The following is a 72,089-nucleotide window of genomic DNA, read 5'->3' as shown; positions in this document are numbered from 1 at the left end:
TAATGAGCACACATTATAGACAGGAAGTATATTCAAGCAAACTTTACATCAACTAGAGTAAGCATATTTGTTCTAACAAACACAATCACTAATCAATAAGAAAATTGTAGAAAGGATTGATATTACCTCTGTTGGAGAGATCTTGTGAAGGATAATTGACATCTAAAACAGTGCTTGTCACACACGGTGAGGCATAATATAATTAAGATGTAACATGCTTATGACATCAAATGAGATAGATCTAAGATTCCTAATTCACGACGTATGTTGAAGAAAGGTTCCGTTGCCAATGGTTTAGTGAAAATATCAGCAAGCTGATTTTTGGAGTCAACGTGCTCAAAGACAATGTCTTCTTTTTCAACATGATCGCGAAGGAAATGATGTCTAATCTCTATGTGTTTAGTGCGTGAGTGTAAAACAGGGTTTTTAGTAAGGTTTATGGCACTAGTGTTGTCACATTTGATAGGAATACGTTTTAGTTGAATGTTGAAGTCTTGTAGTTGCTGCTTAAGCCATAAAATCTGAGCGCAACAACTACCGGCTGCAACGTATTCAGCCTTTGCAGTTGACAAAGCCACAGAAACTTGCTTTTTGCTGTGCCAACTGACCAAGGAGTTTGAAAATAGGTGACACGTACCACTTGTACTTTTCCTATCTGATTTGCAGCCAGCAAAATCAGAATCGGAGTACCCTACTAGGCTACAATCACTTCCTTTAGAATACCAAAGCCCATATTTAGATGTTCCATGAAGATATCTAAATATGCGCTTCACCGCTTTTAGGTGCGATTCTTTAGGATTTGATTGATAGCGTGCACACATGCAAACACTAAACATGATGTCAGGTCTAGAAGCAGAAAGATACAAGAGAGATCCGATCATACCTCTGAATCTTTTGACATCTACACACTTACCGTGCTCATCCTTTTCTAGATTTCCGTTGGTAGGCATTGGAGTGTCGATTGATTTTGAGTCATTCATTCCAAAGCGCTTGAGTAGTTCTCTGCAGTATTTTGTTTGACATACTGCAGTACCTTCATCAAGTTGCTTTATTTGTAGTCCTAGGAAGTAGTTTAGCTCCCCCATTAGACTCATCTCAAATTCACCCTGCATAACCTTAGAAAATTCTTCGACCAAGTGTATGTTAGTTGAACCAAATATGATGTCGTCGACATAAACTTGAACTAAAAGAATGTGCTTCCCTTTGTGTTTAATAAAGAGAGTATTGTCCACTTTACCTCTTGAATATCCATGATCAATTAGGAATTTGCTAAGCCTTTCATACCAAACCCGAGGGGCTTGTTTAAGACCATACAAAGCTCTTTTTAACTTGAAAACATGATCTGGATTTTCAGCATTTTCAAAACCGGGAGGTTGTGAAACATACACTTCTTCATTTATGACACCATTAAGAAAGGCACTCTTTACGTCCATTTGGTAAAGCTTAAAATCCTTAGAACACGCATAGGCGAGCAAAAGACGTATAGCTTCGAGGCGAGCAACTGGAGCATAAGTTTCCTCATAGTCTATGCCCTCCTCTTGGTTATATCCTTGTGCTACTAAGCGTGCCTTGTTCTTAGTAATCACTCCGTTTTCATCAAGCTTGTTTCTAAAAACCCACTTAGTGCCTATGATATGATGATCTCGCGGACGAGGGACAAGTTCCCAAACGTCATTTCTTTTAAATTGATTAAGCTCTTCTTGCATGGCCATTAGCCAAAATTCATCAATCAAGGCCTCTTTGGCATTTTTAGGTTCTACTTGTGAAACAAACGCGAAGTGAGAACAAAAGTTACTTATCTTAGACCGGGTCATTACTCCCTTTGAAATGTCTCCCAAAATGTTGTCGATGGGATGGTCTTTTGAGGATCTCCAAGCTGTTGGAAGATCATTCACTTCAGCTGTCTTTTCTTCCTCAATTTCTTCATGACTTGTATCTTCCTCCTTCTCATGGGCAGCTGTTTTGGACTGATCAATTTCCTCAACAGCTTCCTTGAGTATGTCTTCTGTAGATACACCTGCGTCATCAAAAGAAATACCTTTTCCGACATTTTTCGGATAAGACTCATCAAACGAAACATGAACCGACTCTTCAACAGTAAGTAAACGCTTATTATACACTCTATATGCTTTGCTTTACATTGAGTAACCAAGAAAAATACCTTCATCCGCTTTTGCATCAAACTTCCCAATGTTTTCCTTACCGTTATTCAAAACAAAACATTTACAACCGAATACGTGAAGATGTGACAAGTTTGGTTTTCTTCCTTTCAAAAGTTCATAAGGAGTTTTGTTCAAAATAGGGCGAATTAAGATTCTGTTTAGGACATAACAGGCTGTGCTAACAGCATCAGCCCAAAAGTATTTTGGTAATCCACCCTCATTAAGCATTGTTCTTGCCAACTCCTCTAGAACACGATTTTTACGCTCCACAACGCCATTTTGTTGTGGAGTGCGAGGGGCTGAAAAGTTATGCTCAATGCCATACTTGTCACAAAACTTCTCAAAGTGATAATTTTGAAACTCACCACCATGATCGCTACGAATTGTAACTATTTTGGAATTCATTTTGTTTTGGGACAGATTTGCAAAAATTTTAAAAGCAGAAAAAGTTTCATCTTTGCTATGAAGGAATATAGTCCAAGTGAATCTAGAGTAGTCATCAACTATTACAAAGCCATAGTAGTTTCCACCTAGGCTCTTTGTCCTAGAAGGTCCAAAGAGGTCCATATGGAGAAGCTCAAGGGGTCGTGAAGTTGAAATTACATTTTTAGATTTAAAAGACACCCTTGTTTGCTTTCCCATTTGGCACGCGTCACATAGGTGGTCCTTTGAAAATTTTATTTTTGGTAGACCAACTACTAGATCCTTAGATACAACCTTGTTTAGCAGATCGAAGTTAACATGAGCTAAACGTCTATGCCAAAGCCAAGAATCATCATTCAAGGTGACTAGACATTTAGTATTTGTTAACGGTACATCAAACAAGTCAAGCATATAGATGTTGTTTACTCTTACACCCTTAAACACAATGTTTTGTTCAGCATGTTCAATTATGCAGCAAGTTTTTGTAAACGAAACTTTATAGCCCATGTCGCATAGTTGACTTATGCTTAACAAATTGTGTTTAAGTCCCTCAACTAAATGGACATTTGAAATAGTAGTGGTGGAGGGATTACCTACACTACCTTTGCCGAGTATAGCTCCTTTGTTGTTGTCTCCATAAGTAACATATCCCTTTTTCTTTGCCTTGAAATCTATAAAAAGCGATATGTCACCGGTCATGTGCCTTGAGCAGCCGCTGTCAAGAAACCACCTTCTATCTACGGAGGCAAGGCACTCATCCTACAACATCAAAAGAGAGAAGTTGGTCCCCAATTTTCATTGGGTCCAAGAGGGTAAGTGTTAACATGGTTGCCTTTTGGCTTCCATTGATAAATACCTTTAGGGACTAGAAATCTCCTAAATTTGCATTTCTCAATGGTATGGCCAGCATGACAACAATAATGACATAAACCATGATGATGTGTTTGTTGTTTCTTGTTCATTGAATCCTTTAAAATAAAAGAGTATTTTGCATATGGAGGATTCAATGACTTCTTAAACAACTTGGGGTCAACGGCATAAGTAATTTTAGGTTGTAGCGCTTTCTCTAGTTTGACCTTAAGAGTGTTTACCTCTTTTTGCCAAACATAACAAGCGTCACAATACCTAACTCTACTACATCCGTCAATGTCAATAGTTTTTGAATTTTCTGCAATACTAGTTTTCAATGCTTCTAAATCAATTTCAGCTTTGTTTACTTTACCTTCCAAAAAAGAGAAGATATGTTTGTCGGAAGCTAGTCGTTTAAAAGCATCTACAGCTTCGTTATGCAGTTTTTCAAAAGCTATTTTTAATTCCGAAAAAGACATAGAGGAGAAGTTATTGAAGTAGGCTTGTTTTACCTTTTTGTCATTGTTTTTCTTCTTGTGGTAGGACTGAATTTTTGAGTGAGCCATAAGGCACAGATTTGCAGCTTCATCATCATCACTTGAGCTTTGTGTGCTTGATGAATCACTATCACTTTCCCATGCAATATACGCTCTCCTTTGCTTGCTGTACCCTTTTGGTGAGTCTTTTCTTTGGTCCTTATACTTCATAGGGCAGTCCGTTTTAAAGTGTCCGGATTTACCACAATTAAAGCATGATCCTCTTCCTCTACTCTTCTTGTTTTCTTCTTGTTTCGAATTTATGGATTTTCTTCGAAACTTCATGAGATTTTTGTCGGAATGCTTGACTCCATTCTTTCGAATGAATCTATTGTATCTCCTTACAAACAGTCCCATTTCCTCATCATCCGAGTCTTTGTCACTACTTGAATCATTGTCGCTTTGCTCTTTTCGTGAGGACTTAGAGCTAGAAGCCACAAGAGCTATTGGCTTCTTCTCTCCCTCTTTGTCTCTTTTCTTTTCCTTCTCCTTCTTACTTTTATTCTCATATTTTTCAAGACTTTCCAAAGCTTGCTGATGTTCTTCCAGCTTTCCAAACAGTGTTGTAATCGTAAGTCTTGTAAGATCGTTGGCTTCCTTGATTGCTGTAACTTTAGGTTGCCACTCCCTGCTAAGACACCTGAGAATTTTATTAGTAGCAATTTCATTGGAAATAGGTTTTCCAAGAGCATTCAATCGGTTAGTTAGATGGGTGAATCTCTTTTGCATGTCGGAGATGGATTCTCCTTGTTTCATGCGAAAGAGCTCAAATTCTTGATTGAGTGTGTTAATGCGGGACTGTTTTACTTCAGTAGTACCCTCATGGGCAACTTCTAAAGCGTCCCACATTTCTTTAGCTGTCGTGCAATGTGATACTCGATAATATTCATCAACACCAAGTGCTGAAATTAACATGTTTCGAGCTCTCCAATCACACGACCACTTTTTCTCATCTTTCTCATTCCAATCATCTTCTGGTTTAGGTACTATGGCGCCAGCCGCATTAGTCATTGTAATTTGAAACGGACCGTTTTCAATGGCAGCCCATACTAATCTATCCACAGAATTTATATGAACTCGCATGCAGTCTTTCCAGTAGCCATAATTTTCACCGTTGAAAATAGGCGCTCTATTATACGCCCCCTTTGGTTCAGAATCCATACTGTTACAGGCAGCCACAGAGCACCAGCGAACCGGCGCTCTGATACCACTTGTTAGACGGTGTGGCTAGTGATCGAGAGGGGGGGTGAATAGATCACCTCTTTAAAATTAACGGATTTAACGTTTAATCAGAGTTTTCAAAAATGGCGGAAAGATTGGTCCCGAATCGACTTCCGTCTATTCTGAACCGCTACTAGAAAGCCGGACACGCAAGTGCAGTTGCTGGATTTTAATGAGAATGACAGAAATAATACACACAGAATTTTAACAGATTGAATGCGCTTATCCTCAAATACTATTTCCAATGAACACAATCAAGTTAACCGTTTTGTCAAACAGTTGGTGTGTGAGTGTTTGATGATAAACAGCAATGGAGTATGACTAAAGGTTTTATTATCACTGCTGTCCAGAAATATGATCAATCACCACACACTAACAGAATTGCAAAACAGTTTTGAAACGTAAAGAAGATTAAGGTAAGAGTACGATACGCAGAGATTTGTTAAGGAAGTTCCCCACGTCGTCCTCGCGTGTGGGTACGTCTCCCTCTCAATTTCAAATGAAATTGAGAACTTTGATTATCAATTATTGCCGAATCCGTTGGTACAAGGTTTTGATACAAAGACAGAATTTCTAAACTCCAAGAACCTCTTCTTGTATAAACCTTCACTTGATCTGAGCTCGATCAAGATTTTCCTGCACAAAGTTGCAAACAATTCACCGGTTCCACGACCTGCTTGCGAAATCCCCCGATCTCCAAACGCAACGCTGCGGCTGAATCTGTTCTGCAAATGTGACTCCCAAACCCTCAAGAACACACCAGTTCTTAAAGGACAAACCAATAGGTTTTTCCTAGAAACCCCCTTCAATCTTCGACTCAGCTAGATCCTCGATCGTTCCACTGCAACCCACAGCTAGATCCTTGATCACACCACTGAACGTTATCTCGATACTTCTTTAATCCAAAGAACAAGAATTGTTATGTGTAATTGTTCTTGAAGAGAAGTGATTGAGAAGATGAAGAAGATGAAGTTTCTTTCAGGTTTCTATGTGCTCACTGACAATTGCTCCAACACTTCTTTGATCTTGTGTTCAATTGTCTTTTTGCTCAATGAATTCGTCGCGTTCACCTGCTGTTGAAACCTGTATTTATATCCTTTAAAAAAACAGTTGCTGTTATGACTTAAAATAACTCTGTGTATTGATACATACAAGGGTGTATCGATGCATACTGTAAGTTGCATAGATTTTTGGTGAAATTAACAAATCATGTATCGATGCAGGAATCGTGTGTATCGATGCATGTAAATTTTACACTAATATGTATCGATGCTCAATGCGTATGTATCGATGCACAGGCTGACTCAAGTAGTCATGTATCAATGCAGGTGTCGTGTGTATCGATGCACAGAGTTTTTGGCTTTCCATGTATTGATGCATGGTTCGTATGTATCGATGCATACTGAACAAGAATTGTTTTGTGATTAATCACAGGCTACATGTATCGATGCAAAGGGTCATGTATTGATACATACTGACATAAAATGCATTTTAATTGTTATTTTAAAGGAAATTTTCAATGTAGGCTTATATGTGTGGTTATGCAACAATAGAATGGGATGAATTACAAAGTAAGAACACAAATATATCATGTAATGCAATGCACAACCAATTTGGATGATGATCACACAATTTGCTATCATTAAAAGTTAATTCAAGTTAAAGAATTCTTTCACAAAACCTTCCCATTGCATAACCAACCCCCTTACCCAGATCTCTGACATTTTTATTAGTTTTTGATTTGATAAAACTTCTCGGTTTTTGTTCGCTTTCTAACCTTTCCTTTGGATAAATAGAAGTGTGGTGGCGACTCGAATTGTATGATTTACTTTTGATTTAGTCAATAAATCTAAAGGTAACGAATACCCCGCTACAGAAAAGTGGCGACTCTGCTGGGGATGGCATTTGCCTAGTGGGTTTTGCCTACTTTTTACCTTTGTTGTATTGTATGTTTATATTACTTGTGACATATTTTTGTGCAAATTTGGGATGACTGTATTGATTGTAATGTATGAATTGCTTGATATATCAATTGCTTGTGTGCTTGGTGGTCTCTTGTGAGATGAGTTCTATGCCCGAACTCGAGTGCACTTATGATAGGAGAATGGCATAGTCTTGTTGACTTGTGTGGAGTTATTCCTTAGCAAGTTGACTTGCAAGCCCATTCACTTGGTGGAGGTTATGTTGGGATCAATAATGTCACACGAGTAATCGTGGTTAGGCATTACTCTTTCCAATATATGCCTTAGAAGCCAAGGACCTTAGTTTACCAAGCCCATCTTGGCCTATTTTTAGGACGTAGTGCGAAGGTCGTTCAAGTGTAAGATTTGATACGATTGTTACGCGATACTACACTCATAAGAGTCTCTCTTGAGAATATTTTTGGAATATGAGTAGTCGTTTATCCGATAATATCCGAAAGATGGGATGATGACTATGGGAACCTCTTGTAGAACATGATTGTCAGGTTTAACCATAGTACACTCCTTTTGGGTGGTTCTTAACCGAGACACCATGCTCGTGACTTACAACAAACCCTTGATTCATGGTTGATCCGTTCTTGTATATCCTTAATATCCATGGAACTTGGGTGTTGATAAGGTGTAAACTATAATCCACCAAAATGGATTATTGATATTAAGGATGACTTGATCCATCCCATGACCTTTGTGTGGTGTGATTTGCTTGATCCTTGAGTGTGATTGTTGCATCCATGCATTCATGCATTCATACACATCCATATCATCAACAATGAGAAAATTTTCAAGGAACTTAAGAGGTCTATTTGCAAATTTTCAGACATGGATAAGCAAAGAAGGAATACGAAGAAGTACAGTTTCAGACAACCCGACTTGAAAGAGTTAAGGAGTTTGAAATCCTATGTATTAGATCCCTTGGAGTTCAAGGCTCGTCATGGGAAGCTTCTGTCTATTCTTGCTACTCAGGTGGATGAAGGTCTGATGAGTGTGCCGGTGCAGTTCTATGATCCCTTGTACCGTTGCTTCACCTTTCCGGATTTCCAGCTTTTGCCTACGCTTGAGGAGTATGCCTATCTTGTGGGTATACCTATTCTAGATCAGTTGTCGTTCAATGGCTTGGAGAGAGTTCCTACTTCTCAAGAGATTGTTGATCTGTTGCATATAGATGAATCTATTGTGGGTGCTCATATGACTACAAAAGGTGGAATTCAAGGTCTCCCTTCTGAGTTCCTTATTGCTCAAGCTACTATGTATGGGAAGGCCATGAGTGAGGATGCCTTTGAGGCCATATTTGTACTTCTCATCTATGAGCTAGTGTTATTCCCCAACATCGACAAGTTTGTGGATGTGAATGCTATTAGGATTTTCCCGTACACATTCTTTTTTGAGGGTTTTATCTACTATTTTTGGTGGCGACTCTCCTGTTCTTTTTCAAACCAAGACGGCGTGTCCCAGTTCCATTATCTGATCTAAAGGTCCGGTAGCGGCGATTTTCTTCTTGGAATCCAAGGTTACATTGTTGGCTGATAACCAATCCATTCCTAAGATGAAGTCTAGGTCTTGTAGTGGGAGTACCACAATGTCTACTAAGAATCTTCTATTTTCTAAGAATACTGGGCAGTTTACATAGACTGAACAAATTGTCATTCTTTCTCCTGAGGGAGTTGCAATGGTCAACTTATTGTTGAGATCAACAAGTTCTAATCCCAAAAATTTAGAACAATGTAGATATAAAATAATGTGTAGCTCCTGAATTGAATAATACTACTACCAGCTTATCTCCAATTAAACACATACCTTGAATCAACCCAGCTGACTTTGAGGTCTCAACACCTCTAACTGTGAATACTCTTCTTGTGGTTGGCTTATTCTGATTTTGAGGCCTCATACCAACATTTGGACCTTTGTTCACTGCTCTCCTATCATTGTTGTTATTTATTGGATCGCTCTTCTGATATGTTTTAATTTTGTCCTTGGGTACAATCTTTGAGAAAATGACTCTTCTAACCACAATAAAAACAAGCTTCAATATCTCTATTTGGACAATATTTGTTAAGATGTGCCCCTCCATGGCTATAACACTTTAACATTAGCCTCATAACATACTGTTTATGATAAGGTGTAGGCCTTTGATATGGTTTATCCCCTTTTCTGAGTCCTTCTTCCCCGGAATAGGTTAATGCTACCCTTATGATCTTTGTTTCGGGTTGGTTCTCCTAATCTATATTTATTCTTCCTATTGTCAACTCCTTCCAACTCCATAGACTTTTTTGTCAGCTCGACGAAGCGTACAATGTGCAGAGGTAAGACAACCCTCTGAATATCACACTTCAATCCATCTTGATACTTTCCACACATACATTTTTCACTTGGATGCAAGCGGTAAAACTCAGAATATTTCAGCAAGGATTTGAACTTCCTAGTATACTCTCCCGTTGTCATCAAAAATTTACACAAGTTATGGAATTCTCTCTCTATCTCTTTCCTACATAACTTTGGAAAATACTTCCCAAAAAAATATTCTTTGAACACGATTATGTTGATCTCCATTTCTTATTTTTTCAATAATCTATGTTCCCCTCTCCATCAGGCTTCAGCATCGCTTGTCAACATGAATGTTGCATAACCGACTCTTATATTCTCTCAGTAATGAGTGAAAGAAAATATCTTCTCTATCTCTTGCAACCATTTCTCAGCACCCTCCGGATTAAAGTCACCACCAAATTGTGGTGGTTTACCTTTCATATAATAGTTCAACCTTGTATCTCATGCACGTCTCCCTTTGTTGTTGCTAAAAAATTTGAAGATCTCAAGTGATTTGTAGGATTTGAGCATTTTGCTATGTTTAGACTAACACAACTATAACAAGTTCACGAACATCTTGAGTGTCAACTTGAGAGTTCGTTCCAGTTTGGGAATGATCTTCTTGTCCTATAGGAATATTAGTTGTCCCTTTGAGAGTAACGTCACCAGTACTTCTATTGGCATCACTCACATTCTTACATGCTCATTGTTTGCAGGTGTCCTATAGGAATATTAGTTGTCCCTTTGAAAGTAATCTGTGCAAAACAAATATACAAGGAAAAATGTTTTTGAATTGAGTATGAATGTTTGTACGAAGACAAAGTGAACACAAACTTTAATTACGAAAAAGCTTGGGTCGAGATAATAAACGAAAATTTTAATAAATGACATTAAACAGAAACTACAGTAAATGAGAATTAAATAAAAATGTTTCAATTAAGGAATCATGAAAACAATGAAAGAAAGGGGAGCAGACCCATACATGTTCCTCACAAGTTGTTTCACTATTTGACTCGAGCACTCCAGTTTTATAGAGAAATATATGATTTTTGTGACCTTGAATACAAAGCATGAGCCTGCTATTTATACTAATCTAAAGATAACCGTCTTCGACAGTTTTTTCCTAGAAAGTTGACACGTATCAACAACATGCACTTCAGCCTTTTGAAACATCTCCATCTTTTCAGAACTTGCAAACTGCTGAATACCAGTATTCCACGTTCTTAACTGCTCAAGCATGGAACTACCTTCTCGACGAAGAAAGTTTGTGGAAAAACCTAGACAACTTATTTCAAGTCTTTGAATTCCAAAATATCCTAAGTCTTGACATTTTTCGAACTCTTCGACTTTGATATGGTGTCGAAAGATCAGCTAGATCTATTCTTGAGATTCTTCCAAACCATGGTCAACACGCCAGTCAAAATGCTCCAATTGACGTGTTTATTCCTGTTAAAGTCTTTCAATAAATACTAACACTTAGTATTTCCTCAACATAACATTCCTTGATGATTTTTCACCAACTAGAAATTTCAGGCTAACACTCCTCCACTAGCGCCTCTACCAGCATCCCTACCCGCACATTTACCATGCATTATGTTTCAGACGTTTCAATCCATAACTTCCTGAAAAGGATAAGTTATTAGGTTCAATCACTCACAAGACATAGAAAACATAACAAATGTGTATATTTATATCCCCAAGAATGATTTATCGATAAGGATTTGATCGAGTCTCTCACATGCAGGGTATTTAATTAAGTTAGTGTTTCCCAATTATGTTTAAAATGTTAAATTGATGCTTAATGTTAGACATAATTATATCTAGAATTCGGGAAAACATAATAAACATTTAATGTATAAACTAAAGAAACATATCAATTTGTTCAATAACAATGGTTACAAAAATCAGGACGATGTTTCATTCAAAAACCTCTATCAATAAACCAAGCTAAGACTAGTAATGATAAAATGATAAAAGGATTCAATATACGACACCCCCGGCAACGTAGGCGAGTTGCGCTTAGGGGGAAAAAGACACAAAAAATTTACATTTCAAGGGGGGGATCAATTTTTTTACGGGGGTAAATCGAATTTCGCTAACATTGCAGGGGGGTATCGTATATTTAACCCATGATAAAATGATAAATATCATTAATGCTACGTGATATTACCTAATTCTTCATGCTTGACAATACCAATATGAAACAAAATAATGATAAGTAGAGTGATGAATAAAACAAAGTATTTATCCATTTGAAAAACTAGATAAATATTTTGAAAATTATGTGAAAATTATGAAGGGGGGGAAGTATATATAGAGTGAATTTTATGAAGAGTCTGTTATGTTACTGTTAGGTTTGTGAGAGTTGGGGGATAGCGAAATAATGTTAATTTTATTATTCAATATTGTTAAGAGAGGAAAAAATATGTTAAGCGTGTTATAAACATTTCCTCGATCATTTCACCAGAAGTCTAGCAAGTCGAATACTGAACGCATAGGAGAAAAGTTATCATCTAGTTTGGGAATTCAACTTGATACGGTCAATATAAATCTAGACACTTACGGTCTGAACTGAATCGACCAACCCTGATACCATAAAATGAGACAGCATATGTCCCATTAGTGAAATTCTAATTAAAACCTAATTTTTTTTATAAAATTACGAAAAATTTGAAACTTTTAAATAACGGGAATGGACTAATTAAAATATACAACTTCACACATATATGCTTCCAATATATTTTACATAGAGCTTGACATAACTAAGACTAGTGGCACTGCCACACAGATAAAATTTAAAAGAAAAATACATAAAGAAAACCAAAAGAAAACATCACAAAAAAAGACCTCCTAAGTCCAATGGGACCGACACTTATAATGGATGTACATATTATTAATAGTAGTGATGTAATTAGTGTTTGAAAAAACGCTAACAACCTTCAATCTTGACGTCATCGTAACCCATCTCCATGTCACTCTATAGCCTTCTCTCCTAAATGGTTGAGATGTAAGAAGGAATCTAGCTCGTTGTCTGATCGCCATAGATCAATCCAAAAATGTAAGACAAAAAGAACACATAACTAATATTTATGTACAAGTTTAAAAGTGGGAATATAGTGTAAAACAGTAATATATATATATATATATATATATATATATATATATATATATATATATATATATATATATATATATATATATATATATATATATATATATATATATATATATATATGACAAACACAATTAGTCAAACAAGCTTATCCTTATCATGTATTTATCTCTACCCAGTGTCTGTTTATTTTAATGCATCCCCGAACTATATGCTGATTCAGGCCACTAAACATTGTCAATAATATCTATCCCATTTACCAATATCATATATCACAAGATCACATGCCACCAACGTATGCCCAATTACAAAGAACTACGCCACCTGACTTCGCGGGGAGTCCAAGTGTCATAAGTCGATCGTCCCAAATAAATCAGGCCAACAACCTCGTCTTGTCTCACATGCATAAATAATAATCCTCATCGGCATTGTAGGAAACAAATCGACCTAGTACATCCCATACTGCACGGTAGTGGACTTATACATTCCTCAACGCAAGTATATGGGATAACTCAGTCATCTTGTGATAACTCTCAACCATAACTATTAAGTTAGTAATCAGGAATTATCGTATCAACCTTTCAGGTTTTACTATTTATTTAGATACTTAGGTTGAGTGTCAAATCAATCAAATGTCTTATGATATTTCTTCATTCCTTTTTGGCATAATGCTTATATCTACATAATCAGTTTAGTTCTGCAATAAATAGTGTATGATTGACTTACCAGATAAACAATATACCAATTATGTGTTTATTTGATTGTATTTCCTGGAAGAGTTAAGTGTTAACTAGATTATTTGAGACGACAAGAAGATCCAATTGGAATTAGTTCTTTGTGTTTAAGAAATCTAAGATATAGATTAGTTGGACTAAAAAATATCTTAATGATATTATAGTCAGATGGATTATTATAAAAATATCTCAAGTGTAATGGGACATTATTTAGCTCTAAGTTAGGGGTGAAATAAGATGAAGTCACTATATTAATTTATCTTCCCTTATTTCGTGATTGACTTAGTTCATATGAAATAAAGTAGAAATTTTTTTAATTAGTAAACACAATTCAAACTCCCATTTTGTGGTATAAGTAAAAAAAATAAGAGGTAAAATATCTTATATTAGTTAAGAAAGATCCATAGTTATTGCATAGGCAGTTAGGGCATGATACATTTAGATTAATATCAAAGTTTAACAAGTTTGAGCTTATAAAAGGATTTACTAATCTAAAGTGTGATGCTAGTTAGATACCTATTGATAAATTGAGGATCTGATACTCCAAAATCTCTTGTTTAAAATAGATGAGATCATGTTAAATGAAAAAGATGAATCTTACCGGAAAAAATTATAATAATGAGAAGTTTGAGGGGAGATGGGTGAACGATCACCATTTCAAATAACTTAGAAGATTGTATTGTGTTGTGGAGATTATTATTAAACTTGAAATTGTACTTCATCCTCCCTCCTACAATGAATAATTTAATTGATTATTTTATATAAATTAAAATAAATAAATAAAAGAAATATAATATTTTTATTAAATTATCTCTTATTACATATTAAAATTGATGAAAATAATCCTATAGAATTGAAAAATATATATTAGAAATTGAAACAGATAATTAATTTTTGGACATTTTTTTATTTCAATTTATCACTGTGGAACGGAAGAATATGAGACTAGATTTTATTGAGGAGGAAAATGTTGGATTGAAAACTCTTGTTATTTGAAAGGCTATGTGTCTAGACTTTTTAGAACATCGTAGAAAGGCGTATATGCTTAAGTACTGTTAATTTTTAGTAGCTGTAATCACTAGTGGAGTTGTTTCTATTGTTTTTGCTTTTAGTTTCAGGGACAACTATTTTATGAGGGTAGTAATATAAGACATGTATATTTTATGAGATTAATTACTATACACTGTCAGTGTAAAAAGTTTTACACCGTCGGTTCATCACCATCACCCGTTTGTATTACTTTATAGATTTTTAAAATAAAAGTCAAATTTCTTTTAATATCCAACGTCTATAATTAAGTGATGGTGTAAAACTCTTTTACACTGACAGTGTATTTCAATTAATCTCATATTTTATTTATTAATTAGATTAAATTATTTCATTCTATAATGTATTAAAGTGTTACACACCAATTTTTGGATTATATGTAAATTAAATAAAAGGAGCAAGATATCCATTTCATTTCCAATTTCTTTCTTCATTTAAGAAATCAGAAAGCTCTCTTCCCCTATAACCCCAAACCTAAAAAGGATGTAATTATTGTTTGCCTTCACTTTCCTTCATCTCTGAGTTCCATGACCCCAAACCTAAAAAAGATTGTAAAATTGTGTACAAAAGATGATTGTTCACGTCTTACGTCTATTAGTTTTTCCGGATATTTTAAAAATTCCATAAAAATATTTAAAAAATTGAATTTTTTAAAAATTTTGATAAAAATTCAATATTTTGTCTGAATTTTATAAAAGATTTTGTAAAAATGCATAAATGTTTTTGGATTTTTTAAAAAATCCGAAATATTTTTTCGGATTTTTTGAAAAAATCAGAAATAAGAATGACTTTTATTAGATATTTAAAAAAATTCGATAGTATGTTGATTTTTTTCGGATTTTTTGAAAATCTGATAGGTTAACTTTTTTAAATTTTTATTTTCAGTTAGGACCAGAGGAAAGATGACATGATTGCTTCTCGGTAGCATGATAAAGTTGAAATTGTTATAGGCACGACTCGAGCGAGGCGAGGTGACGTAAAGGATTCACATCTCCATGCGGGAAGAGTAACCTCGACCGGTTCTCACAGGAAGTGGTTGACGAAAGATCAGTTTTGTGCATTCCGCACTACTCACTGTAGATGATCTAGAGCTCTTGTTGAATGGACCAGAGATGTTGATGATGGGCCTGTTGTCGAGGATGTCCAGGCACCAGTTGAGGATAGCATGCAGATGGTGGCGAAGTCAGATGTGCCATGTCCTTTTGAAACGACATATATGCCACATCCTTCTGAGACAGAGGCTCTGACTACTACAGAGGTTACTCCTCGTACGACTACTGAGACGCTTGCTACTAAGGCACCTGATACAAATGATATGGGTGTCACTCCTTCGGTTGAGATAGAGGACAATGCTCTGGTTGAGACATAGGTTATTGGTTCGGCTTCGAAAGAGTTATTTGTACACACGGGTGGAGGATTTCTTTGAGGGCCCAGTGACTTTTTTGTGCTCACTGCATATGTCGATCATGTGACATTCAGATTATGACAGGGAGAGGTATTTATATGATATGTCGATGATGTGACTTTATTTATTACTCACATATGATTTTGGATATTTTAATAATAATTAACAACACATAGACAATACTATATGATTCTGGACGTTTCAACATCTTGGTTATGTCGTCGACATATTTATAAATTGTCGCATCAAACTTGATAGGTCCCGTAGTTAGCCTACGGTGACATGTTCTCCATATAACTTTCAAATCTTCACTAGTCTTCAACTCAATAAAGTTGTATTTCACTTTTCCATCAGTATCAATTCAGTTTGTACGAAACTCGATCTCACTCACCTTTCTGTTCTCAGTGTCAGATAACATATCATTCAACTTGGATTTCAAAACGGCAAGACAAGTTGTGTCCTTCGGGAGTCGAAACTCTATAGGAGGTTTTACCCTGTTGAATTACACTTCTCCCTTGACCAAAAATGAGATATTGTAAGATGTTTTCTTAACAACATATGATCCTTATTTATACAACTTCGAATTCATTGTGGACCACACAAAACAGTCCAATCACAACCGTACAAAATTATCGGCAAAATCTCAACCTTTCAAATTAAAACTCAATAAACATTATCAATTTTTCACTGATCCACGAAAATTAGATAAGTAGTGACTGTTTTGAAAAATCCAATATTTTAAAAAAAAAACGCCTTTAATCAAAAAATTGATAAACATAGAGACTTTAAAAAAAATTGTTATGTGTCATAAAATATCAAAATTTTAAAATATTTGATATACCTGATTTTTCATATACAACTATTGTATTTTTTTTATTTGCATCGGATTTTTTTTATAGTTCTACTAGATTTTTTATTCGAATTTTATGATCAAATTTTAATAAAAGTGACATGGATATTATTGAAATCTGTAGAGGTGTTAGGTCAAGGGTGACAAAATAAAATCACTTATATTGGAGTTGAAACTAAACTCCTACCTGACCTAGTGTAGTTTGATTTTACATTTGTGAAAGAGAAAGATAAGTCGAAAACTTTAGGTTTAACATTGAGAGCTTTATGTCTATCTGAATTACTCATCGGCCATTTAATGTAGAACGTTGTTATTCTATCCTATAACAAATCATGGTCTTAAAATTATAAAAAAATATATATTATATTGTCAATTGCCCATTCTATTCTTTAATACTTCTTGTAGAAATTTCTTGAATGTTTTAAATACTTTTAAACTATAAATTTTATTGGACTTTGAATTTAGATGCTAAAGTATAGTTTTAGAAGATTTTATATATATAGGTAATATCCCCTCAGACTTTTAAACAATCGAAACATAGGTCATTGACTAAATCTATGAGCAATATCCCCACGGGTTTTTAAACAATTGAAGCATAGGTCACCGACTAAATCTATGGGCAATATCCCCACAGACTTTTGTGCATTTGATTCTCTTTTAATGTTGCTCAATTTCTCGAACTCTTACATCCTTTCTATAAAATGATTCGGCCAAGTCTCAATCTCTACACAAATCGACCGTACTATATTTCAACTAATTTTTAAAAATAGCATGGACAGACTCAACTCTGTTAGTTATTGTATTTCCAAGGTGTCTAACATTGTCAGTCCATGCACAAACAATTTTCTCTTTCACCTGATCAAGAATTATGCTTTCAACATATTTTAGCAAATCAGGATACTTTTCACACACTTTCTTGAAATGCATAAGGAAACCGGCATATAGTTCTTTTGTGGAAGAATTTATTATATGATTTCATGCATCTATTATTTTTTCAACAACCACACCCGCTTTCGCCTATTTCCATCTTCGGACTCTATTTATTCCGTTCATACTGCAGGTTTAATCTGACTTCTCACATTCTTTGTTATGTGATACCTACAAAGTAATGCATTAGAAGAAGGAAATACTTTTGCAACTGATTTCATCAAGGCGATATCACATTCGGTAACAATCACTTTAGGCATCTCACTTTGGTCCTTCAACAATGTCTGACACACCTCTAAGGCCCAAGTAAAATTGTCCTCTTTTTCACACTCAAGAAATACAAACCCAACATAATATGTCTTCTCAGTTGAGGTAACATCAATCATCTCCAACAATTAAAGTTTATACTTGTTGGTCTTGTAGGTTGAATTAAGTATGAACACAGTAGGAAATGTGTTGAACAATTTTATGGTACCAAATATTATACACTTGTTTGATATTTGATATATTTTCGGATCTTTTCCGTTTCAATGTTGCAAGTATATTTTTTGGTTGAACCAAATTCAATGTCATGTCAGCAACGCATTCCTTTTCTTCCGGTATGAGCCAACACACACTAGGATGACCGCTAATTTTTCACACAAATCATGGTTATGCAAACCACATATCACATTAAATCTCATGTTTTTGTTTGTCAACATGTAACCACGCACCTTAAACGGACACTCACATTTTCTTGAACCGGTGTCGTCTCTTTTAAAATTCTGGAGAGGAGTTTTATATTTCCTGCTTCTTTCGCATGTCATTGTCACAAAAACTCATCTTCTATAGGCCTCCAAACAAATCCATAAAGCATTTGATCACGAGATTCAAACTCTTGCTCGTTTTTAAATTTGCTCCCAACATCTACCGCCTTCACGACAATGCCTTGGACATCCAAAGTAATAACTTATTTTGGAAAGACATCAGGATCCATCATATCTAATGAAAACAATTACAACATAACAACATATAAGTGACACTGCTGAAAACAGAATTGGAAATTGAACACAGACTAGTTCTGGAAATGCATCTCCGAAAAAGTTCATACATGTTTTAGAGATACATTTTCGGACACAACACTCGTTTTTTTAAAAAGAAAAAAAGTATGATTAATGTGAATAATACAATGGGAAATAAGGGATCTTTACTTGAAATTTTATCTTCTACTATTCCCTTTGATGTGATGAAGCAAAAGATTGGAGATTCGGAGTGAAAAGATGGATTGAGAATGAAGGGGTTTTTGGTGAGGGTTGACAACAATGGTTGTGTGATCATGCAGCTAATGTTAATATTAGATTATTTCAAAGATGCATCTCTGGAAGTATCTGACATGCAAAAATGACAAAATATTTTAAAATCTCACCCAAACTTTCGACTATGTATCTCCAAAATTTCTACTGAACTGATCAATTATAAATATATTTCATGAAATATTCCAGAAATGTATCTCTGGAATAAAAACAACGCACATATAAAACGTCACTCAGATTGACATGTGCTGAGTATGTAATGGATGCGTTCAGAGATGCATCTCCGAAAACAGAGAAACATTTTTGAATTTTTAAATGGTGGCTAAGAAGCTTATGGGGTGCATTAAGAAATCCTCTAGTTTTAAAGAATGTTCTTTCAACTCTTGGTTATGTCTCTCACACTCTTTTCTAAGTGTCACCCAATTTTTTCAAAAATATATAGTCCGAAGATGCATCTTAGTATCTGAAGATGCATCTCCAAAATACCTCATACACTCATCTATAGAATTTTATTATTCACTCAACTGATTTAAATAACAAATAAGTGATATTTCTAAAGATTGCATCTCCGAAAATTTCCAACAGAAAAGTTGATAAAATACCAGCTTACATGATCTTCCTCTTCATTCTAAAAGAGAAACTCAATTGCAAAATCCTTTTTAAAAAATCTCTCATTTTCAATCAACTTTTCAACACCAAAACATCATGTATTTCATCATTTCAAAGGGAGCAAAACAAATTTTACAGGTAAAGATCATTTATTTCATTCCTCATTCCTTACATTATTAATCTTGTGTTTAAGCTGAAAAATAATCATTAAATCCAAACATACATAGTTAAGTGAGTTCCAAATGGGCATTTCTAAAGGGTCTTATTAATTTGAATTCTAAATGGTTTTTTATTATTGGTGGTAATAGATATTGTGCACGTGAATCCTAAAATTATTGTGAATGTGGATATTAAACCCATCGAAGTGAAGCATGATGGTAAATAAGATGAAATCCAAACACATGAATGAAGATTTTGTTAAATTAGGAAGAAGATATCAAGTGGAGTCATTACAAATATACTTGGTGAATTTGCATGATCAACTTACTAATGTCTCACTATATGGTAAGAAAAGTCCTTGACAAGTTTAAATAGAAAGGTTTTATAAATTTAGTACAATTTATTTTACTAGGTTGAATGACAGCTTCATAACTTATTTCAATGACCTTACTATATACATTAATATATAAGACACTGTTTAATATTCACTTATAATGAATAGAAGGGTATGGTTCGACCTTCAACTTTAAATGAGAGGCATTCCGCCAATATTTGAACCACATCTCACATGTAATAAAACAACTCACACCAAGTGTGACATCCATGCCATGAAAAAAACATCAATGAGCCAATTTCAATTTTGCTACAAAACAATCACAAGTTGCAATCTCAGGATCATCGCCAATTAATGTTAAAATTTGCATTGAGAAACTCCAGCATTATAAATAAAAAATTCAATAAATAGAAAGAAAAAGAGGAAACCAAGTTTCAATAAAATTTAAGTTAGGGGTTTAAACAAAAGAGGCTCAGATTTGCCTTTTTTCAGACAGGAGAGAAGAGGTTTGCAAAGGCTGCCAATGTCAACTGTGCAAAGATGCACAAGAGCAATTTCACACAGAAGAGTCACCTTGCCAGGAAACAACTCTTCACTCAATGTCTAATTAAATTGCTAAGTGCATCATCACTGCCTAGTTATCCAAGAAGAAGAAGAAACAGATGCTGTGGTGAAAACAGAAACAGAAGCAGAAGAGAGAAAGAGAATGTGAGTGTGTTTGTGTGTGGAGAGCTGTTTGCAAAATTTCACTAAGGATCACTGGCTTGCATGAAAACTCGGAGGGGCAACGGCTCTCAAGACACCCTTAACTCTCTGAGAGTGAGCCTCATACTTAACTGAGTATAAACTGCAGGTTTTCATAGGAAGGCTCAGATTCACCTTTTCTCAAACAAGAGGCAGAAGAGAAAAGCCTCACCATGGCTGCGTTAACGTGTCTGTAGAAGAAACCACAGCAATAGTGATTTCAAACAGATATTCTGAAACACCTTGCCAGTACCAAGGCTCTTCAACCTCTTCTCTGTTCTAAAAGCTGAAAAACATCACAGCTTCATTGAGTATTCTATATTATGTTTAAATCTTGCATTCTAACCAAAACAAACCAAATCACAGATAAAATGTCAACACCACCTAGAAGTTTAAAAAGTGCTAAAGCAAAATTTGATGGTGATAAGCTATTATATAGAACAAATGAAGCGCATTATATGAAACCAGCACTTGGCCAAACAGTTGCAAACCACCACAAAATGAAAAAAAAAAATACAGAAGATATAAAAAACTAATCATTGTAGATATTAGATAAGGGGAGTACCAGATCCTCAAGTTTTCTGTATAAGTATATCTTTAAAAACAACAGTCTTGCTGTGACAGGGACAGTAATGTTCAGGCTCAACCATCCACCACTTCCTCTACGGCACTCCTCTCTCGCAATTTACGCAAAATAGATTGTGGCATTTGCTTTGAATGGGGAAAGGTAGGCCTCGAGTGAAATGAAGCAGTTTGGGCTTCTTTGAGTATTGGGCTTGGATGACTTGTGAAAATTTTAAGTCGCTCCTTCTATACCTATTGAATTAATGTGGATAAGCCGGTTTCAGTTTTGGTAAACAATTGCAAAACATCACAAAGTAGAGTTGGGAAGGATTACGGAGGTGTCCAATTGCAAAACACTACTTGATATCTAAGAGTAGCAGTGTAAAGTTTTGTCAGGAAGTGCCCTTTACTACTCAGAGTATTCATTTCCACCATGGACAAGCATATCTGCATAGCTAAATGAATTTCAAGAATAACTCAATTGTTTGAGTACAATAAATTCTAACATTAGAATTCTTAGGCAGCATTTTGCATGAAACCAAGTAGTGTGAGGAAATTTATCACAAGATAAATTGGGTCCAGACTATAGTTCATATCAGATACAATCATGTGTGCAGAAATAGAATGGGTATGCATACAGAGTTTTGCAAAAAGCAGGATGTTGTAATTTTAAGTACAGTACAATTTGTTTTACCAAGTTGAGAGTCAAAGCTGCCGATGCCATTTTTTGTTCTTACAATGAATCCTTCCCTGTTGCAACCTTTACAGCAACCTCAGAAAGCTATGTCCGTTCATAAATACAACATGGAGTGCTCAACATCGTTTTCTTGCCTTTGGAAGCCTAATAATCTTCTAGGCCAATAACTAAACCTAGGAAACATAATGGAGTCTTTAGTTCACCCAGAACTGAAGCTACTGAACTTCATCATGAATCCTTTCATGTGTTTTTCCATGAAGAGTTTGTGTTCGACCAATAATAAAGTTAACTTTATATAATTTCTGGTGTTAAATATGGTTCAAATTTTGGAGAAACTGCATCCCGTTAGAGGCTGAAAAGGAAACTATAACCTTGTATTCAATGTCACACATAAATAGGGTTACCAGACACTAATTAGTGGGCATAGAATAGAAGAATCTAGATCCATTTTCAGCTTTAAATGGGAGCCAGTTCCTCCAATATTTGAACATATCTCAAAGATATAGTTTAACAATCCATGTCGATTATATCATTAAATTGGCTTCCATGTATGTACAGAATCTTTTGCTATAAAATCAAATAGCTAAGTAGTATGATCCATGAGTCATTTACTCATTTTTTAAATTTCTTTCTTAAAGTTCTGATAAGGTGTGAAGGCCTCAATGTTCAAAGGAAACAGTCTGCAATGAAAGCGACATGGAAAATAAAATAAAGTCTCAAGTTAAAAACTATATTGCCAATTAATTTCAATTTTTATATTATGCAAAAAACACCATAAAAAAAGCATGAAACTGAAAGGAAAAAAACTACTATATGTACAAACTTCATATCACTGTCAATAAAATGTATGCAAAGCCAAAAGTATAGGCATGAATGTTGAATGAACAAAGTAGTAATATGTGCCAGTCACACTTCTGAGTCGCGATATAAAAGCAGTCGAGAAAAATATTTTATAAACTGCAGCAAAAATATTGTGTTGACAAGTTCTTGTTATGTTTCCATCGTTAAATTTGACTCAGTGGGAAACAAACAAAATTCAACCAAACGGAAAAACGAAAAGGACCCAAACACAATTTGAGTTAGGGTTGAACAAAAGGAGGCTCAGATTCGCCTTTTCTCAAACAAAAGAGGAAGTTTGCAAAGGCTGCGTCAACAGTATCTGCGCAAAGAACCCAAAGAGGATTTCACAGACACAGAGTCACCATGCCTGGAAACAGATCTTCACTCGTGTCTGATTCAATTGTTGAAAACATCACTGCCTTGTTGTCCAAGAGGAGATGGAAGAAGAAGAAAAAGTACATAATTGAGACGGAGGGAGTATGTATATATGTATGTGTGTATGTATGAAGAGCTGTTTGCAAACTTCACTGAGAAAGATCATTGGCTCAGTAACTCAGAGTGGCAACAGCTCTCAAAACAACCTTATCTCTGAGTATGGAGCCTCATACTTAAACTAACGACTAATGAGTGTGTAAACCCTAGTTGCAGGGTTTTAGACAAAGGCTCAGATTCACCTTTTATCAAACAAGAGGCAGAAGAGAAGAGCATCACCATGGCTGCGTTGCCAGTATATGTAGAATGCATTACAATGGTATTTTCAAACATATACTGAAACACCTTGCCAGTAATAATGCTCTTCAACCTGTTGTCTGATTTAAAAGCTGAAAACAACATCACTGCCTTGTGTGTCCTCTATAAAGAAAAGTAGTTCAAAAAATCATATCATGTGAGAAAAGTGCGTAGAAGATAGGCTTAGCGAGTGTAGAAAAAGGGAATTTTATAGACATAACCTAATATGAAGTGTATTAAAGTACCTTATAAGTTATATCTCATTACAATAGTATTAGCACGCTTCCCCTGAAATCATTCTAACATTAAAAACCTCCTATTCATCTGCATTCAACAAAAAAGTAAAATGCACTTAGCCAAACAAACCAACATAATGAAAAGAAATAGAAAGTATAAAATAGAAATACTGACCATTTGAGATAGGAGAGTACCAAGCGCTTTAGTTCTCTATTCAAATGTATAAAAATATGCATGGATATCCAATGCTCAAAGTAAATTATAGTTTCCTCAAGAGTTAGGTGACCATTCCTTCTCAGAGTCATCCCCTTTCCATCATGCACAAGCATATCGAAATAAATTTCTAGCATGAAACAATAGTAGAGTGATATAAAATATAAACATAGAAATTCTTTTTGGACATCACTTCATATGAAACCAAGTAATGTCTAGAAATGTGTCGCATATAAATTGATGAGGTGGGTCAAGTGAAACACAGTTACTATAATTAGTAAAGCATTAGGAAAGGTGTACTCTGAGTCTTTCCCTTTCCACCATGGTTGGTGTGCAATAAACTATATTCAAGAATGTAATGATAATTTGAGTACAATAAACTATTTTCAAAGAAACCAAGTAGAGTATATATCTGTTTCACAGAAAATGGTAATGTGTTCCATAGTACCATGCTTACAACACTAAATTTGACATAGAAACAAACAAAAATTCAAAAGAACAAATGAAAGATGGAAAGAATGAAAAAATTCCAAAAAAAAATTGAGTTAGGGTTTATTAGGAAGATCCTAAGTCTCACATTGGTTAGACATAGAGCTTGAAAATAGTTTATATAGAGTGACACCCCTCACCCTACAAGCCAGTTTCGTAAAGATGAGGTAGGCCAAACTCTAATAGGGTTGAACAAAAGGAGGCTCAAATTTGCCTTTTCTCAGACACAAGAGAAGATGTTTGCAAAGGCTGCATCAACAGAATCTGTGCAAAGAACCACAAGGGTAATTTCATGCAGACAAAGAGTCACATCGCCAGGAAACAACTCTTCACACAATGTCTGATTCAATTGATTAAATCATCATCACTGCCTTGTTATCTAAGAGAGGGAAGAAGAAAAAGTTTATTTTGAAACAGAAAAGGAAGTACTCCCTCCATTCTCTTTTATAAGCAACTTTTATTTTTTACATTCATTAAATAATTAATGTATTTAGTCTTATATATAGTCCAAATACATCATTTATTTCATGAACCTAAAAAGTAAAATTTGCTTATAAAAGAGAATGGATGGAGTATGTGTGTATGTATGTATACGTGCAGAGCTGTTAGCAAATTTCACTGAGAAGGATCATCGACTTGCACAGCAACTCAGAGTGGCAATGCCTCTCAAGACAACCTTATCTCTGAATGTGGAGCCTCATAATTAAACTAACAACTAATGTGTGTAAACCATAATTGCAGGGTTACAGAGGAAGGCTTAGATTCACCTTATCTCAATCAAAAAGTGGAAGAGAAGAGCCTCACCGTGGCTGCATTATCAGTATCTGTAGAATGAACCACGATGGTATTTTCAAATAGATACTGTAACACCATGCCAGTACCCAGGTTCTTCAACCTGTTGTCTGATCTAAAAGCTGAAAACAACATCATAGCCTCCAAGTATCCTCTACCGAGCAACTTATATAATAATAAGATATCATTAAATGTGCAAGTCATATGTTTACGAGTGCAAAAACAGAAAATTCCTAATATATAAAAAAGAGCAAGTTAAAAATACCTCAGAAGTAATTAGAACAGGTGTGGCATGCTTCGCCAGAAACTATTTAAACATCAAAAACCTCCAATTCATCTGCATTTAGATCAGAGAAAAATGCACTTAGACAAACAAAACACCGCAAAATGAAAAGAGAAGAAATAAACTACTAACCATTTGGGATAGAAAAGTTCAAAGCTCTCTATTTAAAAATTTACATACTTTAATATAAATAAATAAACAAATACTGATTGATAATCTTGGCCTGTTATGTTATAGTTTTCTCAAGAGTTAAGTGCCTATTCCTTCTCAGTATTTATCTTTCCGCCATGTACAGGCATAGCTAAATAAATTTCAAGAATGAATCAATAAACAACATTGCTTCAAATGAAAACATGACTCCAAAAAGACTACAAATGATGTACAGCATTAGAAGTAAGAATGACGAACTACATCACTTCAAATGAAAACATGACTCCAAATGATGTACAGCATTAGAAATTAGGGACTTTGCATGGTGTACATACAGAGCTTTGCAAATAGAGGGGTTATATAGGTTATAGTACAATTTGTTTCACTAGGTTGAGAGCCTTTGTTATTTCAATGATCTTTTCCCTACTGCAACCATAATACTAGCCAGACAGTTATCATGCCATGTCCATTCATATATATAAGATGGAGAGCTCAGCAACAATGGCATGCCTTGAGAATCCTAACAATCTTTTAGGCTACTTTCACAATAATGTTTCTTGTTCACCCAACATCGATGTTTCTGAACCATGTCATTGATTCTATAGTTTGCAAACCTTGCTTCAGCTTTAGTGAAGTGTACTGACCCATGTGTATCTTTTAAAGAAAGAATATTGTGTTTGACAAAAAAAAGATATAATTTGATGAGCAATGCACACTAATCTCTTTCTTGGTATGTTATATGTGGTTTAATTCTTGCTTAGAAATTCTAGGAGGGAAAAATGACGTAGATTGCAATCCTCAAAGGGACAAGTGTCATAAATGAAAGAGATAGAAAATCGAAATAAAGCCTCACAGTAAGTAATATCAGAAAAACACTCCATCTACAGGTGTAATCTCATGATAGTCATTTTAATAATATAATCACTTTCAATAAAATATAAGCATACTAGAAAACATAGGAGTGATTGTTGAATAAACAAACAAAGCAAAATTTTGTCTTAGTCTAAAATCACACATAATGATAAAAAATTATATGGGTTGCATTGAAAAAAATTAGTTTTGTGAGAAATACTTTTCACTACTCCAATGCTTCCATCATTAAATTTTATACATGGTGGAAAACAAGCAAAATTAAACCAAACTCAAAAAAGGGGAGGAAAACAGAGGGACCCCAAACACAATTTGAGATGGGGCTGAAGAAAAGAAGGCTCAGATTCGCCTTTTCTCAGACAGAAGAGCGAAGAGGTTCTCAAGGGCTGCGTCAATAACAGCGTCTGTGCAAAAATACAACAAGTGTGATTTTGCACAGGCACAGAATCACCTCACCGTGAAACATCTCTTCACCCGATGTCTGGTTCAATTTCTGAAAACATCATCACTGCCTTATATTATATAAGAAGAAGAAAAAGACAGTAAATATTGCCTTGTTATCAAAGAAGAAGAAGAAGAAGAAGAAGAAGAAGAAAGAAAAACAAGCTCATGGAAGAACAGAGGAAGTATATATGAAATGATAGTTTTTTAGAAATTTCATTGAGATGGATCATAAGCTAGCTACCACAACAACACAAAGGGGCAGCAACTCTCAAAACAACCCTATCTCTCTGAAAACCCTAATTTCAGGGTTTCACAGAAAGGCTCAGATTCACCTTTTTCTCAAACAATAGACAGAAAAAAAGAGCCTTAACATAGCTGCATAATAAGTATCTGTAGAGTAAGCCACCAAATGGTATTTTCAAACAGATACTACAACACCTTGCCAGTACTAAGGCTCTTCAACCACCTGTTTGATCTATAAAAGCTGAAAACAACATCATTGCCTCATTGTGTCCTTTATCAAGAATCAAAATAAATCATATCATAGAAGAAATGTGCAAGTCACACAAGAGGTTTAACTTTAACATAATATAAAACACATGAAGATAATTGAAGATACCTTAGTCTTTACCATTGAAACCGTCAAATTCATTTGCATGTCCTGAACAAAGCAAAAAATGCACTTAGCCAAAATATAAAGAACAGAATGAAATGTAATCGAAGATATGAAATACCAACCATTTGTGATTTGAGAACGAAAAGCACCAAAACCTCTATGAAAGGAACAATAATGTTTGAGTTGAATCATACTTAGTTTTCTCTTCAACATTGCCTTCTCCGAATTTAAGCAAAATAGATTCACAGTCTAAAATCACTGGTAGGGATAAACAATTTTGTCATTCACTGTCTAAAATCACACCAAAACCTCTATGAAAGGAACAATAATGTTTGAGTTGAATCATACTTAGTTTTCTCTTCAACATTGCCTTCTCCGAATTTAAGCAAAATAGATTCACAGTCTAAAATCACTGGTAGGGATAAACAATTTTGTCATTCACTGTCTAATATCACTGGCAAGGATAAACAATTTTATGATTTGCATTAAAAAAATTAGTTGCGAGAAATGCCTCTCACTACTCTAATGCTAACATAATTCTATTTGACTTGGTGGGAAACAATTGAAACAAACAAAAGTAGAACAAAAGAAGGCTCAGATTCGCCTTTTCTTGGACATGCGAGAAAAGAGGTTCCCAAAGGCTGCGTCCAGCATCTGCGCGAAGTACAACAAATGTAATTCCACAGACACATAATCGCCTCGCCATGAAACAACTCTTCACCCGACGTCGGATTCAATTGTTAAAAATCATCACTGCCTCGTTATCAAAGAAGATGAAGAAGAAAATGAAGAGGATAACATTGCCTTGTTATCAAAAAGAAAAAGAAAAAGAAAAAGTTAACATTGAGGAACATATAAGGTGCAATAGTATGTATGTGCTGAGAGCTGTTTACAAATTTCACTATGATGGATCATCGGCTACCACAACAACAAAGTGAGGCAACAACTCTCAAAACAACCTTAACTCTCTGAGTGTGAAAAGCCTCATACTTAAACTAACAACTAATGAGTCTGTAAACCCTAAATAAAGGGTTTCAGAGGAAGGCTCAGATTCAATTTTTCTCAAACAATAGCCGAAAAGAAGAGCATCGACATGACTGCATTATCAGTATCTGCATAGAATAAACCACAAAATTGGTGTTTTCAAACAGACACTGAAACACCTAGCCAATACCAAGAAACTTCAAGTTTCAACCTCTTGTCTGATCTAAACGCTGAAAATAACATCATTGCCTCATTGTATCCTCTATCAAGAAACTAATTTCAAATAAATGAAATAATGTAGCGGAAGAAATGAACAAGTTTAACCTAAAATAAAACACGCGAAGAAGCTTGTTGAAAATACGCTAGCATGATTCTCCTGAAACAGTTTGTAACATTGAGAAGTTCAATTCATCTGCATTTTATGAAGATAGAAAAAATTGCAGTTAATTAACCAAAAGGAAAAGAACACGAGATGTGAAGTACTATCAAGCATTTGTGATCGGAGAGTACCAAAACCTATGTGAAAATGAGAGTAATGCATGCTTGAGTTCGAGCTTCTACATCTTCGTCTTCTACGAATTCCTATGTGAAAGGAAGCATTTTAGGTTTTGTGGGAGCTGTGAGGATTATAGTAGTGGATACCTTTGATTTGCTGAAAAAAGAGATTGGACAAGTTGTCCGATTTTAAAACTGTTTAAAGAACAAAACAAAAACAAAAAAACAAGATTAGGAAACAGATAAAAACTAGTAGTATTTTTGTCCTTTATGGGACAACTTTTTGTCCTTAATACTAATTATTTAAAATACAAAAATATTTTTTATTTTTTTTCTAAAAATATGTTCTCTAAAAATACAAAAAAACTAGTACTTGTTTTTTTTCAATATAAAGATACAAAAAGGTATTATGTCCATAGCACAGATTATTTTTTTATTAAAAATATATTTTTTCTCTCATCCTCCTATTTTAATATTTACAAAGTATATTTTATTTTAGGGTAATGTTAACTTGTGTCCTAAGGGCACAAGTTAAGAACTAAATAAAGAAATTTTGTCTTGAAAATTGTATATTGACTTTAGTAAAAATATATAATTAATTTTTAAATTACATCTTTCAATACAAATTTTCTATAAGTAGGTTTTTTAACTTGTGTCCTAGGAGCACAAGTTAGCATTACCCTTTATTTTATTTTATTTGTCATGTCAATTGTCTGTCAAACATCGTATAAGACAAAGTAGTTTAAAGGTTTTTGTATTTTTATGTCTAGTACTTACCCTTTTGCAAATCAAAGGCACTCAATATTGAAACATGTCCGAGTTCTCTCTAATTTACCATTTTGTACCCTATTAATTTATACTAAATCATGTCCTTTTTTTTAATTGATTAATTAACATTACATTGTCCACTTGACAGCTTCATACGGATGCATCATATACCTCTTTCCATTTAAACCAATTCAAGTTGCTATATTTGTTTTCCCTCTCTCCTTTTTCAGACGAATTTCTTCCCTCCTCTCTCGTCTTATAGTTGAAGCTTGAAGAAGAAACTTATTGCCTCTCACTTGTTCCAAGTTCTTACCATTTCCTCTAAAGTAAGATGTTCTCTGAACCTGGTTTTGTCTCTCCTCCCTTTCATTTAATGTTTCGCAACCTTCATATTTAGCTTCCTTGTCTATTTCTTCTTGATTTTCTGTGAAATTTGTGTCCGACTTATATATTATGTTTTATGGCTTTCATCGTGTTCATTTTGTGCATTTTATGGTTATATGGGGTTCGTTATTCTGCTTTTTCATAGTATGTTTCAAATGTTTTTTTGTAAGACCTTTAAAGCAATATTATTTTCAGTTTTCTCTCATGTGTTTCGAAAAGTATTTGTTTTTTATGTTTTATAGTCTTTCAAATGGACTATTTTTGAAATGGATACCTTTTTTCTGTGTTGTATAGACATAAAATGGATTTGTATGAAAATGTCGTGGCTTGTATTGTTTCAAATGGATCGTTGTTTATATTTGTTAAGCGTTTTAGAATGTTAACAACTTCTACTTTATTCTTTAGTCTTGAAAATCGATTTTTGTTTCTGTTCTTTATATTATTTCAAATATACTTGTTAAGTGTTGTTTTTTTCTTTATAAATCTTACCAACACTTATACAAACTAACTCTTCCTTCGTAGCTTTAAAACTCATACTTTTAAAGCATGACATATTCATGTTCATCATTTCTCCATATTGATTGTTTCATTACTTGTACAACATTTCAGTTCAAGACAAAATCATGTCAAGACCACCAATTTTGGTCAGCGACTCGGAGCCTTATCAAAATGTTTGGAAAATTGATATTCGTGTAGTAGATCTATTTATCGTAAAAGAACATAATGGACAACAACATGTTAAAGTTATGGTACATTATACGGAGGTTTTGATGTTCTACTTGTTATGTTGTATATATTTTAAACAAGTTCAAAGTAATGATAACTATTTCTTTTATGTTTAGGGTGACCAATATGGTTTATAATGGGGATCCTTTGATAAATGGTTTATAATGGGGATCCTTTGATAAATGACCTACCATTGAAGGTCTCTGACAATTTTATTTTACTCAATTTTCTATTTTTCATTCTTTTTCTCAATAGGGATATTGTTGATATATTCGTAATTGTTGCATTGCAATGATTTTATTTGATTCTATGTTGATTTGATTTTGATTTTAATTATGTGTTGATTTGATTTGATTTTGATTTTGATTTTGATTATGTATTAATTTGATTATGATTTTATTTGATTTTGTTTTCTCATTAGTGATAGTGATTTTATTTAATTTTAATTTTGAAATTGATAATCATATCATGGTTGATCAACATTAAATCTTAAGAGAACTTGTTGCGCCAGATGTTAATTTTAATTAGGAGTATGCAAAAATATGGTTAATTAGACCACATACTCAAAATGAATTGCATTGAACCATAAAAAAACTCCAATGTTTTAAATGGATAATAAACTAAACCATATTATAAAGAATTACAAGTTATGTGCGTTACACCATTGGGACTTTAAGAAGATAAAGAAAGTTATTTTTTGTGAGTCATTAAGGAGACTATGGTATAGACGGATCCTTGAGAAGACAAAGAAGAATATTCTTTGTGATTATTGTAATCAGTTGATTATAGTGGATTACGTCCTTGTGTATAAGGCAAAATCACCTTAGTGGGTGGACTGAAGTACCTTTGAGTTTCAAGCGAATCAGGATAAAAATACTTATGTTTTTATCTCTTTTTTATCAATATTTAAGTGGTGTTTTGAGTTGGTATAAAGATTTTGCTTTTAAAACAAAATCCAAACTGCACTTTTAGTGTGTTTTTCACACCTTCACATTTTAGGCAGATCGTTCTTGAAAATTTCAAAAACAAAAATTTACGTTAATGATGGAATAATGTCCATGAAATTTGGTGATATTATTGTGAAATTTAACATTTTTGATTCTATGAAACATCCCCTGGAAGAACATTTTGTTTTTCAAATTGATTTGATTTTTGAATTGATTGATGAAACATATTCAGAGTTGTTTTCAGCTGATTTTCCATCGGTGTCTAATTTTGAATATACTTAAACTTGTGATATATGTATTGACACTCACTTTTGTTCTGTTTGTGCTGAGATAGAAGTCGTCTTGCAAGTTGATATTGTTTCTAACTCTTCCATATATTCTTCCGTAGACACCCATCTTTGTACGGTTTTTACAGATGAAGCTCTCGACATACCAGCTACCCAAAACAAAGCATCCATCGAACAACCAACTTTTTTAGAGCTTAAACTACTTCCTGACAATTTAAAATATTTGGAGAGGAATGAGAATTCATGTTGTCATTCTACCATATATCAAAGTCGTGGTCTTAAATTAAATAAAATTTATTATATTATTAATTAGATCCTTTTATTCTTTAATACTTTTTGCACAAATTTCTTGAATAGTTTAAATATTTTCAAACTATTAATTATATTGGGCTTTAAATTTGGATGCTAAAGTATAAATTTAAGTTCAATTTTCATTTACGCTAAAATTCTAGGTCCATTCATTTTACTGTACATACATGTTCTAAATTAAGATAACAAACACATTGTTCTTATCATATTATACATGCATCTGAAATCACTTTATTTTCTCTCTTTACACTTCTCTTAAATGGTTGTATAGCTTCAATATGGTGGTCAGAGAATACTTAACCCATTTTGAGTAGACCCGTTTATGCCATTTCATTTTTAAGAAATCTGTTACAATTTACCTCTAATGTCACGCCTCCCTACTAGGGGTGTGCAAAAAACCGGTTATCCATAATCAAATTAGTATCCAAATTGATCCACCTTAAAAAAACCAAACCAAATGCTAAAATAAAAATTTGGGTATCCATTTTGTTATCCAAATATAAACCGTTACCCATTATAAAAATTTGGTTTTGTTATTGGTTATCCAAATTTTAATATGCGTTAAATTTTTATATTTGTATGTTTTCATGTTTTATCACATTATAAATCAATTTTATTTTTTAAATTTTTTTAAATTTTATAAAAAAATTATTTTACAAATAAAAATCAGATTTTTTTTTCTTTTCACCAAAAATATTATATTTGGATTTTTTTTTCGAAAAAATTATATTTGATATTTTTTTCAAATAAAATTATTATTTTTTCTAAATAAAAAAGATATTTTTTATCAAAAATATTTTGTATTTTATTCAGTAAAAAAATATTTTTTAAAAATAAATAGATTTTTTTTTTAGAATATAATTTTATTATTTTCAAGTTTTTATATATTTTTTTTTCTTTTTTCTGAATATTTGTTATTTTTTTCTAAAATAATTGTTTTTTTTTATGTTTTTAAAATTTTAAAAGAAAAAATATTTAAAAACCTCGTAAAATTTGTTTATGAACAATTATGAGAGATTTTAGAAATTTGAACAATTTTTTTGATGAATTATTTATTTTATGAACAATTATGATTTATAGAGATATGATTCATAATTATTTTACTTTATGACCATTTTTATGTAACACATCATACTTTGAGATTATTTTTAATCGAGATATTATTTGTGGTGATTATAAAAATCAAATTTAAAGTAATTTTTTAAAATAAATATTTTTTTATATAAAATAGTTTTATAATTAGTGAAAATAAAAAAGTTAGTTAAAAGAAAATAAAATTGATTTTTTTAAAATATAGTTTTAAAAACTATTTTTTTATAAAATTGATTTTCTAATTGATTTTTTAAAAAAAATAAAAAATTGGTTTTAAAGAAATTGATTTAAAACTGTTTTTTTTTTAACTGTTTTTTTTTTTAAAAACCAGTTTAAAACCGAACCGGTCCACTTATAAACCGGTTTCTAAAAAATAAATTGGTTTTATGAAAATGGTTTTAAGAACCAAACCGAACCATATATATGGTTCAATTTGGTTTGGTTCATGATCCATGCACACCCCTACTCCCTACCCATTCACCTTATATATCATTTGCTTATAGCTTATCGTAATTTCTTAAACAATTAAGATTTCAAGATTTTTACATAATGAGCCAATTTGTGATTATTATCTTAGTATGAAAGTACCCTCAAAATAATTATATTTGAGTGTTCAAACACATTAATGTAGATTTTGTTTAACTGGAAAAAAGATATCGCATGGAGTCATTATAAATATACTTGGTGAATTTGCATGATCAACTTATTAATGTCTATGTCGCATCTCGGAAGAAAAAAAAAGCAATCTTTGAGAGACACTTGCACGCTTGCGGAAAAGATGTTCGAACATGGTCACCACCAAACTTTATTTATTCCAATGAAGGGAAGGGAAAATATTGATAAAACTCACAAAAACAAAAAGAAATTGGTCGTCGCAACCAAATTCGAGTTCGGAAGTCGGTTATACAATGAGAAAGTATTAGCACTCCTCACATCCGTTGTACTAAACAGGAGCCACTTAGTTATATTTATGATAGAGTGTTAACTAATGTTAATGGTTTTCTTCTACTTACAGAGCGAGAAAAAGAAAGAAAATATGGATTTTTTATTTATTAAAGGGGTGTTTTTTAACATTAATGTGTCTGACAAGATTTCACAATCATGCTCCTACGTATCTTCAGGTGCTATGAAGAATTCAAGGCATACATAGTTCTACTTAAAGAGAACTACTAGGTTGACTGCTTTTAAGGAGTGATCCTTTAGACATATTGAGTGATTAAACTTTTACTTACTGCTAACTCTTGGAGGTTGAACTCTTTATTTGTTTCACGTCAATATGGATAAAGAATACTCGTTTCTGAAAATGTTTTCGAAGTCGCACAAGGGCGGAAAACAAGTTTGATTGATTGAGTGTTTTGTTGGATGACGTTACTCAAATGACCGAGTAAGGCTACTTGTATCCAAGTACTCGAGAAGAGGAATATAAGGATCTAGGCCGTCTATCTTTTCATCCTTAACTGCAAAAGGATTTAAATAAGGTTAAAGTGTTTTGGACGGACGACATATACTCGAATGGCCGAGTAAAGCTACTCGTATCCAAGTACTCGGGGAATGGAATGGAAGGTTCCATGCCACCTCCTTTTTCATCCAAGTTTATTAAAAAAATGAATTTGACTTAAAGTTTGATTATGAAAGTATTTGGATGTGGTGTGGGTTTGAAGTTTTTTAATAGATGACAATTGCTCGAATGGCCGAGTAAGGCTACTCGTATCTAAGTAATTAAGGAGAGGAATCAAAGGCTCAATACAGTCTCCATTTTCATATTTTTTGAAATAATGTTTAAATATGATTAAGTAATTTGGATTTGATTAGGGAAAAAATACTTAATGTTGGATCTAGGTTTGTATTATTTGCATTTGAACTGAAACAAAATGATTTGAGGGTTTTGAAAATGACAGAGAAGTGGATATGGAAATGATTATGATTTGTGAAAATGGCTCAACGTTGGATCGAGTATTTGTTTTTGTTCTTTTATGAAAGTGTTGATTTTAATCTTGAGAATTAACAATCAACTGATACAATAAAGTAAATGAAAGTGGTAAATTTATTACATATTTAAGAGAATGGAGGTACAATTTGTCGAATGTGGATACAACACAATAAGTAAACAGTACAAGCTCAAAAGACAATTATAAAAAATAGAAATTAAACTATATAATTTAGCGTTATGTTAAGCAATCGTAAAGTGATTCATGTAGGAATCACCCTATCTGAGGCCGGTCAACAAAACTCTATGCGTGTAAGCAATTTCTAAGATTAAATTGAATTTTTAACTTTGAAATTGATACGCACATGTGAAAAAATCCATCAGACCAATAAATCAATTTTGTTTGTTTAACAATTTAAATAATTTAATTAACTCAATAAATAATAATAACAATAATAGTAAATAAATAATAATTATAATATTATAAATAATGATAATTAGTAATAAAATAATAATAATAATAATAATAACAAAAATAATAATTAGTCATAGAAATATTAATAACAATAATAATTACAATGACAGTAATAATTAAAATAAATAAATACAAATAATAATCAACAATAAAATTAACAATAATAATAATAATTAGTGGTCACAATAATAATAAATAATTAAAAATCAACAAAAATAATAAATAACTAATAATAATAATCAATAATACAGATAATAAATCAATAATAATAATAATCAAAATATAATGATAATAGTTAATAATAATAATATTAGTGATAATGATATATAATAGGAATAATAATAATAATAATTGTCAATAATCAATAATAATAATAAAGAGTAATAATAATAATAACAATAATAATAATAATAATAATAATCAATAATACATACTAATAGTAATTATTATTATTATAATAAAAGTATTAATAATATATATATATATATATATATATATATATATATATATATATATATATATATATATATATATATATATAAAGAAAAAAATAATAATAAAATGAAAGGGTGTAGTGCTACACCTAATGGGAAAGTATTGTGAAAACTTAAATAAATAAATAAATAAAACAATCCACCGCTCACCAATCAACACGTAATAGGGGAGTACAAAGTTAAAAAAACAAAACAAAATACTTCTTCTTTCTCCTTCAATAACAAGCAGCAAAACTTGTTTTAGAACAAAAAGCAAATAAAAAAAAAATCTCCTCTCAAACTTTCACTTCACCTCTCTCGCACTCTCTTTCTCTCACTCGTATTTCTTCCTTTTTCTTGTTGTTTGTTGTTGGTGTCAAAAAAATGCGGCAGATAGAGGGAGCTCACGGTTATGACGGAAGGAGTTAGAGTGGATGTTGTTTTTAGATCGTTGTTGGTGGAAGCAGGTCGGAAAAATAGAGGAGGTGGATGGCGTGTTTGGTAGTTATGGAGTTTGCGAAACGTGGTTATGAGTGTCTTGTTGTTTGAAGAGGCAAGTCGGTTGTATTCAAAAATGGAGATAATGTTGTCGTAATGTTACGGTTCAAAAATGGTATGCAATTAGAAGTACATTGTTGGAAAAATGGAGTTGTGATTATTTGAATGTTGTTAGATCGTGTGAAGAGAGAGGTGTATCTAACATTGAAGGGAGCATAAATTTGTAATTGTGGCTATTGTTAGTGACATTGGCGGATGATGGTGGTGGCTTCACATGATGGTTTGTTGAGGGATCTGACGGTTGCTATAGTATCAGCGGTTTTATGGTGTTTGTTATGGATGGATGAACATGGTGGTTTAAGGTGGTATTGCGGTGGTTTTAAATGCGTGTTAAAGTGAAGTTGTGGAGATGAAGAGAGAGTTCGACGAAGGGGGCTTGGAGGTTTTTGTGGTGTGAGATGATGAAGAATGGTTAATATTATGTTGTTTTATGAGTTTACAGAGAAGGAGTTTCAATTCTTGCAAGAATAATATGGAAAACAGTGTAAGGTTTGATAAGTAAAGAAAGAGAAGGTTGTACGCATGAAGGTGACACCATGGAGAAAGAAGAATCACAACTATTATTCTGTTTTTTTATTTGAAAGAGGACGTCACACCCTCTTTCTATTTTTGAATCCAAATAAAAAATAAAAGAGAACCTCTTTCTAAAATATTGCGCGTTGCAGATCAATTTTTACTGGTTCTACCTTTTTTCTTCTGCAATGCCATACTAATTAGTATATATACGTGTTAGATTTTTTTTTCTTTTTTTTAACTAATACCAAAACTGTCCTATTAAATTAAATTTAAATGAAACAATAAAAACAAAATATTTTCTAAATACAAAAAAATAAAAACCAAATTGGTTATTAATTTATTATCATTTGTTTCTTTTAAAAAAAATATTTTGATAGAAAAAACAAAATAGAAAGAATTAAATCAAATAAAAACTGGGCGCGAAAATGCGCAAAAAAGTAAAATTAATACACTAAAATGATCAAACAAAATAAACTTTTCAGAAATATACATGTTTTATTAAAACTTTGAAATAAAATCAGTCGGTTAAAAGGCTCAGACTGATTCAAATGCGGCTGAAAAAGTAGTCGAAAAATTAAAACGAGTACGTCAGATTAAACTACGCGAACCTTAGATTAATAAAACTGACGTTTGCAAGCTTAATTTTGAAATTTTTCGCCTGTCAATTTGATGAACAGTTGAGAAACGATTTGACTCGTCTGTCTATAGATCTGAAAAATTATTTAGAGTGACATTTTAAGTGTTATGCGAAACAAAATACATATTGTGACAAGTATAAAATGCAAACTTCTAGTGAATGCAATGATTCATTCACTGAATAATCGTGAATAGACAATAAGATGTAATTGAATCGCCCTTGGCAATTTATTTATGATTCTCAATCACAATTAACCCTACAAAGATTTAGATGACGACAATATTCTTGATTATCACCCTCTGAACCTCTGAAAACACGATGCAATGGAATGAAAGATGCATTGAGATTTAGAAATCAAATCATTTGACTTCTTAATCAACATATAACTGAATGAATGTCATCGAGACAAGACAAAATGCCAGAACTCCTGATTTTTCATCTAAACCCTGATAAATGCTTTTATGTTATGAAATGCACGACAAAACGAAACGATTATGCTATGTTATGAAAAAACTTAGGGTAAATTTTAGTGTGTGACAGCTGCCCATATTTAAACATCTTTAACCGGAGGATATGAAGAATTCTTGTCTTTAAATCATCATTGTAAAAGATAGTTTAAATATCAAATAGACCCGAATTTCCCCCTAATATGCAATGTGATGATATGCATATGGTTACGAACGAACACACTGGGATTTAAGGAATAATATTTATTTCTTAATCAACAGATGGTAATGCAAATGGATGCATCGAGACCTAGGAAATGCTCTTGATTTCTTCACCGTCAGGTGATATGAATGCTCTTAGTTTTCATATGGATTTTTTAGCTCCAATTGATGAGAGTGATGATGTAGATTTGGACCTAACTGTGGAACAAGATTGTGAGTCGGTGGAACCTAATAGTAATGTCTTAGGGGAACATAGTAAAATGAAGAACACTAAGAGAAAGTAGAAATCTCAAGTGTGGAAGTTTTTTAGTATGATAAAAGGGTTGGATAATTAGAGAAAACAAAGAGCAAAATGCAATGCATGTGGTACATCATATGCATGTGGAGGAAAATGATATGAGACAACTTCTCTAAAACGTCATCTTGAAGTTTACAAGAAAGTTAATTTTGGAGATGTTGGTCAAATGATGTTAGACATGCAAGGAAAGCTAAAATCATTAAAGGTTGATAATTTGGTATCTCGTGAAATGTGTGTTCGACTAATTATTAAGCAAAATCTTCCTTTTAAATTTGCTGAGTTTGAAGAGCTTACAACTTGGCTTTAGTATTTGAATTCTGATTACATTCATATCACTAGAAATACCGCAAAGGCTGATGTTGTGAGAATATACAAAAGGGAAAAGGAAAAGATTAAGATAGAAATGAACAACACTCATTGTAGGATTTCTTTAACTTCTTATTTATGGACATCAATTAATATTGAGGGCTATATTACTTTAACTGCTCATTATGTTGATAAAAATTAGAAGTTAAATAGTAAAATCCTCAACTTTTGTCACATGCCTTCTTCTCACACTGATTTTGAATTATGTAAAAGAATATCTTAGTTTTTGACTGATTGGGGAATAGAGAAGAATTTTGTTACCGTTACTCTAGATAATGCTTCTGCAAATGATGTCCTACAGCAAACTTTGAAGAGTCAACTAGCCTTGCAAAATTGGTTATCATGTAAAGGGGAGTTCTTTCATGTGTGTTGTTATGCACATATCTTAAATCTAATTGTGCAAGAGGGTCTTAAAGTAGCTTCTGGTGCTTTGCAAAAGATTAGGGAAACCATTAAACATGTGAAAGGTTCAGAGAGTAGGATGATAAAATTTAAGCAATGCATTGATATGGTTGACAATATTCTTCTTCAAATGCTTCAAGTATTCCTCCTACTACCTCTTCAACTATGTCAACTGAGTCAAGGCTATTTTATGTAAGTTCTTTATTCATGATTTACTAATTGGTTTCTTACAAATAATATGAAATCAGGATTTACTAATTGATTTCTGTAACACCCCAAATTTTGCCCTAAGATTAGTCGAACCATCTCGCGTTCTGTTGCATTTTTGCATTTAACTAATTACTAACAAGTTCTTGTAGTTGGTTGATTTTTGCAGGAAATATCGCGTGGTGCGCTCTTTAGCTTATGAAGGGCAAAACGGTCATTTGTTTACATCCGGCCGTCAAGTTTGAATTTTGAGTTGTAATCAGGAACTTTGGTTTGTTTGATCTGGTTGGGAGATTTTAATCGGAAATGGTGTCGGAAGCGAAGTTAGTCGGATAACCATATTGCATTGTACCGTCATTTTGTTTTAAATTAATTTTATTTAATTCTATTTTATGTTTCATTTCATTTTTAAAAAATAGATCATCTCATTTTAAGTTTTATTTCATTTTAAAATAACTAATCCCGTTTTAAGTTTTCATTTCATTTTAGATAACTTCATTTTAAAAAAAAAATATAACTTTATTTCATAGTTTTATTTTAATTCTATTTCAACCATTAAACAAACAGCATATGCAGTGGTTTTCATTTTGTTTTGCATAATCATAATAATAATTTTCCATAAAAATAAGGAATTTTTATTAATTCTTTACACAAAAATAATAATACATAAAATTACAAAAATAATAAGTACATTTTCTACAAAAGGAATCATAAAATTCTTAAGTTACTATACTGTCCGATGTCTATTCGCTCCGATTCTCCGACTTTTCCGACATATCTTCAAACCTGCAAAATGAGCAAAACAAGGAAATTGAATCGGTTAATTTGACACCCTCAGAGATATCATCATCGGATGTCCCGTTCGCGACCTCGGCCAGAACAGGGCAGATGTTTGTTCTTATCGAAAGGCACCGAAAGAGGAAGAGGAAAACTGCATTTTGAGATTGTTTGGCCAAAAAGAGATTATACAAAAAAGAGCTTATTTGAAAAGCCGGTTTGAGAGGAAAACTGCATTTTGAGATTGCTTGGCCAAAAAGAGATTATACAAAAAAGAGCTTATTTGAAAAGCCGGTTTGAGAAGTGATTTTTCTCAGGAGGACGGTTTGCCCCAAATGGGACCTTAACTCCAATCATCCTATGAAAAAACACAATTCCAACAAAAAGTCCAACAAGCTGAAATAGTTCAAACAAAACCAATTCAGAAACTAGTTCAGAAAAACAGTTCAGAAAGCCAGTCCATCGAACCGGTTTAATTAACAAGTTTTCAAATCCACTGGATCCGTTCAACAATCCAAAACAATATCAGCCAGCAAATCCGAAATAAAATCAATAAACGTAAAATCCGGATCCAAAAGCATAGCAACAATATAACAAAGCCGTTCAGTCAAAAACTCATTAATAATCTGTTCCGAAAATACCTCAACAAATCTAGCAACAACTTCAGCGGAAATCATGAAAAATCAAAGCTCACAGTGGATTCGAGGGGGATATAAATATTAGGAGGGATCCGAAATCCGGAGAGAAGGAGGGGAAGCCAGAACCGAAGCCTCGTCGTAACGGATCAACGTCGGGAACTTGTGGCGGCAGTGGATCCTTCTGATTGCCACTACCACCGGGACCCATTACCGTCATCGAGCAACGCCTCAGTCGCAAAACATCATCGGCTAACGAACCTCAACAAACACCGTCAATAACAAACGCGTACAGGTAGGATTTTATCACCGTAAATCGTTTTGCTCTGATGTGTGCATTTCAGGTTTAAGAAGAAGATGTGTAGGATAGAAGAAGGAAACATGGAGCATGCAACAATGGCCGCCGCCGGTATAAGGAGAGAAAGAGAAAGGATTGACAAACCCTAGCAGCAAGCACAAAGTCAAATGACTTTTCTCTTTTCACGTTTATCTTGTCTGTTGGGTTTTGGTAAATTGATATTAGTAATTGTTTTAAATAAAAAGTTTTCTAATAACTTCTAATTAAGTAAGTTTTCTAATAACTTCTAATTATTAACATAGTAAATTGAAAAGTTTTCTAATAACTTCTAATTAATAAAATTTGTAATGTTAATAATCGCTATTAAGTAAGATTTTTTTTATATATAACTTTTACGTACCAAATTTCCTTTGTTAAAAAAAGCTAGGTACATAATTTATAATCAAGCTTGTTTTTGTTATTTAGATTAATTTGTTTTTATTCATAGTCTATAATTAATTTGTTTTAAAAGATAGGTACATAATTTATAATTTGTATTTATCATTCTCCACCGTTTAAAAAAGGATAATAATAGCACATTTTTTTTAATATTTAGATTAATTTGTTTTTATTTATTTACCACAAAAGTTAAAAATAAGTTCTTTTCTTAATCAAAAAAAAAAACCTTTCAAATTAAAACAATTTTTTTATAGAAAAAAGGCATTAGTTTTAAAATAACCCTTCCTTATCAAAAATATAAAAAAATATATAATAACTTTTCTTTTCAACAAAGAAAAATCTCAAAAATTCAGTTTTGACTTAGTCGTTTCATTTTCGTCTAACCCCCGTTAATTTGTTTGTTTCAGTTTATCATTACTATTTCATTTGTTCGTTTTTGTTCCATGGATGTAATTTATGCGAGGTCATGGTCGCCGTTTATTTTATTTCACATTTTTGGGGATTTGTAATTTACGCGAGTGGTCGCGATGCTTTCCTTTACTGTTTGCTTTATTTTCATATTTTTTATGCCTGTCATGTAATAATTCTGTTGCTTGCATGTTTTTACCGTCTTGCCCTCCGAAGGAATTAGGTTTAGCAGTGTGACCGCCGAGTCAATAACCCTAAATTTTGACCCTTTTCAAACCCTTGACCGTTTCCAAAACCTCAATAGCCTAGGCGTCCCGCCGTGGACGAAAACGCCCTTTACCCTAGCATTAGGTCAAAGAGTCATCGTACTCTGCCTTAGGGTTTCCCGCCGTGGAATCCCTAATTTTAGCCCTAATTTCAATTCAACGCCTCAACGTAGAAATAGGAGTTTCAACGCTCCACGTAAGCGTTTCCTTAAGAAATGCTTATGCCCCATCGAAACCTTGACCACAGTCAAGAAGTTTCTAGCCTCTCTTTCAAGGGGAACTACAATTACTCTGATTCCATTCCCGTCAGGATATGTAGGCACAAGATGCGACGTCTTGCCGAGTAAACTTAGGACTAACCCTTAGGTCTCTTTTAGGTCACTTTATCCTTTAGCTCAGTACATATTCCAAACAGATAATAAGAATAAAAAGACATACAATAAACAAAAGGTTCCTGTAGAGTACTACAGAAGTTTAGGGTGCTAGTACCTTCCCTAAGCTTAAACAACCCCTTACCTAGGTATCTCCCCGCCTTGTGCTTACGATGCAAGAATAGGTTTTTCCTCTTTTGACCTTTTCCTTCGGATAAATCAAAGAGCGGTTGTGAATTAAGAATTGTGATTCAAGCTAATTAATAGTTTGATATCCTATTTCCACCGCAACAGAAAATGGCGACTCCACTGGGGATCTTCATAATTAAGGGTTGCCCCTATTTTGTGTATTGTATGATATTTTATACTATTAATTGTCTGTATATATTATTGTGTATTATGGGGGGTATCTTTGTTGTGAGATAAGTCCTACACCCGGATTTGAGTGAACTTATTATAGGAGGTGATAGATTCAACGAAGCTTATAGGGAGTTGAATCCCGACCAAGCCGACTTGAGAATCACCGCTCAGTTGAGGCCCTTTTGAAAGGTAGTTCTGTTGAACGAGTAATCGTGAAGACACTTACTATCTTCGATGGGAGCCTATGACACTGGGGACCGTAGTTACCTTAACACCACTTTGGCCTTATATAGGACGTAGTGCAGGGACTATGAGGGAGTAATCCCAAAATAGTTGCTACGCGATACCACACTCAAAAGAGGTTCTCTTGAGAATATTATTAACCACCGAGTCAATTGGGAAATTGATAATATCCGAAAGATGGACTGATGACTTTGGGCACCGATTTAGAACCCTTGTTCCGCAGGTACAATTAACCCTATAGTACATACCTCTGTGGGATGGGTAGACCTTGACTTCCGCTCATATACCTTTAACCTAGGACTTTGTGTGTTTATGTGCATTACATCCATAAAACATTGCATTGCATTACATCTCATGGAATTCAAACTTTATTTATGAACATCGCAGGCTACCATGGATTACAATAAGAGAAACACCTTGAAATACTCTTTTAAGAATTTTAAGTTGGATGACCTAAGGAAGCTAGGAGCTTTGGTTGAAGATCAAGAGGGGTTCAAGGACAAGTACGGAAGGCTATTATTCTTATTGAGAATCCAAGTGAAGGATGGACTTCTTTCTACGTTACTACAGTTCTATGATCCGGATTACCATTGTTTCACGTTCCCAGATTATCAGATATTACCTACCTTAGAAGAGTACTCTCAGTTGATGGGGTTACCTATTGTGGATAAGTCTCCGTTCCCTTTCTTAGAGAAGGACCCTAAAGAGGAAGACATTGCTAAAGCCATATGCTTAAAGGTGTCCGACATCAAAGGCAACATGATCACCAAAGGCGGAACTGTAGGGTTACCTATGCATTTCTTAATTAAGAAAGCCCAATATTATGCCGATCATTTAAGCATGCCTACCTTTGAGACAATCCTTGCTTTGCTTATTTATGGAATGCTACTCTTCCCAAGTTTTGAAGGATTCGTTGACATTAACGCCATCAAAATATTCATGAAGAACAATCCAGTACCAACGTTATTGGGTAACACTTATCATTCCATACATCTCCGGAATTTTCATGGTGGAGGAATGATCACCTGTTGCGTGCCTTTATTATACAAGTGGTTTATTTCGCACTTGCCCAAGTCTTTTTTGAGTCTTGATAAGGGATTTTGGTCACCAAGGGTCATGGCGCTGACACACTCGGACATCGTTTGGTATAATCGTGTGTATGATGGAATACTAATTATTGACAGCTGTGGAGACTTTGCCAACGTACCTTTACTTGGTTTTAGTGGAGGAATCAGCTACAATCCAGTCCTAGCTCGCCGACAGTTAGGGTATCCCTTGAAAGAACCGCCTAAAAGTGTTCATGTGGAGAAAATCTTCTTTAAGGGTGACAAAGAACTTCAAGATCAGATTGTATCCGCTTGGCGTCATTTGCACAAGAAGGGCAAAGAAAGTTTGGGAAAGCTGAATTGTGTGTCTATGGAACCTTATCTTCGTTGGGTCCGGGAAAGAGCCATCAAGCTGAAGATGCCTTATCCTCGCCAAGATCCTTTACCTCCGAGAAGAGAACCTGTTTTAGTATTCATGTCCGAAGCTGAAAAGTTGGAAATCGCTTTGAAGAGAGCACAACATGAGGCAGAAACGTGGAAAAATAAATATCAGGTTATCTTCAGTGAGAATGAAGAGCTACAAAAGCAGATGCAGGCGAAGAATGAAGAAGTGCTTTCCTACAAAAAGAGAAGAATCTACGAGGATTTATTTTCCTCCGACTCTCTGCCTACTCGTTGAAGTCGTGGACTACGCTTCCTTAGGGCTTTCGTAGCTTTTAGTTAGCTATTTTTTTTTCTTGTTAAGATTTTTTAAGAATATTTATTTGTAATCCATTTTCAAATTAATAAATAAAGATCCCAGTGGTATTCCGCGATGTTCGTAAAGGCTTGAATTCCATGAAATCTTTCATTCGCATTTTGCATCACATTTTGCATTTCATGTGTCTCCCGGTTGTCTCATACTCAGTTCTCTCGCGTACAGTTTCGTCACCCTGAATCGATACAACACTAGAGCTCAAGCTCGAAGAAGGATGGAAGAGCACGCTCAAGAGATGGATCGCGTTAACAACGAGCTAGCAGACCTTCGAGGGAATGTAGGAACAATTATGGAACTACTTCAGGTTATCAATGCAAAGATGGATACTCAGCCTACTGTGGTTTCTGAGATCAACACTACCGCTGCCGTAGATCCGCCGGTTGTTTCAGTTGAGAACCCGTTTCCTTATGGTCTTTCGCAGAGTTTCATACATCCGTCTGTTGTTACGTCAGTTCAACAAACTATGCCGGTTGCACAAAGCGGTCAACAAGCCATGCCGGTTATACAGAACGTTCAACAGACTGTGCCTTTGGTTCCCGAGCCTCCAAAGGTGGTCCCTACCTTCACACAAGCTAATGTCCATACTCGGGTGCAGCCTTATCTTAATGAGCCTGTTTATGAAATTCTGGATGATAATGATGAAGGTTACCAGCCGCGTGATAGGCTCCGCGAGGAGGTTGTTACTATTGATAAAAGATTAAGAAAGATGGAAGGAGACCAGATCTTTGGTGTTGCTGCTAGAGACATCTGTTTGGTTTCCGATTTAGTTATTCCGCCAAAGTTCAAGACTCCGAACTTTGACTGCTATGAAGGGACTACATGTCCGAAAAGCCATTTGATAATGTACTACCGTAGGATGGCTGCCCATGTGGAAAATGACAAGTTGATGATCCACTGTTTTCAAGACAGTCTGAAAGGTGCCTCGTCGAAGTGGTATTTAACCTTGGACCAATCTCGCATCAAGTCTTTTCAAGATTTGTCTGACGCTTTCATTAAGCACTATAAGTACAACATGGACTTGGCTCCTGACAGGAGACAACTTTTGAGTATGACGCAGAAAAGTTCTGAGACCTTTAAGGAATACGCCCAGCGATGGAGGGAAATTGCTTCCCAGGTTGAACCTCCATTGACTGATAAAGAATTAGCTGACTGGTTTGTTGACACCGTTTGTCCTGAGTTCTATGAAAGGATGGTGGGTAGTGTAACCACGAATTTCGCTGATATTGTTGTTGTTGGAGTAAAGGTTGAATTAGCTATTAAGAGTGGAAAGATGTCCAGTGGTTCTAGCAGTATGAGTTCGAAGGACCAAGCTAAGAAGACTTCCGTCAATCCTCAGAGAAAGAAGGAGGGAGAGACTCATGCTGTGTCTTCAGATAGGAGAAGGAATAGGCAGTATCAATATCCGCCACAATATGCCCAACCACAGGGTTACCCGGTCCAGTACGCGCCACCGCCGTACGTGGCTGCTGTTGCACCATCTTTTAACCAACAAGCTCCACAAGCGCCCGTTTATCAGCCCATGCAACAGGTTCCTGGTTATCCGCTTCCGGTTTATCCTCCTCCGAATTATCAACAAGCATCCAACGCTCAGGCGAGTCAACAACCGAGGAACCAGGCACCTCGCCAGAATGCTCCAAGGAGACTATACAAGACTTATCCACCGATTCCGATGACGTTCACCGAGTTGTATCCTTACTTAGTGCAACGCGGTTTGGTCACTACTCGAGCTTTGGGACCGCCTCCGAATCCTTTGCCAGCCAACTACAACGCCGCCGCTCATTGTTTATTTCATGAGGGTGCGCCAGATCACGACTTGGAGAACTGTTATGCTTTGAAAAACCTTGTGAGGGATCTGATGGAAAAGAAGATTCTGTCATTCAACGATTCGCCGCCCAATGTCAAAAGTAACCCTTTGCCTGACCATGGGGATGTTAATGCCATTGATGCTTCGTCTGAAGAGAATTCTATCCTTGATGTAGCTCAGATTAAGACTCCGCTCAAGGCATTCCATTCAAAGTTGTTTAAAGCAGGCCTAGTATCTGTTTCCCATATCGGTTGTACGAGCTGTAAGGGAGGTGATAAGGGTTGTGTTATGGTTCGGAAAGACGTTCAGAGATTGATTGATGATGGTTTTTTGCAAGTAGTTAACCAGGTGAAAGAAGTAGCCGCAATTGAGCTTACCTTCAACTTGCCAGAATCAAGGGGTAGGATACCAGTGTTTAATTTGCCAGCACCAAATTCTGTCATACCAGTGTTCAGTATACCGACTCCCGTTACTCCAACAGTGGACCAGCCTAAACCGTTGATTATCCAAAAACCGAGTCCATTTCCATTCAGTGATCCCAAAGCAGTACCTTGGAAGTATGGTGTAACCGCGATTGACAAAGAATCTGGGAAGGTCATTCCAAGAGAAGAAGTGAAGGTTGATGGTGAAAGTGTGACTAACATAGATGGGGCAAGCAGGATGACTCGCAGTGGTCGCGTGTACACTCCCCGTTTTGATGAGGCTCCACCTAGAGAGACAACTACTAACACTGCTGGGCCTGCCAGAGATAAAAATAAAGAGGTTGTTACTAATGATGCAGATGCTGAATTCTTAAGGATCATCAGGAAGAGTGATTACAAAGTCGTTGATCAGCTTCATCAGACCCCTTCGAAGATCTCTATCCTGTCTCTGTTATTGAATTCACCCGCTCATAGGGCTGCTTTGCAGAAAGTATTGACGCAAGCTCATGTCGCTCAAGATATTACTACCGGTCAGTTTGATAGTGTGATCGCCAATATTACCGCATGTAATACTCTTAGCTTCAGCAATGAAGAGCTACCGAAAGAGGGCCAGAATCACAACCGTGCTTTGCACATATCAGCGAAGTGTCAAGAGGATAATTTAGCCAGGGTGCTTGTGGATACCGGTTCATCTTTGAACGTCCTACCCAAGAGAGTTCTTAGTAAGTTGGCTTACAAAGAAACTATGGTGAAGCCTACTTCTTTGATTGTCAAGGCGTTTGATGGTTCTCGTAGAGCTGTGATTGGAGAAGTGGAACTTCCAATTCTGATTGGTCCGCATGTTTTCAATATCACTTTCCAAGTCATGGATATCAATCCCAATTACAGCTGTCTACTTGGAAGACCTTGGATCCATGCTGTTGGGGATGTGACTTCTACCTTGCACCAAAAGATGAAGTTTGTAGTTGATGATAAGCTGGTGATTATTCACGGTGAGGAGGATTTAATGGTCAGTAATTTATCTTCGTTCCGTTATATTGAGGCCGATGAAGACGCGTTGGAAACTTCTTTCCAAGCACTTGAGATCGCCAATGCTGTGTTAGTGGAGGTCGAAGAGACTGTGGAAGGCCAGAGTAATCCATCTTTTTCATCCTTAAAGAGTACCAGATCAACAATTGACAGGGGCATTCCTGAAGGTTGGGGAGAGATAATCAACGTCAAGACCAAAACTGATCGCCACGGGTTGGGTTACAGACCAACTCATGATAAAGCTTCTACAAATGTCGAAGGGCGTCCGAAGATTTACCAAGAAGTGTTTATCAGCGGAGGTTTTCAAGTTAATGCCGTCAGCGATGGTGATGAAGATGACGATTTAAGCAACCTGGTGTTCAAGAGTAGTGCAACATTGAGCAACTGGGAGGCTATAGAGATTCCTGTTATTTTTCCAGTGTCAAAGTAATTTAATTTTTCATTTGTGTTTTCAAATCCATTAGCTCTGCCCCAGGCTATTGGATCGCGTTGTAGGGCCACCTTTCATTTCAAACAATTATTAATAAATGCATTTTGTTCTGTTCCAAGTTGTTCCAGTGGTTTTTTTTTTCACCTTTAAAAATGAAATTGGCAATCTTTTCAAAAACAAACTAAAATACATTTTCACTTCTCTCATTTTCATTAAACATTTAATAAAATAAGCCTTTCAACATGCAGTGACATTACAAACCTTGTTGAATCCAATGACGATATTGTCTCTCCTGATTGGGATTCACCCATTTATCAAGCTGAAGATGAGGGTGAGGAAGATTCTGAAGTACCCACTAAACTGACAAAGTTGGTCGAGTACGAGTACACGGAACTTCAACCAGATAAGGAGCAGGTAGATTTGGTTAATCTTGGCACAGACGAGGACAAGAAAGAGGTCAAGGTTGGTACAATGCTTGGGGCTGAGATCAAGCAAGGGTTGATAAAGCTTTTGAAGGAATACATTGATGTGTTCGCATGGTCGTATCAAGATATGCCAGGTTTAGACACAGATATTGTAGTTCACAAACTACCGCTTAAGCCAGAATGTCCTCCTGTCAAACAGAAACTTCGAAGAACGAGACCTGACATGGCTTTGAATATTCGAGATGAGGTTAAGAAACAGTTGGATGCGGGTTTCCTGGCAGTTGCAAAATATCCTGATTGGGTTGCCAACATTGTTCCAGTGCCCAAAAAGGACGGTAAGGTCAGAATGTGCGTAGACTACAGGGATCTGAACAAAGCTAGTCCAAAAGACGATTTCCCATTGCCTCATATTGATACCCTTGTCGACAATACAGCTAGTTTTGCGGTTTTCTCATTTATGGATGGTTTCTCCGGTTATAATCAGATCAAGATGGATCCAGCCGACCGAGAAAAGACTACATTTATTACCCCTTGGGGGACCTTCTGCTACAAAGTTATGCCTTTCGGTTTGAAGAACGCAGGGGCAACCTATCAGCGGGCCATGACTGCCCTCTTCCATGACATGATGCACAAAGAAATTGAAGTTTATGTGGATGATATGATCGCTGAATCTCGAAACGAAGAGGACCATTTGGATCATTTGATAAAGTTATTTGAACGACTCAGAAAGTACCAGTTGAAGTTGAATCCCGCTAAGTGTACCTTTGGTATTCGATCTGGAAAACTACTTGGTTTTATTGTCAGTCAGCGAGGAATTGAAGTAGACCCTGATAAAGTCCGAGCCATTCGAGACATGCCAGCTCCGCAGACTGAAACACAAGTCAGATGTTTTCTGGGGCGTTTAAACTATATTTCCAGGTTTATCTCTAATTTGACTGCTACTTGTGAACCGATCTTCAAGTTGCTATGCAAAGGCCAGACTATTGATTGGAATCCTGACTGTCAGCGGGCGTTTGAAAAGATCAAGGATTACTTGCAAGAGCCTCCTATCTTAATCCCTCCTATTCCTGGAAGACCATTGTTCATGTACCTTACCGTTCTTGAGAAGTCTATGGGTTGCGTACTTGGGCAACATGATGAGACTGGAAGGAAGGAACATGCCATATACTATCTAAGTAAGAAGTTCACTGATTGTGAAAACAGATATTCACTCTTGGAGAAGACTTGTTGTGCGCTAGCATGGGCTGCTAGACGTCTCCGGCAGTACATGATTTGTCATACCACATTATTGATTTCGAAGATGGATCCAATAAAGTACATTTTCGAAAAGCCGGCTCAGACGGGGAGGCTTGCCCGTTGGCACATGTTGCTATCGGAATATGACATCCAGTACGTACCGCAGAAAGCTATCAAAGGAAGTATTTTATCAGATTATCTGACAGATCAGCCCGTAGAAGATTATGAGCCTCTCAAGTTCGACTTTCCTGATGAAGACATCCTATTGATAAAGAGAGATTATGAAGAGCCAGGTCCTGAGGAAGGTCCGAAACCGGGTCTCTGGTGGAGGATGATGTTTGATGGTTTTTCAAATTACAATGGGCATGGTATAGACGCAGTTCTGATGAATCCGAAAGGTGGGTTCACCCCTTTTACAGCAAGGTTAGACTTTGAATGTACAAACAATATCGCAGAGTATGAAGCATGCATTCTTGGCCTTGAAGCAGCTATCGACCTCCGAATCAAACTTCTCAAGGTAAGTGGAGATTCAGCCTTGGTTATTTATCAAGTAAAGGGTAAATGGGAGACGAAGCACGAGAATTTAATCCCTTATAGAGCCTACATCATCGAGTTGATTAAGTATTTTGACGAGATCAAGTTCGAACATGTTCCGAGATCTGAGAATCATGTGGCTGATGCTTTAGCCATGTTAGCATCCATGTGGAAGGTCAAATTGGTCAATGAAGCACCTCTCATTCGAATTGAACGCAGGACCGAGCCCGCGTACTGTCAGGTGGTCGAAGAAAACGAGGTGGATGAAAAGCCATGGTTTCATGATATTAAGAATTATGTGCTCAAACAGGAGTATCCCGAGGGTGCTTCCTGTCTTGACAAGAAGACATTGAGAAGACTGGCATCCCGTTTCTTCATCAGCAATGATGTGTTATACAAAAGAAGTTACGACATGGTTTTGCTCAGATGTGTTGACAAGCATGAAGCAGACATGTTACTTCAGGAGATTCATGAGGGAACCTTCGGGACTCATGCCAATGGTTATGCGATGTCTAAAAAGATGTTAAGAGCTGGATATTACTGGTTAACGATGGAGTCTGACTGTATCCAATACGCCCGGAAGTGTCCCAAGTGCCAAATCTACGCTGACAAAATGCATGTTCCTCCTGCACCGTTGAACGTTCTGACTTCACCGTGGCCTTTCTCCATGTGGGGCATTGACATGATTGGGGCAATTGAGCCAAAAGCTTCCAATGGTCATCGGTTCATCCTAGTTGCTATTGACTATTTCACCAAGTGGGTAGAAGCTGCTTCCTACGCCAATGTGACCAAACAGGTGGTTGTCCGCTTCATCAGGAAAGAAATTATTTGTCGTTATGGAGTTCCAAGTTGGATCATAACTGACAATGGTACCAATTTGAACAATAAGACTATGAAGGAGTTGTGTGATACCTTCAAGATTGCACATCATAATTCTTCTCCATACCGTCCTAAGATGAATGGAGCTGTTGAAGCTGCGAACAAGAACATCAAAAAGATCCTACAAAAGATGGTTAAGACTTACAAGGATTGGCATGAGATGTTACCATTCGCTTTGCATGGATACAGAACTACTGTTAGGACTTCAACAGGGGCAACACCTTTCTCACTAGTATATGGAATGGATGCCGTCCTCCCCATTGAAGTTGAGCTACCTTCCTTAAAGGTATTGAGGGAAGCCAAGCTAGATGAAGCCGAGTGGGTTCAAGACAGGTTCGACCAGCTAAACCTCATCGACGAGAAGCGTTTGACGGCTATGTGCCATGGTCAGCTATACCAGAAACGGATGAAGAGAGCCTTCAACAAGAAAGTCTGAATCCGTGAGTTTCAACAAGGAGAACTTGTACTCAAGAAGATCTTGCCAGTTCACAAGGACATGCGCGGGAAGTGGATGCCCAATTACGACGGTCCATTTGTTGTTAAGACAGTCTTCTCCGGAGGATCGCTAATTCTTACAACAATGGATGGAGAAGAGCTCGCACATCCTATGAACTCCGATGCAGTCCGAAAATATTATGCCTAAAGAAAATAAAAAAAATACTATGGCTCGCTAAGTTGAAAACCCGAAAGGGCGACTTAGGCAAAAATGAGCGTCCCGGTGGATTGAAAACCCGAAAGGGCAGTCCAGGCAAAAGTTAGGGACATGGCATTTCACTGCATCGGACGACACCAAACATCGCAGATACATTTACAGAAGTCCACTTCAAATCCAATCACTCTCTTCATGAGCAAGGTTTTGGGTAGTCTTAGTCATTAGGGATAGTAGGTCGTTGGATTCAATGTAACCTTTCCCATATTGCCAATTTAAAATTGTAATTTTCCATGGAGCTATGCCTTTAGCAAGTTACCATTCTTCAATAAAATGGACCTTTTGATATTCAGTTTCCTTGTTCACATTATCTCCGTTTTATTTTGTTATGCAATTTGCTTTTGTTAGTAAAATTTGAACGTGAAAAGTGTTTTCAAAACCAAAATAATTTTCTCAGAAATACATTTGGAAACGAAATTTACTTTGACTCATGGAAATTTGTGAAGGATCTCTTCGCTCCCCGGTAAGTCTCGGTGTTGCATAAGCATTTGATCATTACCATCATATTCCCAGAGACAGTCCCCAGCGAGATTTTAAGTTGACAACACTTTTGTGATTCATTCGATAACCCCCAGTGACTCTCAAGACTGCAGAGATATCCCCGGTATCCTCCAAGTGATATCTATTCTGGAAGGCCCATCCTCAATGGGATCATCTGTTCTTCAGTAGAATTGCCTTACTTGCCTTAGGAATACTTCCCCCAGGAATGTCTGTTGAATTCTCCCCAGTAGGAAGCCGAGGTACTATTCCCAGGAAGTTGCTACGTTGTCTCCATGAAGTTGCCTAATTCCATATCGTCCCCGCGAAGCGGATATTTATCCCCGGAAGTCTCTGATCCTAAGAGTTCTTTGGCTGACTATGGTTCATGACAGTTATCCCCCACGGATAGTCCTGACATCGTATCCTCATGCATAGGTCAAAGATCCCCAGTGGAAGTCATGATATTCTCTCCCCAGGGAAGTTATATTTTGAAGCCAGATTCGGTTCTCCCATCAACTCTTCTTATCCCCTGAGAGGGGTACTATTGCAGAGGTCCCCGAATATTCCCGTCGAAATGCTTATTTCATCTCAGGTCCTCCGCTCGTCGGTTTGGTCAGCATACGCATGAGCCTAAGCATGGCATACTCATTGCATGACTTTTTCATACACATTTACATACACAGTAGTATACACTTTGGCATGCGCATTAGCATGTTTGCTATTTATCGTCATCCTTTGTCGTTACCTCCGAGTAACTAGGTTAGTCCGCTCTCTCCAAGTAGATCGTCAGCCTAAGCATAAAATACTATTTATTTCCAGCTAATCGCCACAGAGTTCAACCCTTGTGGACGATGGTTATTTCAGCTATCTTTCCGTGTTAGGATAAGATAATCCCCATTTGAGGTTATTTCCCCAATGGAGTCTTTCTAGCCCAGTTCTAGATCGAACTTCGGTCCTGTCGGTCACTGAACCTACCTGGACGTGCATTTATTTTGCACTATCTTTCAAGGAAATCATTTACAATCCTTTGCAGACAAGCGACAGTTCCCAGCCGAGGAGCGTATCACCTACATCAAACCTTAAGACGTTGAGTCGCCGCACTCATTCTTGAGCATCCCGTCGTGGACATATCCTTTCCTAAACCTTGAGAAGGTGAGTCGCACTCATGCTTGGGTGTCCCGCTGTGGACATATCCTTTCCTAAACCTTGAGAAGGTGAGTCGCCGCACTCATGCTTGGGTGTCCCGCTGTGGACATATCTTTTCCTAAACTTCAAAACGTGGAGTCGTCGTACTCATTCTTGGGCCTCCCGCCGTGGACCATTTTATCCTTTAGTAAAAGAAGGAGCGGGATCATGTTCAGGGTGCCGACCTTGAAGTATGAAGAAGTCCATTTTATCCTTTAGTAAAAGAAGAATCTGAATCGTATTCCGGGCGCCGACCTTAGATATGAAGAGGTTTATTTATCAGATGAGTGACAATTCCCTCCAGCGGAGCTCATCAATCAATCAATTTTTCATCTATTATCCACAAATAAGCAACAACCTCTTCATTGGAAAGCTTATGTAGTTTGGCATATAAGTCCCTTCCAACGATAAGTGGCAGTTCTCTCTCGAGAAAGCTTATTAGGGCATTTCCCATTAAAGTCCATTTATTTTGGCATACAACCGGTTTTACCCCGTATATTTCCTACGGATTCCTAAAAATTCCGTTTGATCCTGTCACGAGGGAGAGTTTCCAGAAGCTCGGAGGTTATGCTTTGCTCAATGCCCCAGCATCTTGTTAATCGATCCTACAGTCGTGCCGATCCTACTTTTTTACCCTAGACTATCAGCCGGTCACACCTGAACCTGTTGATCATTTACTCTCAGATATTCCCCAGCGGAGGCCGTTCCATCGGTGCCATCTCCATTGAGGATCCCGTTTTACCATTCCCTTTCTAAAAGTGACGGTTGGTCGCGCTCGCACCAATTGACCATCATCTTTAGAATTCCCCGTGTCACGCTGTTTCCCTAGTGCGTCATATTCCCCAGTGTGGTTCGTTCATTGCGTTTGTCCCCTGTGTCGTCGTATCGTCTGTATCATTGCATTTATCATTCCATCATCCGCATCATACGCATCATAGCATGGTCAGGATTATTCTATTCCGTTTTGTCCCTAGCAGTGCATATCGCCGCATCTAAGGGCAAAATTTTCGGTTATCTATATTTAAATCCCTTTCACCATGATTTCTCGAGCCTACGTCGCTCAAATCATTCGGTGAAGTTATTTAAATAGGGGCAACTGTAACACCCCAAATTTTGCCCTAAGATTAGTCGAACCATCTCGCGTTCTGTTGCATTTTTGCATTTAACTAATTACTAACAAGTTCTTGTAGTTGGTTGATTTTTGCAGGAAATATCGCGTGGTGCGCTCTTTAGCTTATGAAGGGCAAAACGGTCATTTGTTTACATCCGGCCGTCAAGTTTGAATTTTGAGTTGTAATCAGGAACTTTGGTTTGTTTGATCTGGTTGGGAGATTTTAATCGGAAATGGTGTCGGAAGCTTAGCCGGATAACCATATTGCATTGTACCGTCATTTTGTTTTAAATTAATTTTATTTAATTCTATTTTATATTTCATTTCATTTTAAAAAAATAGATCATCTCATTTTAAGTTTTATTTCATTTTAAAATAACTAATCCCGTTTAAGTTTTCATTTCATTTTAGATAACTTCATTTAAAAAAAAAAATATAACTTTATTTCATAGTTTTATTTTAATTCTATTTCCAACATTAAACAAACAGCATATGCAGTGGTTTTCATTTTGTTTTGCATAATCATAATAATAATTTTCCACAAAAATAAGGAATTTTTATTAATTCTTTACACAAAAATAATAATACATAAAATTACAAAAATAATAAGTACATTTTCTACAAAAGGAATCATAAAATTCTTAAGTTACTATACTGTCCGATGTCTATTCGCTCCGATTCTCCGACTTTTCCGACATATCTTCAAACCTGCAAAATGAGCAAAACAAGGAAATTGAATCGGTTAATTTGACACCCTCAGAGATATCATCATCGGATGTCCCGTTCGCGACCTCGGCCAGAACAGGGCAGATGTTTGTTCTTATCGAAAGGCACCGAAAGAGGAAGAGGAAAACTGCATTTTGAGATTGCTTGGCCAAAAAGAGATTATACAAAAAAGAGCTTATTTGAAAAGCCGGTTTGAGAGGAAAACTGCATTTTGAGATTGCTTGGCCAAAAAGAGATTATACAAAAAAGAGCTTATTTGAAAAGCCGGTTTGAGAAGTGATTTTTCTCAGGAGGACGGTTTGCCCCAAATGGGACCTTAACTCCAATCATCCTATGAAAAAACACAATTCCAACAAAAAGTCCAACAAGCTGAAATAGTTCAAACAAAACCAATTCAGAAACTAGTTCAGAAAAACAGTTCAGAAAGCCAGTCCATCGAACCGGTTTAATTAACAAGTTTTCAAATCCACTGGATCCGTTCAACAATCCAAAACAATATCAGCCAGCAAATCCGAAATAAAATCAATAAACGTAAAATCCGGATCCAAAAGCACAACAACAATATAACAAAGTCGTTCAGTCAAAAACTCATTAATAATCTGTTCCGAAAATACCTCAACAAATCTAGCAACAACTTCAGCGGAAATCATGAAAAATCAAAGCCCACAGTGGATTCGAGGGGGATATAAATATTAGGAGGGATCCGAAATCCGAAGAGAAGGAGGGGAAGCCAGAACCGAAGCCTCGTCGTAACGGATCAACATCGGGAACTTGTGGCGGCAGTGGATCCTTCTGATTGCCACTACCACCGGGACCCATTACCGTCATCGAGCAACGCCTCAGTCGCAAAACATCATCGGCTAACGAACCTCAACAAACACCGTCAATAACAAACGCGTACAGGTAGGATTTTATCACCGTAAATCGTTTTGCTCTGATGTGTGCATTTCAGGTTTAAGAAGAAGATGTGTAGGATAGAAGAAGGAAACATGGAGCATGCAACAATGGCCGCCGTCGGTATAAGGAGAGAAAGAGAAAGGATTGACAAACCCTAGCAGCAAGCACAAAGCCAAATGACTTTTCTCTTTTCACGTTTATCTTGTCTGTTGGGTTTTGGTAAATTGGTATTAGTAATTGTTTTAAATAAAAAGTTTTCTAATAACTTCTAATTAAGTAAGTTTTCTAATAACTTCTAATTATTAACATAGTAAATTGAAAAGTTTTCTAATAACTTCTAATTAATAAAATTTGTAATGTTAATAATTGCTATTAAGTAAGATTTTTTTTATATATAACTTTTACGTACCAAATTTCCTTTGTTAAAAAAAGCTAGGTACATAATTTATAATCAAGCTTGTTTTTGTTATTTAGATTAATTTGTTTTTATTCATAGTCTATAATTAATTTGTTTTAAAAGATAGGTACATAATTTATAATTTGTATTTATCATTCTCCACCGTTTAAAAAAGGATAATAATAGCACCGTTTTTTTTAATATTTAGATTAATTTGTTTTTATTTATTTACCACAAAAGTTAAAAATAAGTTCTTTTCTTAATCAAAAAAAAAATCTTTCAAATTAAAACAATTTTTTTTAGAAAAAAGGCATTAGTTTTAAAATAACCCTTCCTTATCAAAAATATAAAAAAATATATAATAACTTTTCTTTTCAACAAAGAAAAATCTCAAAAATTCAGTTTTGACTTAGTCGTTTTATTTTCGTCTAACCCCGTTAATTTGTTTGTTTCAGTTTATCATTACTATTTCATTTGTTCGTTTTTGTTCCATGGATGTAATTTATGCGAGGCCATGGTCGCGGTTTATTTTATTTCACATTTTTGGGGATTTGTAATTTACGCGAGTGGTCGCGATGCTTTCCTTTACTGTTTGCTTTATTTTCATATTTTTTATGCCTGCCATGTAATAATTCTGTTGCTTGCATGTTTTTACCGTCTTGCCCTCCGAAGGAATTAGGTTTAGCAGTGTGACCGCCGAGTCAATAACCCTAAATTTTGACCCTTTTCAAACCCTTGACCGTTTCCAAAACCTCAATAGCCTAGGCGTCCCGCCGTGGACGAAAACGCCCTTTACCCTAGCATTAGGTCAAAGAGTCGTCGTACTCTGCCTTAGGGTTTCCCGCCGTGGAATCCCTAATTTTAGCCCTAATTTCAATTCAACGCCTCAACGTAGAAATAGGAGTTTCAACGCTCCACGTAAGCGTTTCCTTAAGAAATGCTTATGCCCCATCTAAACCTTGACCACAGTCAAGAAGTTTCTAGCCTTTCTTTCAAGGGGAACTACAATTACTCTGATTCCATTCCCGTCAGGATATGTAGGCACAAGATGCGACGTCTTGCCGAGTAAACTTAGGACTAACCCTTAGGTCTCTTTTAGGTCACTTTATCCTTTAGCTCAGTACATATTCCAAACAGATAATAAGAATAAAAAGACATACAATAAACAAAAGGTTCCTGTAGAGTACTACAGAAGTTTAGGGTGCTAGTACCTTCCCTAAGCTTAAACAACCCCTTACCTAGGTATCTCCCCGCCTTGTGCTTACGATGCAAGAATAGGTTTTTCCTCTTTTGACCTTTTCCTTCGGATAAATCAAAGAGCGGTTGTGAATTAAGAGTTGTGATTCAACAATCTAGTACAACTAAAAGAAATGATTACACAAAATATTTGGATGTACTACAATGGTGGAAGAACACTGGACATAAATTTCCCTAACTTTCAGTAATGGCTCGAGACTTGTTAAGCATTCCTATTACCACTGTTGCATCCAAATCTTCCTTTAGTATTGGTTCTAAAGTGCTTAACAAGTATAGAAGTCGACTATTGTCTGAAAATGTTGAAGCATTGCTTTGTTCTTGCAATTGATTGCATGCCTTTGATGATGGTAATTATTTTTAGTATGAATATAATTATCTACTATTTTTTTAATATGTTTTTTCTAACCATTTAATTTATTTCATTGTTTTATAATATAAATGGAAATGATGATGACAATGAAGATGAAAAAGAAGATCCAACTTGTTCTAAGAGTGCATCTAATATTTTTGACCTTAGTGATTAAAATTTAGTTTTAAAATACTTCACTCTTATTTTGTTAGGTAATGATATTATGGTTTTGATTTGTTGAACTTAAACTTTGATATTGTACTTAATACTTATTATAGTTTTGGTTGGTTGAGCTTAAACTTTGGTTGCTTGATGGTTAAAAGTTAATGGTTGCTTGATGGTTTAACTTAATATTTATTTTGATTGGTTGAAATTTAAAAGTTAATACTTGTTGATGGTTCTACTTCTATTTTAGATAAATACTTATTGAAGGTTCTATTTTTGATTGAAGGGTAATACTTTAATGATTTTAGTCTTTTGTCATTTATACTTTCTAATTGTTGGTTTGATACTTTCTTATGGAAATGTAAAAAAAATAGCTTTTAATTTCTTTAAAAAATGAAAATAAAATAAAATAAGTTGGGGAACTAGATTTTCGTGTCCATTTCAACTTGGCGGACATGTCTGCCCCAATCCCACTTCTTTTTTGGCAGGCTTTACTAGTAGGGGTGTTCATGGTTCATAAACTGCATTGAACCAAACCACATTTATAGTTCAGTTTATAATAACCATTTAAAAAAAATGGAGTTAACTGCTAAAATGGTTTCAATTCAGTTTAAAACTAGTTTATAACCAGTTTGTATTTATAAACTAGTTTATAATCAGTTTGCAATTATAAACCAATTTTATAATTTGAACTCTTTTAAAATCAAGTTTTTTAATTTCATAAAAAATAATTAATTAAATATATATATATAATATTTGAAAATATTTATTATTAAAAAAAATATTTTATTTATTAGAGTTAAATTAAATTTTTTATTTTTCAGAAAAAAATCGAAATAATTTTTTTTAAAATTTCATGCAAAAAATAATTTTAAAAAAGATCATTTTAAGTTTAATTTTTCGAGAAAAAGAATCCATAAGAATTTTTTTTTAATTTTTTTTTCTGAAAAATAAAAATTTATATTTTTTTTCTATATAAAAAATTTCAGAATAATAAATTTTAAATATTTGTGAAAAAATTTCACTACAAAATTTTTTTTATTCTAAAATTTTTATTTTTCAAAAAAAACAAATTTTTTCAGAATTTTTTTATTTCAAAAAACAATAATTTTTTATTTTTCTATTTTTTTTATTTCAAATTAGATTATATTTTTTTAATGAATAAAAATATTTATTTTCAAAAAAAAAATATTTTTTATTTTGTGGAATACAAAATATTTTATTTTCAGATTTTTTTTCTAAAAAACTATATATAATTATAAATATTTTTAATTTCCATTTTTTTTTATTTTCACTCTCAATAATTTTTTATTTTTTTTATAAAAAAAATATATTTTATAATTAAAACAATTTATAAAAGAAAACTGGTTATGAACCGATTTTAAACTGAATTCTAATTGTTTAATTTAAATGGTTCAGTTCATTAACCATTCAAGTGGTTCAATTATTTTCTGGTGCAATGCAATTCAATTTAGTAATATAGTTTGGTTAAGCATATTTTTGCACACCCCTAGGCTTTAGGCAGGACAGACAACCCATTTTACCACCCTTATTGATGTATATGAGATGCATCTATAAATACATTTTAAATTTGAGAGGTATTTTTGAGTTTCTATCCAATAGCTCTACACCACTTAGAGTAGGAGAAACAATTCCCTTTGTCTAAGGATAGTTAAGGTATTTCAATTATCTTTTTTCCTTGCTGCAACTTATTAGCAACCTCAAAATGTGATCTTGTACATTTATAAATAAAACACTGTTGTTCAATATTCTCTTGTAATTAATAGAAGTATATGGTTCGGCTTTCAACTTTAAATTTGAACCACTTCTCTCACACATGTAACAAAACAAACCACGCCAAGTGTTTCCAGGAAAAATTTACAATGAGTCAATTTCAATTTTGTTACAAAACTAGATAGTATGTGACATGGGTCATTTTAAAATTCTTGCTTAAAAATTCTAAAATAAAAAGTGAAAGCCTCCATGCACAAGGGGCATGAAAAACCAGAATAAAGTCTCATGTAATAACACATTTTATTCTGAACTGGCATATTATGCAACGACAAAAAACATCACTAAAAAACAATTATATGGGCGTATGAACTGAAGAAAACAATCACAAGTTGCAATCTCACAATCTTCACAAATTAAATATATGCAATGGCAGAAAGCTTGGGTGTGATAGAGTTGAATAAGGAGGAGTAATGTGTCAATATTATCTTTCAGTGGCAATCAAAAAGTAAACAGAAAATTAATGTCCGGGTTTGCATTGAGAAACTTCATGATTATAAATAAATAAAATTCAATAAATAGAAAGAAAAAGAGGAAACAAAGTCTCAGAACAATTTAAGTTAGGGTTTAAAACAAAAGAGGCTCAGATTCGCCTTTTTTCAGATACAAGAGAGAAGAGGTTTGCAAAGGCTGCCAACATCAACTGTGCAAATATCCACAAGAGCAATTTCACACAGACAGAGTCACCTTGCCAGGAAACAACTCTTCACTCAATATCTAATTAAATTGCTAAAAGCATCATCACTGCCTAGTTATCCAAGAAGAAGAAGAAACAAAAGCTGTGGAGAAAACAGAAACAGAAGCAGATGATTATGATCAGGCAATAATGTGAGTGAGTGTGTTTGTGTGTGGAGAGCTGTTTGCAAAATTTCACTAAGGATCATTGGCTTGCATGAAAACTCAGAGGGGCAACGGCTCTCAAGACACCCTTAACTCTCTGAGTGTGAGCCTCATACTTAACTGAGTATAAACTGCAGGTTTTCATAGGAAGGCTCAGATTCACCTTTTCTCAAACAAGAGGCAGAAGAGAAAAGCCTCACCATGGCTGCGTTAACATGTCTGTAGAAGAAACCACAGCAATAGTGATTTCAAACAGATATTCTGAAACACCTTGCCAGTACCAAGGCTCTTCAACCTCTTCTCTGTTCTAAAAGCTGAAAAACATCACAGCTTCATTGAGTATTCTATATTATGTTTAAATCTTGCATTCTAACCGAAACAAACCAAATCACAGATAAAATGTCAACACCACCTAGAAGTTTAAAAAGTGCTAAAGCAAAATTTGATGGTGATAAGCTATTATATAGAACATATGAAGCGCATTATATGAAACCAGCACTTGGCCAAACAGTTGCAAACCACCACAAAATGAAAAAAAATACATAAGTTATAAAAAACTAATCATTGTAGATATTAGATAAGGGGAGTACCAGATCCTCAAGTTTTATCTATAAGTATATCTTTAAAAACAACAGTCTTGCTATGACAGGGACAGTAATATTCAGGCTCAACCATCCACCACTTCCTCTACGGCACTCCTCTCTTGCAATTTACGCAAAATAGATTGTGGCATTTGCTTTGAATGGGGAAAGGTAGGCCTCGAGTGAAATGAAGCATTTTGGGTTGCTTTGAGTATTGGGCTTGGATGACTTGTGAAAATTTTAAGTTGCTCCTTCTATACCTATTGAATTAATGTGGATAAGCCGGTTTCAGTTTTGGTACACAATTGCAAAACATCACAAAGTAGATTTGGGAAGGATTACGGAGGTGTCCAATTGCAAAACACTACTTGATATCTAAGAGTAGCAGTGTAAAGTTTTGTCAGGAAGTGCCCTTTACTACTCAGAGTATTCATTTCAAGAATAACTCAATTGTTTGAGTAGAATAAATTCTAACATTAGAATTCTTAGACAGCATTTAGCATGAAACCAAGTAGTGTGAGGAAATTGGGTCCAGACTATAGTTCATATCAGATACAATCATGTGTGCAGAAGTAGAATTGGTATGCATACAGAGTTTCAAAAAAAGCAGGATATTGTAATTTTAAGTACAGTACAATTTGTTTTACCAAGTTGAGAGTCAAAGCTGCCGATGTCATTTTTTGTTCTTTCAATGAATTCTTCCCTGCAACCTTTACAGCAACCTGAGAAAGCTATATCCATTCATAAATACAACATGGAGTGCTCAACATCGTTCCCTCACCTTTGGAAGCCTAATAATCTTCTAGGTCAATAACTAAACCTAGGAAACATAATGGAGTCTCTAGTTCACCCAGTACTGAAGCTACTGAACTTCATGAATCCTATCATTTGCTAACCTTGCTTCAGCTTTCCTGAAGCGTACCCATTCGTGTGTTTTTCCATGAAGAATTTGCATTCGACCAAAAATAAAGTTAACTTTATATAATTTCTGGTGTTAAATATGGTTCAATTTTTTGGAGAAACTGCCTCCCATTTGAGGCTGAAAGTGAAACTAGAACCTTGTATTCAATGTCACATATAAATGGGGTTGCCAAACACTTAACAGAAATACTACATATTAGACCAATAAATTGGTGGCATAGAACAGAAGAATCTAGATCCATTTCAGCTTTAAATGGGAGGCAGTTCCTCCAATATTTGAACATATCTCAAAGATATAGTTTAACAATCCATGTCATTTAAATCATTAAATTGACTTCCATGTATGTATGTATAGAGTCTTCAATGAGCCATTTTCTCTTTTGCTATAAAATCAAATAGCTAAGTTGTATGCTCCACGAGTCATTTACTTGTTTTTTCAAATTTATTTCTTAAAGTTTTGGTAAGGTGTGAAGGCCTCAATCCTCAAAGGAACATTCTGCAATGAAAGGGACATGGAAAATAAAATGAAGTCTCACATTAGAAACTATATCAGCAATTACTTCCATTTTTCATATTATGCAAAAAACACCATTAAAAAGCACGAAAACTGAAGAAAAAAACCTACTATATGTGCAACTTCATATCACTGTCAATAAAATGTATGCAAAACCAAAAGTATAGGCAGAATGAACAGAGTAGTAATATGTGCCAGTTACACTTCTGAGTCGCGATTTAAAAGCAGTAAAGGAAAAATATTTTATGAACTGCAGCAAAAAAATTGTGTGACAAGTTCTTGTTATGTTTCCATTGTTAAATTTGACTCAGTGGGAAACAAACAAAATTCAACTAAACGGAAAAAAGAAATGGACCCAAACACAATTTGAGTTAGGGTTGAAGGAGGCTCAGATTCGCCTTTTCTCAAACAGAAGAGGAAGTTTGCAAAGGCTGCGTCAACAGTATCTGTGCAAAGAACCCAAAGAGGATTACACAGACACAGAGTCACCATGCCTGGAAACAGATCTTCACTCATGTCTGATTCAATTGTTGAAAACATCACTGCCTTGTTGTCCGAGAGGAGATGGAAGAAGAAGAAGAAAAAGAAGTAAATAATTGAAACGGAGGGAGTATGTATATATGTATGTGTGTATGTATGAAGAGCTGTTAGCAAATTTCACTGAGAAAGATCATTGGCTCAGTAACTCAGAGTGGCAACAGCTCTCAAAACAACCTTATCTCTGAGTATGGAGCCTCATACTTAAACTAACGACTAATGAGTGTGTAAACCCTAGTTGCAGGGTTTTAGACGAAGGCTCAGATTCACCTTTTATCAAACAAGAGGCAGAAGAGAAGAGCATCACCATGGCTGCGTTGCCAGTATATGTAGAATGCACCACAATGGTATTTTCAAACATATACTGAAACACCTTGCCAGTAATAAGGCTCTTCAGCCTGTTGTCTGATTTAAAAGCTGAAAACAACATCACTGCCTTGTGTGTCCTCTATAAAGAAAAGTAGTTCAAGAAATCAAAAAATCATATCACTGAAATGATAGTTTGAGTACAATAAACTATTTTCAAAGAAACCAAGTAGAGTAGATATCTGTTTCACAGAAAATGGTGGTGTGTTCCATAGTACCATGCTTATAAGTATCCTCTACCGAGCAACTTATAAAATAATAAGATATCGTCGAATGTGCAAGCCATAGGTTTAACAAGTGCAAAAACAGAAAATTCCTAAAATATAAAAGAGAGCATGTTAAAAATACCTCAGAAGTGTAATCAGAACAGGTGTGGCATGCTTCGCCTGAAACTATTTAAACATCAAAAACCTCCAATTCATCTGCATTTAGATCAAAGAAAAATGCACTTAGTAAAACAAAACACCGCAAAATGAAAAGAGAAGAAATAAACTACTAACCATTTGGGATAGAAGAGTTCCAAGCCCTCTTTTAAATATTTAAATATAAATAAATAAATACTGATTGATAATCATGGCTTGTTATGTTATAATTTTCTCAAGAGTTAAGTGCCTATTCCTTCTTAGTATTTATCTTTCCACCATGTACAGGCATAGCTAAATCAATCCAAGTATGAATCAATAAACAAAATCGCTTCAAATGAAAACATGACTCCAAAAAGACTTCAAATGATGTACAGCATTAGGAATTTAGAATGGTGTACTGCTTCCATGAGTCTGTACAGCATTAGGAATTAAGAATGGCATACTGCTTCCATCTGTGCAGCATTAGAAATTAGGGATGTTGCATGGTGTACTGCTGCCATGTGTGCAGCATTAGAAATTAGGGACTTTGCATGGTGTACATATATAGGTCATAGTACAATTTGTTTCACTAGGTTGAGAGCCTTTGTTATTTCAATGATCCTTTCCCTGTTGCAACCATAATAGTAGTCAGACAAAGTTATCATGTCATGTCCATTCATATACATAAGATGGAGAGCTCAGCAACACCGGCATGCCTTGAGAATCCTAACAATCTTTTAGGCTACTTTCACAATAGTGTTTCTTGTTCACCCAACATTGATGTTTCTGAACCATGTCATTGATTCTATAGTTTGCTAACCTTGCTTCAGCTTTAGTGAAGTGTACTGACTTTAGTGTATTTTTTAAAGAAGGAATATTGTGTTTGACAAAAAAAAAAGTTAACTTGATATAATTTGATGAGCAATGCACACTAATCTCTTATGTTATATGTGGTTTAATTCTTGCTTAGAAATTCTAGGATGGAAAAATTACATAGATTGCAATCCTCAAAGGGACAAGTGTCGTAAATGAAAGAGACATAGAAAATCAAAATAAAGTCTCACAGTAAGTAATATCAGGAAAACACTTCATCTAATTAGTCTTTTTAATAATCATAATTACTGTCAATAAAATATAAGCATACTAGAAAACATAGGAGTGACTGTTGAATAAATAAATAATGCAAATTTTGTCTTTTAGTCTAAAATCACACATAATGATAAAAAATTATATTGGTTGCATTGAAAAAAATTAGTTGTGTGAGAAATACTTCTCACTACTCTAATGCTTCCATCGTTAAATTTTTTACTTGGTAGAAAACAAACAAAATTAAACCAAACACAAAAAAGGGGAGGACAATAGAGGGACCCCAAACAGAATTTGAGATGGGGCTGAAGAAAAAAGAAGGCTCAGATTCGCCTTTTTCTCAGACAGAAGAATTAAGAGGTTCCCAAGGGCTGCGTCAATAACAGCGCCTGTGCAAAGTACAACAAGTGTGTTTTCGCACGGGCACAGAATCACCTCACCTGAAACATCTCTTTACCCGATGTCTGCTTCAATTGCTGAAACATTATCACTGCCTTATTATATAAGAAGAAAAAGACAGCAAACATTGCCTTGTTATCAAAGAAGAAAAAGAAGAAGAAAAAGAAGAAGAAAAACAATCTCATGGAAGAACAGAGGAAGGAAGTATATATGAAATGAGAGTTGTTTAGAAACTTCATTGAGATGGATCATCGGCTATCACAACAACACAAAGGGGCAACAACTCTCAAAACAACCCTATCTCTCTGAGTGTGGAGCCTCATACTTAAACTAACAACTAGCAAGTCAAAAACCCTAAATTCAGGGTTTCATAGAAAGGCTCAGATTCACCTTTTTCTCAAACAAGAAAGAAAAAAAAAAGAGCCTTAACATAGCTGCATAATAAGTATCTGTAGAGTAAACCACCAAAGGGTATTTTCAAACAGATACTACAACACCTTGCCAGTACTAAGGCTCTTCATCCACCTGTTTGATCTATAATATAAAAGCTGAAAACAACATCATTGCCTCATTGCGTCCTTTATCAAGAATCAAAATAAATCATATCATAGAAGAAATGTGCAAGTCACATAAGACGTTTAACTTTAACCTAATATAAAACACACGGAGATAATTGAATATACCTTAGTCTTTAACATTTAAACCGTCAAATTCATTTGCATGTCCTGAACAAAGCAAAAAATGAACTTAGCCAAAATATAAAGAACATAATGAAATGCAATCGAAGATATGAAATACCAACCATTTGTGATTTGAGAACGAAAAGCACCAAACCTCTATGAAAGGAACAATAATGTTCGAGTCGAATCATACTTAGCTTTCTCTTCAACATTGCCTTCTCTGAATTTAAGCAAAATAGATTCACAGTCTAAAATCACTGGTAAGGATAAACAATTTTGTCATTCACGGTCTAAAGTCACTGATAAGGATAAACAATTTTATGATTTGCATTAAAAAAATTAGTTGTGAGAAATGCTTCTCACTACTCTAATGCTAACATAGTTCTATTTGACTTGCTGGGAAACAATTCAAACAAAGAAAAGTAGACCAAGCTGAAAAAGGAGAACAGAAAGAGGGATCCCAAACACAATCTGAGAGCGGGTTAAACAAAAGAAGGCTCAGATTCGCCTTTTCTCGGACAGGCGGGAGAAGAGGTTCCCAGCGGCTGAGTCTAGCATCTGCGTGAAGTACAACAAATGTAATTCCACCGACACATAATCACCTTGCCACGAAACAACTCTTCACCCAATATCGGATTCAATCATTAAAAAAATCATCACTGCCTTGTTATCAAAGAAGATGAAGAAGAAAATGAAGAACATAACAATGCCTTGTTATACAAAAAGAAAAAGAAAAAAGGTTAACATTGAGGAACATATGGGGTGCAATAGTATGTATGTGTTGAGAGAGTTGTTTACAAATTCCATTGAGATCTATCATCGGTTCCCACAACAACAGAGAGGCAACAACTCTCAAAACAACCTTAACTCTGAGTGTATAGAGCCTCATACTTAAACCAGTTTGTAAACCCTAATGAAAGGGTTTCACAGGAAGGCTCAGATTCACTTTTTCTCAAACAATAGGCATAAAAGAAGAGCCTCAACATGACTGCATTATCAGTATCTGTATAGAATAAACCACAAAAATGGTGTTCTCAAACAGATACCGAAACACCTAGCCAAAATATCAAGACACTTCAACCACTTGTTCGATTTAAAAGCTGAAAATAACATCACTGCCTCAATGTGCTCACAATCAAGAAACTAATTTCAAATAATGTTGCAGAAGAAACGAGCAAGTTTTCACAGAGAGGCTTAATTAAACCTAAGTAAAACACGCGAAGAAGCTTGTTGAAAATACCTTAGCATGATTCTCCTGAAACAGTTTATGACATTGAGAAGTCCAATTCATCTGCATTTTATGAAGAAAGACGAGATGTGAAGTATATCAAGCATTTGTGATGGGAGAGTACCAAAACCTATGTGAAAATGAGAGTAGTGCATGTTTGAGTTCAAGCTTCTAAATCTTCATCTTGCACGTTTTCCTGTGCGAAATTAAGGGAAGTAGATTCACACAGTGGATCTATGAGAAAGGAAGCATTTTAGGTTTCGTGGGGAATTACTAGTAATTACCGCTAAATAAATAAAAAATTATAATAAATAAAATAGAGAATAATATTTTTATTAAATTAATTTTTTATTATTGATGAATTTAGATTATCATAAATATAAAATAGGAGAATAATAAATAGATTACCATAAATATAAAATAGGAGAATAATAAATTAAGAGTATTAATTAGAAGGGAAAGATAAAAATTGTATGGAAAATTAAAGTGCAATATTTATTTTGAAACAAATATTTTTATAAAATACAATAATTATTTTGTGACAGAAGGATTATAAAAAATTGAATTGAATGTCCACCTTTCATAATTTTTTTATAGAATAAATTAATTTATAATTAATTATTTTCATTAATTTTTTTATAGATTTATTTGGAATTTAATTAAGAGTTTGATAGATATTTCAAAAAATAATTAAGGGACTTTAGGTTCAAACCACTTCAACATCTTTGCACTTAGGGGTGTTTATAGCTGCAGATCGACCTACGAATTCGTTGACTCAAACCGAACCAACCTATAAATTATTCAAACTCATTCGATTACGGGTTACCCAACCACTACGCCAAAAATGACTTTTAACAGCGCATCTTAGACAGCGCTTTTAAAAGAAAGCGCTGTCTAAGGTTAAAATTAAAAACAAACACGGAAAATGTTCCAAGAAAATAATAAAAGCGCTGTCTAATGGGGGGTCTTAGACAGCGCTTTCTAAAAGCGCTGTCTAAGACCCCCCCTTAGACAGCGCTTTTAGAAAGCGCTTATAAATATAGACTTTAGACAACGCTTTTGGTAAAGCGCTGTCTAAAGTCTTTAAATTAAAAAAAAAATTAAAACCAAAAGCGCTGTCTAAGGGGGGGTTTAGAAAGCGCTTTTGGAAAGCGCTGTCTTAGGCATACCTTAGAAAGCGCTTTCCACAAAAGCGCTGTCTAAGGTCTTATTAAAATAAAATTTCAGACCACAAAAGCGCTTTCGTTCTCTGTTCTTTTGTTTTCCCTCTTCTTCACTCACCTCAAAAACTTACGCCATTTCCTCTTCCCCTCAATCTCCATCAGCCGTAACCTTCTTCTCAACTCACACAATAACCCTACCTTCTCACTCTCGGCGGCCGTGCTCACGTATTTCTCTCTGGAAACAAACCCTAAATAACTTTGGTACCGGCGGTGCTCACGTATTTCTTCTCACTATACCGGCAGCGAAACAAACCCTTCCTTCTCACTGTACCGGCGGTGCTCACGTACTTCTCACCATAACCACACCTTGGTAAGTCTCTTTCTCAAACCCTAAATAACTTTGGTACCACATGCATGTTGAAGTAGAGGTAATGACTACATTGTATTCATTCTTGCATATGTGAATGTTTATGGTTTGTGAGTGATATTTGATTTTATATAATGTGTTATAGATGAACATTATGTGTGAAAACTCTTGCCCCATTTTATATTTTTCTGTATTTTTCTGTATCACCAATGTGCAAGATCTCGTGTTTTTGGTAAAGAATATCAATATGCAAATTCCGCACTGTACAAATCATCTCATATATAGTACACTGTTCTTTACTAAATAGGAATGAATTAAAAACCACTCTTTTGTACATGCTGAAATGAAGGCACACCATAAGAAAATCGATGACAGTGAATAATCCCATTTCTTATCAAATACAGAAAAGCAGTTTTGTAGAAGTTTAGTATAAGTCCTTGGAAGAAGCAAGATAAGTACTAAATAATCAATTACATAACATAATTCCAGGAGACAAGCCAGCAAATAATAATTTAAAAGTACTGACTAAGCGGTTAAATCAGGTATAGCATAAAAAGGGAACCAGGATCATTGTGGTAAACTCAGTCATATAAAATGACCCAAATTTTGAGATTTTGAAGTTTATTCTGTTGCCTTAGGGTTGAATGTTGGTTTTGAAGTTGAATCAGTTAGTGTTTAGGGAATTAAAGTGTTAGTTTGAAATGTTAGTTAAGTTAGTAAGTTAGTGAAAAGTAGTTAGTTGGTTAATGATAATATGATTGTTAGTTGAGTTGATTCGATAGTTAGCTATGAAACTGTTAATTATGTGTCAGAGACTGTTAGAGATTAATTAGAACAGTTTTGTTAGTAGAACTGTTATGAAATTTGAAATGTGATTCAGTTAGTTATTTAGGCAAGTTGGTTAGTCATGTTTGATATCGGCAAATAAAGTTAGTAAGTTAGTTAATATTGAATGGACAAGGTTTATTAGTGTATTTTGAAATCAGTTATTGAAATGCTAATAGGAGTTAAAGTAGTAGTTAGTGTATCAATTTAGTAACTCATGCTAGTCTGAAAAGAACAAGCTACAAAGTTTGGTGACAGGTGAATACTAGTTAGGATGTTAAATGGATTTTGGTGAATGTATTTTGAAATCAATTTGAATGTTCATTGAAACTACTATGGAATAATAGTTTTGACCAGTTGAATGTTCAAAGATACTACCTTAGTTATGTATTTTCGTCTGGATTAATTGTTTACTTTAATAAGTAGGAAAACCATGGATAAAACATGGATCTGTGCCGATCGAATGACCAAAGAGTACGAGAGTGGGGTTTTGGAATTCGTTAAGTATGCTGTTCAACACGCTGAAAACCCCAGACGAATGCATTGTCCTTGCTTGCGTTGTTGTTATATTGGTAAGGTTGACGCACATGGATTGAAATCGCATTTGCTGAGGCATGGAATTGATCAAAGTTATCAGTGTTGGATATTTCATGGTGAGAAAATTAACGAGAATGTTGAATCGA

The 72,089-nt window shown here is 34.8% G+C and overlaps 1 protein-coding gene and 2 long non-coding RNA genes across 25 annotated transcripts; 1 reads left to right on the top strand and 2 right to left on the bottom strand.

Moving 5' to 3' along the window:
- Window positions 1-19,852: 19,852 nt before the first annotated feature.
- LOC127075051 (uncharacterized) lies at window positions 19,853-29,310 on the bottom strand. 19 transcript variants are annotated; one of them, XR_007786180.1, is made up of 10 exons: window positions 29,106-29,310; window positions 28,920-29,007; window positions 27,960-28,023; window positions 27,734-27,869; window positions 27,615-27,656; window positions 23,929-25,585; window positions 23,763-23,841; window positions 21,946-22,628; window positions 21,586-21,706; window positions 19,953-21,503 (listed from the first exon to the last, which is right to left on the bottom strand). It is a non-coding gene; the product is annotated as an uncharacterized LOC127075051 (long non-coding RNA). The 19 variants fall into 19 exon arrangements; XR_007786177.1 differs by having other exon boundaries at window positions 21,586-21,698; XR_007786185.1 differs by having other exon boundaries at window positions 19,953-22,628; window positions 23,929-24,097; window positions 25,224-25,413; window positions 25,514-25,585.
- Window positions 29,311-44,319: 15,009 nt separating this feature from the next.
- LOC127137049 (uncharacterized) lies at window positions 44,320-45,651 on the top strand. The gene has a single exon (XM_051063547.1). The coding sequence runs from the start codon at window positions 44,320-44,322 to the stop codon at window positions 45,649-45,651; it is 1,332 nt and encodes a 443-aa protein (XP_050919504.1).
- Window positions 45,652-61,781: 16,130 nt separating this feature from the next.
- Window positions 61,782-69,319, bottom strand: LOC127075053 (uncharacterized). Of its 5 annotated transcripts, XR_007786189.1 has the most exons (6): window positions 69,064-69,310; window positions 67,946-68,043; window positions 67,827-67,868; window positions 65,663-65,736; window positions 63,624-64,393; window positions 61,782-63,236 (listed from the first exon to the last, which is right to left on the bottom strand). It is a non-coding gene; the product is annotated as an uncharacterized LOC127075053 (long non-coding RNA). The 5 variants fall into 5 exon arrangements; XR_007786193.1 differs by having other exon boundaries at window positions 61,947-64,393; window positions 67,946-68,080; window positions 69,064-69,319; XR_007786190.1 differs by having other exon boundaries at window positions 61,947-64,393; window positions 69,064-69,319.
- Window positions 69,320-72,089: the final 2,770 nt, after the last annotated feature.

This window comes from Lathyrus oleraceus, chromosome 4, assembly GCF_024323335.1.
Source record: "Lathyrus oleraceus cultivar Zhongwan6 chromosome 4, CAAS_Psat_ZW6_1.0, whole genome shotgun sequence".
NCBI lineage: Eukaryota > Viridiplantae > Streptophyta > Magnoliopsida > Fabales > Fabaceae > Lathyrus > Lathyrus oleraceus.
This window is presented reverse-complemented; position numbering and strand designations above follow the sequence as displayed.

What these genes read in the sequence shown, in the direction of transcription:
- LOC127137049 (XM_051063547.1), top strand. Translation starts at nt 44,320, where the DNA reads ATGGATTACAATAAGAGAAACACCTTGAAATACTCTTTTAAGAATTTT.